The following is a 71,570-nucleotide window of genomic DNA, read 5'->3' on the forward strand; positions in this document are numbered from 1 at the left end:
CCAGAGCCATTGAGCTGTGCTCAAGTGACACAGTGGCCTTGTTATTGTTCATGTTTGCGGAATTTGCACAGCACACTTCTTTGTAGAGAGAGGAATAGTTGGGATCTGGCCCTTTTGAGTGGATCCCAATAAGCGTCCAGGCTGGTTTGAGAGAGGCATGTCGTTGAACATCTCTTTCAGGTTTGAGTTAAGCTGGGTCCAACTTCTCATTCTCCCTGAATCTCTAAAAAGCTTTCCTCCAAGAAGGTCTTTGCTAAACACCAGAAGCAGCATAGCCCGGGGCACCCCTCAAACCCACCCTTCACCCCAACCAGGAAGGTAAGGCCCTCAGGCAGGTCTGCTTTCTAAACCTCGACAGTAGAGATGGGAAGGAGGGAAAGGAAATTTCCAAGTGCCCATGATTTACGGTCTATGCCTTGTTCCCCTCATTTCTTGGAGAGTAGCATGTCTCAGAGGTGAAAGAAAATAAACCCTTCAGGTCTTTTAGTCCATCCCCCTGTCTCAGGCAAGTGAGTGCCTACATCCTTCCAGACCAGTGAGTTTGGATATTGTTCAATTAAGAAGATTCCTCGCCCCTTCCCATCACCTGTAGCCCCTCCAATAGTCTGGAAGCCATTCTCTGTGCCCAAGCAGATCCCTCCTGGTGAAACGGAAGTTTGTGCTCCTCTCTGGACCCGAGCCAGGAAGCACTCATGAACCTCGTCTGAGCACCAGGCCTTTGCCGCCACACCACTCCCAGCCAAAGGAGGGCCGCTCCTCTCTTTCTCCAGTCCTCTGCCCTCCATCCGCCACAGGCAGCAGTGGCCCAGGGCGCAAACAGCGGCCCTGCCACTGGCACCACTTGGCCCGCAGCGTCGCCTGCACCCACGTCAGCTCCCGCTCCCTCAGGCAGTGGCAACCCCTTCCCACCCAGGCCTGCGCTCTCCCAGCCCTCACGCCTGTCTCCTCTCCTCTGCAGGAGGCCCCTCTGAGGACAAGCTCCTGGCTGGTGACCAGATTGTGGCTATTAATGAGGAGGACATGAGCGAAGCCCCCAGGGAGAGGTTCATAGAGCTCATCAGGTAATAGGGCCTTGGCCGGAGCTGAGTACGGCCCTCCCCTCCCACCAGTGGCGTAGCTGTGGCTGCCACAGCTCTCCCTGGCCCTGAGAGAGGAACCCTCCCAGGGAGGGCAGCCCGAGCCAGGGTTCCTGGCTACCCAGGACATCCGGGGCCCAAGGGCCCTCACACACTCTGGCTTAGCCTCGTCCAGTGATGTGAGCAGGCACCCCCGCCCACATCACTGGACGGCCTCCTGCCATAGCTCACCTCACCTCCCTGCACCCAGCTGCTCCCCTTACCCACGCCCTTTGGTTTTCGACTTGCTGTGCAGTAAGCGACCAATGAGAACAAGTGAGTGACCAATGAGAACGAGTGACCAATGAGAACAATGAGTGACCAATGAGACAGACCAAGTGAGCAGTGAGAACCAAACAAGCCATTCAAAGGACATTCTGAGATAAGCACAATGTGAGCAAGTCACTGTTTCCCATCCCCCCCCCCCCAAAAAAAAACACACAAGAAGAAAATCCAAATCCCTGGCCAGGGGGTTGAAGGAGGGAACCTGCCATTGTGGATTTTGCTCACAGTGTGTGTGACCCCTTAGTGCCCTCCCCAGATGGGGGCAGGTGAGAGAGAGAAAGGGGTGTTAGCAGGACCACCACCCTCTGTCCGTGGAGTAATCACATTGACTTTTCCTCTCCTTTACCTCTATACACACCAAGCCACATAACACACACACACACACACACACACACACACACACACACACACACACACACAGACACACCATGCCACTACGTACCTCCCTACACACACCATGCCACTACATACACACCATGCATACCACATACCACACACACCCACATGCACACCATACACACCCAGACACAAAACATGGCACCACACACACACACACACACACACACACACCCCATGCCACTACATACCTCCCCACACACACCATGCCACCACATACCACATACATACACACCATGCATACCACATACTACACACACACCCACATGCACACCATACACACACACACAAACACACACACACACACACACACACACCATGCACTACAAACATGCCTGCTCACACACACACACGTACCATAGGCACTCCCACATGCCCACCACATGCACACCGCCGCCTTGCATAGACGTGTTGATAAGGAGTGAGATGGTAGAAGCGATGGCTCTAGATTCCACGGGCTGACCTCAGTTTGGAGGACCTGGGCTGTCTCCCCTCAAATGGAACCCTGTGCCCGCTCTCCCACTCTCCCTCTCTGCCTGGTGTAGTCTGTTCCACCTCTGCATCCATCTCCTCAACCCTTCTTGATCTGGAGTGTTTCCATCCCACTTGTCTTTCTTGTTCTCCCAAAGCCCACCTGCCTCCAGACCCCCTCCCTCCCCTTCAAAGGCAGAGGAGCGGTACCCCCTTGCTAGCTCTGGAGGGGTTTGCAGTGCTCCCTCCTGAAGTCCAGAGCAGGTCTTCCTTGACATGCTCCCCCTCCAGCTTAATATCTTGGAATGTGTCTGGTCCCTAATGACCCTTAGTTTGTCTCTTCTCCAAGTTCAGTTTGTCCATTGCATTCCCCCACTCTCCACCCTTCACCCTTCACACTCCACCACCACACCAATATGGGGTGAGTTCTTTCAATCCCATCAGGGTATGCTGGCGTTCTTTCAGGCTGACCCCTCGGACGTCTTTGCTTTGCTTCTAGTGGATATCTTTGCACCCCAGAACAAGGTAGCCTGATTTTGTGAGGGAGCCCAGAGCATTTTCTGGGTCAAGACAGAGCTCACTCATTTGATAACCTCAGGGGCTAGCAGATCATTCATTCAGTAAATATTTCTTATAATGAGTGTCTACTGTGCATCAGGCATTGTTCTAGGCACTGAATATACAGCAGTGAATAAGCTGGATGAAAATCCTTGCCCATTGGAATTTACATTCTAGTGGAAGGAGACACACCATAAGCAATAAACATGATAAATAAGTATTGTACAGTGTACTAGAAGTTGATGAATGTTATCGAAGACTAGAAAGGAGATCAGGATAAAGAAGATCGGGAATGCTGGGCACAGGGGTGCAGAGTGCAACTTTAAGTAGCACGGCCAGTGTCGGCCTCATTGAGGAGGTGACATTTAAAGAAAGACTTGGGGACTTCCCTGGTGGTCCAGCGGTTAGGACTCCACGCTTCCACTGCACAAGTTTGATCCTAAGATCCTGCATGCCGCGTAGCGTCGCCAAAAAAAAAAAAAAAAAAAGACTTGAAGGAAATGAGGATGTTAGAGAAGGCAAGAAGAACCCAGTGTAAAGGCCCTAAAGCAGGAGTGTGTCTGGTGTGTTTGGGGAACAGGGGAGAAGCCAGCATGTGGAGTTGGGTAAAGAAGGGGGAGAGTCGTAGCTACTGCAAGGACTTTGGCTTTGTTCTACATGAAATGGGGAGACGTGGCAGGGGCCGGAGCACAGGAGTCACATAATCCAATTTACACTAGGCACCTGCCCTGGTCAAGAGACAGGATTTTCCATGGTGTTTTCCCTGGAATACAACTCCTTCCTTCCCCTGGGAGCTTCCCAGACCCTGCAGATGATTCATCCCTGGACTCTGCCTCATTGAATATGGGAAATGGTCCAAGTCCTTGAGCAGGGAGCCTTGGCCTTCCTTGAATACCCAGAATCAAGGGCATCTTGACTCTGCTTCCTGAACACCTTTGTTCCCAGAAATATTTGAAAAAGGCCAACAAAGAGAGGGGAAGCTCCTTCAAGGCGAACTCTTTCCATTCCTTTAGTTCTTTTAAAGGATTATGTATTCCTGGAAGAGAATTTTCATACCTCACAGCTTGTTGGATCATTGGCATAATTCTTGTCTGAAGAGTTTCAAATTCTTCATCCTTTTGAATATTTGCTATCTGGAGAGTCTTGCCTTCCATCTGTTGCTTCCTGGCTCTCATTTTTTTGGTCCTTCAATTAAAACAAATCTGCTGAGTATGAGTCATGATGACCAAATGACCTCCTTTGGGTTTTTCCTTTCAGTTTCTCCTCTTGCTTAAATACCAGATTGCCAATAATCATGGTACACGTTTCCCAGGACTCTGACTGTGCTCCCTTTGAGTTCCATAATTCAGGTCTTTAGTTTTCCTTGAGAACTTTTTAGCCTATAGATAAAATTGCTCCTAGGGTTTAAGGATTTCTACAGAGAGAATGTGAGAAGGAATATTAAAAAAGACCTGAAAAATGACAACCCCAGAGATAATGGTAATACCATCTTCAGACGCCTGTGCGAACCTATATGTATGGTGTATGTCAGCCGCCACAAATGATGGCAGGCGAGGCAGCCATGCGCATATTTAGATTGCCCTCTGTCCTAATCCATATGCCTGAATGCAGCCCAGGGGAGAATTCTGGTGTTGCTTCTTGTGCTAGATGAGTACCCAGTGCATGATACACTACTCTCCTGTTCCCTCTTCTCTCTGTAGGAGCGCTAAGGAATTCATCGTTCTTACAGTTCTGCACACTCATCAGGTGAGTGAGCCTCTTTGCCATCCGCCCTTCCTCCTGACTGAGGCAAGAGTATCCCCATATTGGAAAGTTATAGCCATGGGAGAAGGGGAGGAGGGAGACGAAGACCAGCATTGTTGTGAGCCAAGGATTTAGGAGTGAACTTAAAAGCGTACTTTCTGAACATCTTGTCTACGCTCACGTCCCAGACTTGAGGATTTTGAAGGGCTACACAGTGCTTTGTTCTGCCTTGTGCTCTCTGCTTTGCCCCACTTAAGCTGCCCCACCCCTGCCCCAGTTCCAGACATATTTTCTACCTCCTTTTTGCTGTGCCCCATCAAAATTTCCCTGTCCAGTGTCCGATTCCCTTAATCCTTGCAGACGGTGGGTGCTAATCTTATTTATTCATTCACACAGGTGTGTACTAGATGGCCTACAATATGTGAGACACAGCACTGTTTTGGGGGATTTACTGTAAAGTTGCTGGGGAGGTACAGTTGGACAAACAGGTTCACCTTTGTCCAGGTTCAGTCACTAACTGGCTATGTGACCTTGCGTGAGTTAGTTCCCTTTTCTGAACCTGTTTCGTCATCTGTAAATTGAGGGATTTAGACTAGAACGGTGTTCCCTGAACTTGCCTGATCATAATAGTCACCAGGACTGTTTATTAAAAGTGAAAGTCCCCAGACCCTTCTTCTCAAAAGCTGAAATCAGAAGGCACAGTGTCCATTACTAGGTCACATCCTTATAGTCATCTTAACTCAAGTTCACAAACCCAGGTGCAAAACTTCTGCATGCAAAACTCAGAGCCCTCCTTCCACCTCCAGCCTAGTTGTCCCTTTCCATTGTCCCCAACTCTACCCTGCACCCCAGCACTTATGTCCCAACCCCATCCCATAGCCACAGGGGAGGTCACATCTGTTGGGGATGGGAGACATGAAATCAGGGGAGACTTCACAGAGGAGGCTGCACCTGAGCTCTACCTTGAGAGATGGGGCAGGATTTCCCAGGCACAGATGGAGGGAAAGCTTATCCAGAGAGAGATGACATTTCTGTGCAAAGCGAGGGGCAGTGCATAGATGCAAGGCATGGGCTCACGAGTCTGGAAGACGGGGTTCAAATCAAACTCTGGCATTGACTGCCTCTCCTCATGGCCCCCAGCCATCTTCTGTGTCAATGTGAACCACACACACAAACATACACACATGCGTGCGCGCGCACACACACACACACACACACACACACACGCTTCCTGGTATTTAGGCCTTTCTCAATTACAATTCTCCTGTCTCAGGGCTTGCAAGCTCCACCCCTCAGTGGGTGTTACCAATAGGCCCCTCCCTCCCCACCTTACTGCACATGATTAGTTGCCTAGTGGGCAGTGGGCAGTCAGCCCTTGCTCCCCAATCACCTGCCATGAAAATGGCTACCAGTTCCCCCCAGAAATGATCCTTGTGGCGTGGTTGGAATTTACCTCTCTGATCAGAGACCCATTGTGGGTTACTTTGTTAGTCAGGTCTCCTCAAATGTCACTTCCTTGTAGAAGCCTTCCTGGACTATCCTTTCTAAGATAGAATCTACCTGCCACTATCTCCTGATACTGCTTAATTTTCCCAGCAGAGCTGAAATATTATATTTTTTTAACTTTTTGTTTTGAAATCATTGTAGATTCACAGGAAGTTGCAAAGCTAGTACAGTGACATCCTTTACCATGTTTTTCCCAGTGGTTACGTGTTACATACCTACAGTACCATATCAGAACTGGGGCACTGATGTCAGTACAATGTGTGCGTAAGTTTCAGTGTCACTCTATCACATGTGTGGCTTCAGGTATCAACACAGTCAAGATACTGGACAGTTCTATCACTGAAAGGATCCCTCATGTTGCCCTTTTATGGTGCCCCTACTCACCACCCTCAATCCCTGTCAACCACTAGTCTGTTTTCCATTTCTGTAATTTCATCATTTCAAGAATATTATATAAATGGAATCATAGAGTATGTAACCTTTGGTGGTTGGCTTTTTTCACTCAGCACAATGCCCTTGAGATTCATCCAAGCCATTGCTTGTATTAATAGTTTGCTCCTTTTTATTGCTGAATAGTATTCCATGGTATGGATGTACCACTGTTTGGTCATCCACCCATTGAAGGACATTGAGGTTGCTTCCAGACTTCGGCTAGCCCAGTTAAAGCTGCTATAAACATTCATGTACAGGCTTTTTTGTGTGTGAGCATTAAGTTTTCATTTCTCTGGGACAAATGCCCAAAAGTGTGATTGTTCAGTCGTACATTAGATGTATGTTTCATTTATTAAGAAACTGCCAGGCTACTTTCCAGAGTGGCTGTATCATTTTACATTCCCATGAAATATTATACTTATAGGTATTTATTGTCTGTCTCCCTCAATAGAATGTCAGCTCCACGAGGGTAGAGGCTGTGGTTCACTGCTGTATCCCCAGCGCCTGGAACAGCACCTGGCATAGAATAGGCACTCAATAAGTATTTGTTGGAGGAACAAAGGAAATCCAACTTCCAGCCAGCACGGCAATCTAAACTAAAACTAAACTAAACTCAAGTGTCCAAACTTAGGTGCAGAATGAAGAGCCTAACACCCCTCTGTATCTCTGTCCCAACTCTCATCCCAGTGCCCCCAACACCCCTTTGTCCCCCAGTTCTTATGCCCCCACTGCCCATCCCATGGCCGCTTTGCCGTGGCCAGGCTGCTTTCCTTCTCTCCTTTGTACATTTCTTAGTTCTCACTGCCCTGCAGACTTCTGTCCTTGTCATGGTCCACATCTCTTCTAACACATGGCTGTTTCCTTGAAGACCTGGCTTGAGACTCATGTCTTCCAAACACCTTTGCCTGACTAACCTCAATGAGAGTTTCTAGTTCATTCATTTGTTCACCAAACATTTACTGAATGCTTACTATTCTAGGCGCTCTTCCAGGCTGGGAATATGGCAGTGCACAGGACAGACATGGTTCCTACTCTCAGAGAGCTTACATTCTACTTCTTGGCCTTGTGCTCTCTAAACCCTAGAAACATTGAAAAGTGGGTGAGCACATATACACAGGAGTGATAGGTAAAACATTAGCAACCTGTACAGGAGGGGCCTTCCAATCAAAATGTAAGCCAGCCACAGGCACTGGAGCATAGTCTTGCAGGCCGCCTAACTGTGCCAGGTGTTAACCCTCTAGTTGATCTTTAATAAAGAGGTCCCAGGGGAGAGGTCAGGTGGCACCCAGGAAGCTTAGGGCACTGACTACTTACCAATCGGTGGGAGAGAATCCCTCAGTATTTTACAACAGGTATGGATGGCCATACCAGTGCATCCCAACCAAATGTCAGCCTTGCATACACGTACAGTCGATCCTCCGTATTCACAGATTCCGTATTTGCAAATTCGTCCACTGCCTAAAATTTATTTGTGACTCCGAAATCCATACTCACGGCAGTTTCCTGGTCATTTGCTGACATGCGCACAGCGTGAAAATTTTGAGTCTCCCAATGCACATTCCCAGCTGAGGTCAAACAAGACGATGCTCTGTCTTCTTGTTTTAGCTGTCATGCAGAGCCTTCCAGAGGATGGAGATGGTAGGGGGCAGTGCAGTGTAGTGCAGGAAGCTCCAGCTCTGGGGACAGTTGGATGGGGTTTGAATGCCCACTCTGTTAATGGGGCAGCTTCAGGCAAGTCACAACACTTCAGAACCTCATTTTCTCCTGGTGAAATAAAGAAAATCGAATCTACCAGGGTGAGTTGTTTTTAGAATTTAAGATTATAATCTATGTGAGATACACACACACACACACACACACACACATTTCCCCAGGAACAACTGTTCAGTATTCATTAGTTCAGTGCTCACACAACTATGAACAGCAGAAATCAACCGAGAGAATCTTCTCTCGCGCTAAAGTGAAAGCTTCTTGAAGACCCCCAGCACATGTTCACTGTTACAGCTCCTACATCACAGAACATGGTAGCACTTGGTATCTCATGGGTGCCGCTTACCAGACTCTCATGTTCAAGTCTCCAGAAGAAAATCTCCTGATAGGTCCAGGTTGTGGCCCAAGAATCTGTACTTTTAATAAGAGCCACAAGTAATTCTGATGCTCAGTAGAATTTGGGAAACATTGAACCAGACAATCTTTAAGGCCCCTGCCACTCCTACATTCTGTGGCTGATAATGGTCTAATACAGTGGTCCTCTACTGGTTATACATTTGAACCTCCTGAGAAGCTCTTAAACATATTGATCCTTGGGCTCTAGCCTCGGACCAATTGAATTAGAAGCTCTGGGGATGGAGCCCAGGTACTGATCCTTTGAAAACTCTCCCCAAATGATTCTGATATGTAGCCAGGGTACACGGTCTAATGTGTAGTCTCTTTCTGATGGCATTTTCCTTTTAAAGGAGTGACTGTTACCATGGCAGATCATTGGGGAGTATTTTGGGCAGTCACAGGGATCCTTTCCCAGGGACCCTCAAACCATACTGCATAGATAGCCACTTATTAAGTCTATATGTATTTAAGAGTGTTCTTTAATCTTTGAGTGACCAACTATTCCCCGTGATTGACTGAATATGTATTCATTTTGGTACCCTTAGACCTTGTCACATCGTATGCCCTCAATAAATATTTTAAAATAAAGTACTGGCTTGTGACCTAGAATAGCCCTAGCAAAGCAAGCAGACAGTCCCTTCAAATGAAACCCTAGTTTTCTGGTTTTGAAAACTTAGCCTGTGCCCAAAGAGTCTCAGTCCCCTCTGCTTGGAACCACCTGTCCAGAAAAAAAGCCAAAATAATGGGAACCACCGCAGAAGAATTAGTTTCCACAGAGCTTCTTCAGTATACTGCTTGGCAGAGAGTAGGTGCTCAAACCCTATCTGCTGAATTGATGAAGTAATTTGATATTAACCCTAGCAATCAACTACTGCCTTCTATTCTGTGCCTACTCTGCGCTTGGTGCTAGGGGAAGACACAGCAATATAAAATGTCATCTCTTCTTTTACAGCCTGGTTGGGGAGATGAGCAGTGGTGGTGTGGATTCACAAGGAGTACTACAGGAAATCCAGGGAGAGGAATAGCGAGGTTGGGGAAGGGTTCAGGACCAAGGTAGAATTTGAGCTGGGTTTTAGAGGTGGCATTTAGCTGAGCAAAAGGGATGCTGGGGGCCCTGAAGGGTGGGGATGGTGAAGAGATAGCATGAGGTAGGCACAGAAGTGGGAAGAAGCCCCATGTGTCCAGGGAGCTGTGGGCAGAACACCCAACTAGGCGATAGATGGGGAGTGAGGGTTATTTGTGGTTTGTGGGGGACCTTGGAAGCCGGGGAGAGGACATGTTCCCCTCTAGGCAGTCCTGAATGCAGGAAGGAGAGACCCCTGGGTCCCTTATCAGTGGGCCCCTGACACCAGGATGGCCCTCCATTGTCTCCGGCTCCCACAGTGGTTGCTATGGGAATTGCTTATAAGTAGGCTCAGGTGTCAAAGAAAATGAGGCAGCAGAAAGGGAAATCGGGAGGCTGTCAAAGCTTCAAGAACCTGAGCTCCATGTTCTTAAAATCCTTTCACAATTATCGAAGTGCAGCCCTATCATACACTAAAACGTTTGGCCGTGTACCTGTCTTTGGCCAAGGTATAAGTGAACACAACCCTGAAATCTGTACTAATAGAGCCACCAAATTAAAAAATGGTCAAAGAATCACCAGCTGTTTAATTCAGTCCTGAGGGAAGAGGCAGCCTCTCCTGTTGCTTATTCCACGGAGCCGCTGGCTTCACATTTACTTCAAGGGGCTTGCAATGGCCCCGGAGGTACTTAGCAATTCTAGTCCCGTGTTTCAGGCCAAAATTCATTTCAGCCAGAAAGGGTGCCCATTGCAAAATGAGACTCCCAGCTGCTTGTAGGAAAAATGGGGTCAGTCAAGAGCTCAGATGTCCCAGCTTTAAGGTACTCAGTCTATGCTTAGTGCGTTAGGACATTTCCAACAATTCCTGGGCACTACCCTCTCAGAGATTCTGACTTTTGAAGTCTGGTGTAGGCCTAGAAATCTGTGTTCTAACGAGCATTTCCCAGTGATTCTTATCATCAGGTAAGTTTTAGACATAGTGGGTGAGTGCATGCTAATGAGTTAGTGCAGGACTCTGTGAATTTCTTCTGTAAAGGGCCATATAGTAAATACTTTAGGCTTTGCAGGCCATACGTGGTAGCACAAAAGCAGCCATAGGCAATGCATAAATGAAGAGAATGGCTGTGTTCCAGTAAAGCTTTATTTACTAAAATATGTGGTGGGCAGGAGCTGGCCCACACAGGCCCATAGTCTGCTGGCCCCTGAAATGGGTTCCTTACTCCTTCTAGGTACCACATTTGAATGTTGAGCAGGGCCTTCCCAATTCTCAATACTTTAATTCAAATGAGCGACTCTAGTATCAAGAACTTCAGGCCCCATATTTGCACTTAGAAGATGCTTTGGGACAGGGCGATCTTTGAGAGCCCCTCAAGTCACACTGCAAGGTAGGCGTCACCTGTGTCGAAGCATAAAGCTAGACGTGACTCTGTGACATGTAGCAGAGACCAGCTGGCAACGAGTGACTCACCATCAGTGATCGAGGCTGAAGACCGAGAATAGGATGGAGTCTTAGAAACCAACAGGACAAGGGTCAATGAGGAATGAGGCACACAAACAAGCTGAAAACAGCTGTACAACAGACACTGGAAATGACTATAATCCTTGAGGATAGCAAGGAGGCTGTGTCCCCTCTCCATACGTGACACATAAGAGGAGAGGGTACCAGTTAGGGGTCTTCATTTGTTCAAATCCATTCACTAGGACCAAGGTAGAACCAGACCAGTGAACGAAAGACCAGGAATGGACTTGCAGCTTCAGTCCGCTGTGGGGAATGATGGCTAATCCAAGACTCAGAAAATCTGGGTTCTGGTTTTTGCTCCACTACTCAGTTATTTGGATGCATTGAGTAAACCGTATCCTCTTCCCTGGCCTCCGTTTCTTATGTAAAAATGAAGGGTGGACTAAAATGGCCCATTCGGGTCTCTAGAGATGCCTCATTCCACACTGTGCATGAGGGCATTCGATGACAGATGATCACAGCGAAAAGAGAGGGTGGCCGTCAGGTAGAACAGAGTTCACCTACCTTGTGTCTGGCACCTCCGGTGGAAATGTGACTACTGTGGAGACGGAGTCAAGCAGAGCTGCCTGAACAGAAGTACAGATCCTTCTATCTTGCCCACTCCCTTTGCTCCTGCCTCAGCCCCCAGCCTCCACCCAAGATTTGAGCACCAAGCTGTGCAACACAAAGGCATTTCTCGACTTCCATGAACAATCAATACTGTAATCACTTTCTGCAACGATCTCCAGCCCTGGATTTCCTTGTGCTATATTGTCTGCTGCCAACAAATTGTCTCTGTGGCTCAGGATGAGAAGTCTAAGGTTCCTTTAGCTCAGTGGTTCCCAACCTTAGCTGCATTTTGAAATCATCAGAAGCTTAAAAAGATACCAATACCTGGGCCCCATCCCCAGGAATTAAAAAAATTTTTTTAAACCCCGGGTTTTTTTTTTAAAGCTCCTCCCTCCGGTGTTTCTGCCCTCTAGCCAGCACTGAGACCCACTGCCTGACGTTCTGCTGGACTCAGTGGCTTTCTGCAGTCTGCCCTCTGTGGGGAGTGAGCTTGTTGGCTCTGGAAGAGAACACAGCTGGGACCAGGGCCCAAGAGCTAACGAGGACGTTTGTTTCTGGTGTGTCTTTATCTTAGGGCCCTGCCCTCCTGTGGCTGATCTAGTAAATGAATTCCAACCGCAGCGTTAATGGCAGAAAATAGCTTAATGTATTGCCTTCCCAGCTGGTGGGGACCCTTCAGGGCCTTAACACAAAGGAATGCTTGATTGTAGGGCTCGCAGGCTCCATGGTAAGGCTGATAGGGGAGGCGGTTTGAAGGAGCCCCAAACCTGATTTCCCCCTTCCTCATCTCAGTAAATGGCATCTCCATTCTTCCAGTTGACTCCTCTTTCTCACCTCCCACAACCAATCCGTCAACATAGCATCTTGGTTCTATCTTCAGAATCTAGCCAGAATCCACTCACTTGGGATCATAGCGCCATTATTACCATCCTGGCCCAAGCCTCCATCATATTTTAAACTGTATTCCTGCAGTAGACTCCGAACGGGTCTCCCTCCTCTGGCTGCCACCCTCCTGTACTATTTTCCACACAGCAGACAGAGGCATCCGTTTTAAATGCAAGTCAGACCCTGTCTGCTCAAAACCCTCCGGTGGAGCAAAATCCAAAGTTCCTGACACGTGATCCAGCCCCCAGACTCCTCTCCGGCTCCCCGCTCAGTTGTTCCGTTCCGGCCACACTGGGCTTCCTGGCTGCTACCCCCACACCCCAGTCCTCCTCCCACCTCAGAGACTTTCTTGTTCTTTCTTCCTGGAAGGCTCTTGCTCCAGATATCCTCATGGCGGTCTCAAGCTCACTTCCTTCAGGCCTCTGCTTAAATGTCACTTCCTGGAAGAGGTCTTCCCTGACCGTCCCGTCTAAAATAACACCCCGGCCACTCCCCACCCTCACGGCCTCAGTCTCTGCTGTAGTCCCTCACTCTGCTCGATTTGTCCTCGTGTCCTTATTTGCTACCTAAGAGATATTTCTGTGTTTATTGTCTGTCTGTCTGTCCCTGCTAGGGTGGGCGCTCCTTGAGGCCAGGGAGTTTTACCCATCTTGTTCACTGCTGGATCCCTCATCACCTAGAACTGTGCCTGGCACAGAGTGGGCCCTCCCTAAATTTGTCACACGGATGAATAAATGCCCCCAAAGACATGAGGGTGCCCCTCACCAGGACTCCTGCATTTCCTCAAATCCACGGCCCACCCAGGAAAGACTTAGTTTCCAGCATTTGCTAACCATGCGTCCTGCTGAATTTGTGGGAGTTTTCGAAAACTGGAGGGCCTAGCTGATTGAGCATTTCTTACAGAATTGGATGAACAAAGTAGTGGAGAGCCCAGAACTAGGAAGCCAGGACACCTGGGTAAAATCCCTAATGTCTACTCCCAAATAGTGTAGAAATTGTGGAGAAATCCTTTTGGAGGGCTAGGCCTCCTTTCTTCCACATCTAAGATAATATTTTCTATGAGCCTCCATTCTAGGGGCAGGGCGTATCTTTGAAATGAATAAGATTATTTCTGTAAATCCTTTGCGATGTTCCTATTCAGATGTAATAAAAACCACCATTTAGGTATATCTCACATTAAGGAAATCAAATATATAAAACTTCAGAGCATGTTATTACAAAGAATTTTTGCAAACTCCCCTAGGCCTAGAGCATTAATAATGGGATTCAACTTACTCAAATTCGATTCATGCCCAGCTTACACAGAACATACCAATCACCTAAGGAAGCACTTAGCACATTGCCTTGCACCTACTAGGGAATCAATACTTATTTATTGGCTTATTGATCAGCAAGGCAAAGGGTACCCATACGGAGACATCTTAAGTCCCATGCAGCAAAGGTCAGGTTTTCCCCAGGGATGGAGAACTCACCAGCTCTCTCTGTTCTTTTTCCAGTCCCCCAAATCTGCCTTCATCAGTGCTGCGAAGAAGGCCAAGCTGAGATCCAATCCCGTGAAGGTCCGATTTTCTGAGCAGGTGGCAATTGGAGAAACAGATGCAGTAAGTGCAGCTTCAGCCTCCTCCCCTCGGCCCTTGGCCAGAGTCGGCCTGGCCATCGAGGTCTCGCTCTGGGCCAGTTGCTCATCTGCTGCTCCTCAGAATGGACAGCATTATGAAGGGGTTGGAGGGGGGGAACCTCGGGGCTCTGGGTGGGTATTGAGTGAAGGGTGTGTGGCATCCAGAGAAGCCCTGGGCATTGTGGGGAGAAGGAATATGTATCAGTACACTCAGAATCCTCACGGTGCTTCCAGAAATTTCCATCTCTAGCACAGTGCTCCATAAACATCGTTTGGCTACTTGAAGGAAGGAAATAGTGGTTTTCTGAAGATGCGGTGACACTGAGCTCTCTTCACGTTGAAGTGATCCCACAACTCCAGGTCTCAGTTGGAGAAGACTGTGCAGTGAAGGGTGAAGCAGCCTGGGGGAAATGATAGAGACTCATTAAGTCACAGGGCTTTTATTAGGCACCGGCTGCGTTCCCAGCGTTACAAGGGATGCAAAATAAATGCCTGTTCCCTGCCTCTGGATACCTCTCAGTGATGTTGGGAGTACAAGTGGCTCAGACTGAGACAGTATAGAATCCACCGCAGGGTGGTATGATTTCGAGGAGCAGGTGATGCTTGACGGCCCATGCCATGCAGCGGCCAATCTGGGGGGTCATGGCCAGCCCACTCTTTCTCACTGCTTTGTGGGGTTAACATGAACTGAGCCATCTGTTCCAGATAAGCAAATGAGAAGAGGTGGGTGGAGCGCAGAAAGATGTGTATTAGGCGGCCATGGTGATATCCCATGGGGGTGGGTGAGGGAAGGACAGCCGGAGCTAACGGGCACTGTGTGCTTTTACAGGCTGTCCTGGGCTGGGCTCTCGGGAGGCCCGTGGCACTTCTGTCGTGAGGAACAGCTGCAGCTGAGACAAGCTAGGAGGCCCAGCCTGAGTGGAGAAATCAGTGGGACGCCAGGCACCCCTATAGTTCTTTGAGGCAGAGCCACCCAGACGAAGGGATGGATAGAGGACAGAGGTGTCTTCCATCTCCATTTCCCTGACTCTCATACCCAAACTTCACCTAGGCCCTCCTCCATCCCTGTTCAAGGAAGGCTGTAAAGCCCAAGTGACAGCTGGGCCCCATTGGCTAAGCCGTCGGAATAATTGGTGGTTGGGCTCCCTGTCAGTCACAGAAGAAGAGGTTGAAGAGAAGCCGGGGCCAGTGAGCAGAGAGGAAAGGGAGCAGTGTGGAGTCCTTGTGGATCAGAGTAAATCAGATCCTGAGGTCCAAGTCACTAAGGGGACATTTGTGTCCTGAGCCCTTGAACACCCAGAGGAAGTGAGGCTTGAATTTGGAGAGTACAGATAGGTACAACCTATCCCGTCTCGGCATCACCGAGTAACCCACCAAGGCCAGGCCACCCAGTGAAGAATCCCTCCCCTCCTCCCCCTCCCCTTCTTTCCCTCCTTTTTCCTCCTCTCTCTTCCTCTCCCTTCCCCACTCCCCCTTCCTCCACCATGATTCCCCTCTCCACATGTCACATCTAGCCACAGGCAGAAGCCGGCCCCCACTGCAGACCAATCTGCACATAAATGCCCCAGAGTAGCTAGAAGCCCCCCAGGGTTACTCTGTCGCTCCCCGACAGGCCACCAAGCATGGTGGAGGCTCTTGTCTGGGAGAGACACAGGGATCAACCTTCTCACTCTCTCTGTGCTCAGGAAATGACTTGATGTCACAATACAGCCCCCCACCATCCCAGTGTGGACCGTAGCAGCTTCACCACTGGTCAGGTCCCGGGGGAGTCCAGGCCCAGGTGACTCCCAGCTACCCTATCATCCCTTCCTCTTGGTGTTCCAGGGCTTTATTAAGCAGCCAGAGCAAAAATAAATCCTGTGGGTGTTCCTTGCCAAGTCTATTTTTAAGCAAAATCAATTAAGTAATTATCTGAGTCCAACCCAGCGTGCTAAATAAAACCAGCCGCCGCTGAGCGTCATCAGCCTGGGAACCCGGGGCCTCTGGGCTGGGCGGGAGCGAGGCGTCTCGGGATCAGGGAGAGAACCGGGGAGTCGCTTTTCCAACTTTAGATCCCATCACTCCCCACTGTGGCTTGACTCCATCACAAAATGATCTGATGTCACAATAGCACCACCCCGCCTCCTCCTACCACACCCTGACCCAGGAGGACTTGCTTATGTTTTCATACTTTGTCCGTGACAGTCCCTAGATCTGGACTGTTCTTGTCTGGCCTCTCTAATAGTCCACACCTGCCACCTCCTTTAAAATCAAAATCCAGTTCACCTCATCTAGGAAACCTTAGCTATCTTATACCTGTTGGTTTGATTTGGTGTTATTGTTGTTCTCTAGTGGATTTGTGTATGTGTGCCAGGTCACTACTAGTGTAAGGCTAGACCCCGGTCCTCTGCGCTTGCTGTAGCCCCGGGTATTCAAAAATGGGCTTTGGGGGCTTGCCTGGTGGTCCGGTGGCTAAGACTCTGCACTCCCAATCCAGGGGGCCTGGTTTCGATCCCTGGTCAGGGAAGTAGATCCCGCATGCCGTAACTAAATGATCCCGCATGCCATAACTAAATGGTCCCGCATGCTGCAATGAAGATCCCACACGCGGCAATGAAGATCCTGTGTGCTGCAACTAAGACCCAGTGCAGCCAAATAAATAAATTAATTAAATATATATATTTTTTTAATGGGCTTTGCCAGTGGTTCTCAATCAGGGTCAGTACCGCCCACTCTCAGAAAGCTTTTCGGAACATCTGAGGGTGTTTGGGGTCATCCCAACGATTTGGAGTGTTGTTGACATTTATTGTCTCAGAGTCAGAGATGCTAAATGTCCTGCAGGGAGTGTGGCAGTCCCTGAATGATGAGTTGTTAGAGGTATGCAGGCATGAAAGATCACGTGGAAGTGATCTCGATGTGTGAAGGGCCGGGTGGAAAGGCAGGAGTCAGGAGATAGGAGCAGGTGAGTGAGGCAGGCTCCTAAGGCCTTCCATCAGCCCTTCAGAGTGTGGTGGTCTCTATGGGCCAAGCCCCCTCTGAGCTGTGGAGCTTTGAGCCACAGTAGACTGTGGATGTCCTGTGACATCGAATGAAGGGTGAGCTTTGGATATGGCCCAGTGTCTTCTTGGAGAATTCGGTTCTGGTCTCCATGTAACATTATCATTGATGGGTTCTTTCCTCTGTATCTCTGTCCTTCCATACCTTTGGCTCCCTGTCTCCTTCGCTCACTCCTTTCTCTTCCTTTCCACGCCCCTCCTCTGGCTTCCCTCCTCCTTCTAAATGAGTCCCCCTCCTTGTCCTTTCCCTGCCTGTTCACAGAAGATGATGAAGAAAGAAGCTCTTCTCCTCATCCCCAACGTCCTGAAGGTTTTCTTAGAAAATGGGCAGATCAAGTCGTTCACGTTTGATGGCCGGACCACTGTTAAGGTACCCACAGGGTCTCCTCTCCTGGATTGGTGTTGTCCTCTCTTAGGAGGTGCTCTCCTCTGGAGCACACACCGCTGCTGGTCCTTGGGTTCCTCTGAGTCTGCACCAAGCCGCTCGCTACCAGAGCAAGGTGGTCTTGATCTTTGAACTCCTGCTTCTGGGAGCATCCTGTGGCAAAAACATACAGTCCTCGGATGACTGTGGTGAGGGCAAGTTGAATGCCCAACTGTGTGCTAGCGACTGTCTGTGTGTGTGTGTGTGCGTGCACACATGTACATGTGCATGCGTGTACGCATGCGTGTGTGCACACATCTGCTAACAGACTGTTTCGTGTCCGTGTTACACTGCGTCCATCAAGACTCTTAGGAGCTAAGGAGTGTGAAGATTATTAAACCATTTATAAAGCAAAAGTGATTTAAATTGATACAATAACACCTACGCAAGTTTACACACAGAAATCAACAAACCATCTCTCAGGAGATTAGCTTAGCCATGGCTTGCTTTTTAAATACCAACCAGCTCTTAAGCACTGAACCAAGATTTGGAAAGTCCACCAACAGTCCCTTTGGCTGTTCCTTTCACAGGAAGAGCAGTTAATGAGCTCTGATTCTTAACGGCTCAGCCGGGCATCTAGAAGTTGTAGTTATTCCCTTAGTCCTGAGGAGGAGAGGCGATGTACCATTAACCCCCAGGTTCAGCTCTGCTCTGGGATAGAAATATCTGCTCCTGCTTCTTCTGGATTCTCTCCAGAAAGAGAATGCCATCCCCAGAACGAATGTTTCCATGCAATCAGTGCTGCCTGCCCAGAAAACCCACCTTGGCCCACGAATGTCCTGAGGTGCCCCTGCTGGGGCTAAGACAACCCTATAAATAAAGCAAGCCCTGGGCCAGGAAACTTTCCCTAAGAGGAGTTATCAGGTGTTCAGAATTGGCCTTGCCAGCGGTTCTCAGCCGGGGTTGGCACTGCCCCCTCCCAGGTAGTTTTTGGGAATGTCTGAGGGTATTTGGGGTCATCCCCATGGTTTGGCATGCTACTGGCATTTAGTGTCTCAGGGTCAGAGATGCTAAATGTCCTGCAAGGAATGGGACAGTCCCCGAATGATGAATTGTCCTGTCCAAAGTGCCAGTAGCGCCCGAGTTGCAAAAGCCTGGGCCTAACCCGTGTTGATTGAACTGAGACTTTCTTTGGAAGGCTTAGGCCTGGGTGGGTCCCCCAGGGGACTTAGGCCCAAAAAACACTCCTTAGGGTGCCCCAGGATGGTCTCTTGACTATTCAAGGTTTCCGTCTATGGGAGGGACGTTGAAACTAGGCCACCCAGGGGTGTCCAAGTGCCCCTCCTCCAGATGTGGGTATCTCTCTGTGTCAGAATCCTCCTTTGTGTTAAATCATGGACCGGTATGTCCGTTGTCGATCTGTCTCCACGCTGGAGCATTTACTCCTCTCTTTCCCCGTGGAGGCTCCTCTGAGTGTCGATCTGTCTCCACGCTGGAGCATTTACTCCTCTCTTTCCCCGTGGAGGCTCCTCTGAGTGTCCTCCCGCCTCACAAAGTCCCCTGGCTTGTGACCTTACCATGACTTCAGGGAGGGTGCACTGACTGTTCATTGGAACTTGGACAGGCTGCCAGGCCGCTTGTCCCAGAGAGGTACCTGGGTGAATTGACAGCCTGGCTTGGGAGCTGTTAGACTTGTAACACCGGTTGGCAATCACCAGCTTGGCCGTCCACAGTCCCAAAGCAGCCGAACTGCAGAGGAAATCTCATCTCTCCCTGCCAGCACTTCAGCAACACTGGCGCCTCTGTGACTACTTGGATAATACAAAGAGATATTCTCAAGTACCCACCAATTTCCAGCCTAACATTTGAATAGCTAAACGGCTGTCAATGTTCACTGAGGGGCTTGTTTGGCAACCCTGGCTGGAAGGGGAGCTTCGCATTCCCAAGCCTGCTTCTTTCCGGCCTTCGGGGGCTCAGCGATGCCGATTCTACGAACACACACGCTGGAGGCCGGTGTATGCTGAAGTCACAGCAAATAGATGGTAGAAGTCTCAGAACTGACATGTGGGCAGCCCCCACGGATCTGCTTCCAGACACCCTAGTATTAAAAGTAGGGCAGCAGAGCAGACAGAGTGCAGAAGTAGTCAAATTCATGACTGTACATAAAACACATGACATTGTTCCTCTGCGTGGATGCATTTTTCAAGTTGCTAAATTGATCGTCTCTAAAAGCCAGCTAAATCAAAGATGAACATTTTGGCAGTAACTCCCGTCATTCAATTTAGGTTATGAATCCAGAAATCGTCTACTTTTTAATCATGTAATTGTGGCTTTGGCTTTTGTTAATTCCTAAGTAAAGAGTTGCCGGACAAACCAGAGTGAACATTCTGACTTATGTGAGAAGCTGAGGGAAGAACCAACACAGTGCCTGGCACTTAGGACACACTCAGGAGACAATTTGTTGAATGAAAGGAGAGAGACGGGGAGGGAGGGCCATGACCTTCTTTTGCCATATGCCTGGCCCGGCCAAGTTCAGAAACACCTCCCTTCACCCCCTGCACCTGTGGTGTTCCCCAGGGCCCAGGCCTCTGAACAGCACTCCTGGGTCATTCTCCTCATCCTGGAGCACCGTGCCTGGGCTACCATAAAGGCCAGTGTCTCTGTCTGGCCCACTTTCCCAGCCTCAGCCTTCTCCCCAGGACTATCTTTCTTGATGTTCAGTCCCCTTCTCCCATTTTGGGTGCTTAGAGTATCTTAGAGCTGGAAGGGATCTCTCTCTCAAGGCTCTTTTGTCTTCCACAGGATGTCATGGTGACATTACAGGACCGGCTTTCCCTGAGGTACATTGAGCACTTTGCCCTTGTCCTTGAGTATGCCGGGCCAGAACAGAACCACAAGTTCCTGCTTCTCCAGGACAAGCAGCCCCTGGCTTATGTAAGTAACTCCTTTTTGTCCTGGTCTGATAGCTTTGCAGATGGCCTTTAGTAGAGAAGAGGCTACCAGATACTCTCTTTCTGGAAAATGCATCATGATATGCTCAGCCAGCTCCCAGAAGTCCCAGTTCTCAAATCAAGATCTTTATGACCCACCCACAGAGGCTTTTTAAAATGTCTCTTGGGAATTCCCTGGCGGTCCAGTGGTTAGGACTCTGTGCTTTCACTGCCAAGGGCCCGGGTTCAATCCCTGGTCGGGGAACTAAGATCCCACAAGCCACACAGCACAGCCAAAAAAAACTCTGTAAAATGTCTCTTGTGACCTAAGAAAGGCATGACAGTTGTTAGTCTTGGCGGTCACTCGTGGGGAAAGCATGGGGTGGTGATTTACTGCGTGCAAGACTGAATTGAGCAGTGTCAACTCCACTGTCTCCTGGAGGCCCTGCTAGACTTTTCCACCTGCGAGGGGAGACTTTACCTTCAGGTGAAGGCTGTAATATGGAAGGGTCAGCGAGTGGAGTCTAGTGAGACCCCTTAGGCTAGGACACATGTGGGCTGGGAACGGGCTGAGTGGGACCAAGCACGGACAGCATGTCACCCGTGTCAAGTTCCAAAGTAGAGTAGGAGAAAGTGTCTTATCTTCCCAGCCTCTGGAAAAAGGCCAAGGAAATCCAGGATTGCTGGATAGTATTTCACCAGTGGTGATGCACCATGAAGAGTAAGAGAGGCAACCAGGGCCAATCAATGTTCCCAGGGAGTGGGGACTTACTTCCCTGGTGGTCCAGTCGTTGAGACTCCGTGCTTCCAATACAGGGGACGGGGGTTCAATCCCCGGTCAGGGAACTAAGATCCCACATGCCGCATGGCGCGGCCAAATAAATAAATAATTTCTCAGTTGCTTTAAAAACAATATTCCCAGGGAGGGAGGGAAGGAGTTGGAGAGGGACGGCTGGGAAGAAATGTCTAAAGGAAGCGAAACAAAAGCTGAAATCAGACACACAAAAATGAAAGGATTTAGGAAAGAAGAATTCTTCAAGTTTGGCTCTCAGCCAGATGTGGTCCAGAGACTCACAGGTTCCCACCTGTGAAGGAAAGGTGGGTGTCCTGCCTGGAGGGAGGCCTAAGCGCCTCCCCGCCCCTCAAGGGGCCTTGTGGATCCAACTGGCCTCTTGTTCCAAATGGGATTTTTAAGCATTTTTATTACAAAAAAATCTCAAATATACACCAAAGTAGAAGGAATTGGATAATGAACCCTCATTACCCATCCCAGCTTCAGCAGTTACTGGTATATTGCCAGCTTGTTTCAGCTACACCTCCAAATGGGATTTTAAGTCTTTGATTTGGTTTCTCATAAGCAACTTCCTTTGCTTGAGGCTGAGCCCCTCTGCAAGGCAAAGGCATTAGCCCCACAGCAAGAAGAGTCAGAGAAGTTGCCAGGAGCCCTTGCTTCCTACCTCATGTCCTGGGCCTTAGGTTGTTGATAAAGGCCAAGTCGTGGATAAGTGGTTCGAAAATTCTAGTCACTTTGGGTCAGAAGGGCAGAAAAGACTTGTCTCCTCATCACTTTCCCCAATGGTAATTGGAATCAGCCAGGCGGAAGACAGAATAGGAAACAGCACCCTAGCTTTGCCTCAGGCCCTGCCTTGAAGAGCTGCCGAGCTGGCTCCTGGCACCCAGCCGTTGATCCCAGCTCTCTTTTCCTCCCACCTCTCACCCCTGGGATTCAGGTAGTGCAGCGGACACACTATCATGGAATGAAATGCCTCTTCCGGATAAGTTTCTTTCCCAAAGACCCGGTGGAGCTGCTGCGTCGGGATCCTGCTGCTTTCGAGTACCTGTACATCCAGGTAGAGTCTGGCTTGGGGATACACAGACAGACAGACCAATGGACAAACAAGCTGGCAGGCTGTTCTGCCATCACAATGAAGTCGCTATGTAAGTTTTTCCAACCTTCAGGTAGCTCTGAAGGCTCTCTCATCTTCTGCTACCACTGTAGGCCATGGTCAAGTTGGTTGGCCTGGCAACCTGAGCTGGCTCTGGCTCCAAGTCCCGTCTGTTTGTCTAGACAGATCTTATCAGTTTGCAGGAGGAAGCAACCCCAGTAACTCTGGCATCTTCACAGCATACCCTGGTTTAACAAGTGCATTTGAGTAACAGGAGGTCCCAATCCCCAATCCCGAGCTCCACTAAGGAGATGGTTCCCAATTCAGTTCATCCAGAAGCATTTGCTGAGCACTTACTCTGGGCCAGGCCCTGTGCTAGGTGCTGGCAATCAAGGTGGTCAAAGAACTATCCTAGATCGCTAGAGCTCATAGACAGATATGTGCACAAATAAAGACAGTGTGACAGGCACTATGAGGCTGGCAGGGTACAATGTCAGTAGGGGCACTCAGGAAGCAATTTGCCAATTTTCCCCGGGAGGGGCACAATGCAGGCTTCACAGAGGAAGTGATACATGCATGCTCTTAGCCTTGAAAGATGAGTGGATGTTTGCTGGGTGCAGAGATGGATGTTTAGTTCAGATAGTTTGGAATTTGGTGACAAGACCTTGTCCACCCTCTCTCTCCCCTTTGTGATGATGTGTTCAGCTGTATTCCTCTTTTATACTGAATAGCTTTAGTGAAGTCTAATTGACACACGGCAAACTGCACATATTTCAAATGGCAATTTGATAAGTTTTGACATATGTTTATATCCATGAAACCATCACCACACTCAAGATATTAAACACATCCAACACCCTCAAAAGCCTCCTCAGGCTCCTTTGTAATTCATACTCCCATCTCCAGGCAGCCACTGACCTGCTTTCTGTCACTGTAGATTAGTTTGCGTTTTCTAGAGTTTTATACAAATGAAATCATACGGTATGAACACTTATTTTGATCTCACTTCTTTCACTCAGCATAATGATTTTGAGGTCCACCCATGTTGTTGTGTGTATCAGCAGTTCATTCCTTTTAATTGTTGAGTAGTGTTCTATGGTATGGATGTATAAAAATTTACCAGTTCACCTGCTGATGGACATTTGGGTTGTCTCCCTGTCTCGGCTACTACAAATAAAACTTCTATGAACATTCACGTACAAGTCTTTGTATGACATAGGCTTTCTTTTCTCTTGGGTAAATACCTAAGAATGGAATGGCTTGATCATACGGTAGATCTATCTTTCTTTAATTTCTTGAAGAAACTCCAATACTGTTTTCCAAGGTGGCTGTACCATTTTATATAAGCATCAGCCGTGTGTTAGAGTCTCAGTTTCTCCACATCCTCATCAGCACTTGGTGTTAGCAGTATTTTTTAAATTTCCGTCATTCTGATAGCATGCAGGGGTATCTCATTCTGGTTTTCATTTGCATTTCCCTAATAACTGATGATGTTGAACACCTTTTCATGTGCCTCCTTGTCATCATGCAGCTTTTTTGGTGAAGTGTGTATTCAAATCTTTTGCCCACTTTTTAAATTGGGGTTGTTTGTTTACTTATTATGGAGTTTTGAGAGTTATTTGTGTATTCTGGATACAAGTCATTTGTATGTTATTTGCAATTATTTTCTCCCAGTCTCTAACTTGTCTTTTCAGTCTCCAAACAGTGTCTTTCACAGAGCAGAAGTTTGAATTCTGATGAAGTCCAATTTGTCAATTTGTTCTTTTATGGATTTTGCTTATGATGTCATATCTAAGAAGTCTTTGCCTAACCCAAGGTCACAAAGATTTTGCTCTTATTTTTTTCTAGAAGTGTTATCATTTTAGGTTCTACATTTAGGTCTGTGGTCCATTTTGAGTTAACTTTTATATGTGGTACAAGGTATTGACCAAAGTTCTTCTTTTTTCCATATGGATATCCAATTGTTCCAGCACCATTTATTGAAAAGACCATCCTTTCTGCATTTAGTTGCCTTTGCGCCTTTGTGAAAAATCAGTTGTCTGTATATGTGTGGGTCATTACTGAACTCTCCATTCTATTCCATTGATCTATTTGTCTGTCTTTATGCCAACATCACACTCTTTTGATTACTGTAGCTTTATAATAAGCCTTAACATCAGGTAGTGTTTGTTCTCCAACTTTGTTCTTTTTCAAAGTTGTTTTGGCCATTCTACGTCCTTTGCATTTCTATGTGAATTTTAGAATTAGTTTGTTAGTTTCTACCAAAAACCTGCCGTGATTCTGATTGGGATTGTGTTGAATCTATACATTGGTTTGAGTCTTCCAACCCATGAACACAATATATATCTATTTAGGTCTTCTCTAATTTTTCTCAGCAGTGTTTTCTACTTTTCAATGTACAGGTCTTTCACATGTTTTGACAGATTTATCCTTAATTATTTCATTTTTTTGATGCTATTGTAAATGGTTTTGATTTTAACTTTAATTTCTGATTGTTGCAAGCATGTAGAAATACAGTTGGTTTTGTATATTGATCTTATATCCTGCAACCTTGCTAACTCATTAGTTCTAGTAGTTTTTTTTTTGTAGATTCCATTGGATTTTCTGCGTAGATGATCACTGATGGAGCATTCCTTTTACGCTCTCTCCTATGCTGTAGTGATACCACTGTGGCTCTCTAGTCTCTTAGCTCATCCTGGTTTCACCTCAGCACAATGGGCAACTGGTCTAACCAAGGCTGAATCCTTGATAGCTGGGATTCTGACCTTCAGGGTTTGGGGGTTGTCATATCTCTGGCCAGTAGTTCCAGGAGACCCTTTTTAGGATAGCATAGGGAAGACTGACTTATCACTGCTTTGATCTTCAGACCCCAAGGAAAGAATATCTGCCCCATCCCTGCAATCCATCTCTCACTGTGGGCTTCTGGGCCAGAGCCCTCTAGAGAATCCCTCCCAGTGTCTCTCTTCCTTTGTTCCCATCTGAGCTGGTAGAGGAGCCTCCGATGGCTGGGGCTCGGGGACGGTGAGTATAGGCCCCAGAGAAAAGGCAGAAAGGTCTCTTGTAACAGGAGGAAAGAAAGGGAGTGGTGCCATGTCTCACTTTTGCAGCGCCCTAGATGTTCTGACCATTTGTGCCTTGCCATTGTGTGTACCTGTCACTGAGAAGGGGGCTGTCCAATGTCCGCTGAATGAAGCAAATAGTGTCTCTGAGACCTGAGGTTCCTCTGTTACCTCTTCCCCAAGGGCAGAATCTTCCTCTTCCGCTTGATCTAGGATGCTTACTTACACCACGAGTTTTTTCTAGGATATAAGGGAGTCCGTGGCGGGGTGGGAGGGTGGGGAGGGAACGTCTCCTTTAACTGACGGGTTTGGACTGCCCTCTCTCACAGAGTCGGAACGATGTCATCCGAGAACGCTTTGGAATGGACCCCAAGCCAGAGATGCTTTTGGGCCTTGCTGCCCTCCACATCTATATCACTGTCTCAGCTACTCGACCTAGTCAGAAGATCTCACTCAAGAATGTGGAGTGAGTTGCTCCAGGGCCCTTCAGGATGGGGGCAAATAGCTGTGTAGGGAGAAGGTGCAGTGGTTGAGCTGTGCTCTACTTTTTAGGAATGTGGGCCTGGGATGGGAGTGAGAATTGGAATTCCTCACACCTAGACCAGGATGCCCTTGAGCTACAACTTCTACTAGAGAACTGTGGCCAATGTTACTCGCCTGCCTCCAGCCCCTCTCTGTCTCTCTCTCCTAATCTCCATTCCTCCATCTCTGTCTCAGATTTCAGCTAGTTTCTGTCTTACCATTTTGCTTTCTCTGTCTCACCTTGTCTCTCTAATTTCTTACTTTTCTTCTGCTTTTAGGAAGGAGTGGGGCCTGGAACCCTTTCTTCCCCCCTCCCTCCTACAGGGCATCAAAGAGAAGAACCTCCGGAAATCTCTCTCTCAGCAGCTGAAGGCGCACCAAACACATCCTTCCAGCAGCACCAAGGTATCCAGAGTAGGCCACTGGGCACCCTGCTCGGGCACTAGTGGCCATGGGGGACTCCTGTGTGGTTTCCCAGCAGGTGTGGTCTTCTGGGGAACCCTCCCCACTGTTTTTGACTTGGATACACATCTAGCTTGGCCAGATATGGGGCATGATTGTGGAGAGGGGTTTTCCCCAAGCCTGAGCCACCCCCAGAGACTGCTCAGTGGCAAGTCACTGGGAGAGCCCAGGGTCCTCAAAGCAAAGGGACCAAGGTGCAGGAGGAGAATATTCTTGGGTCGTTCCACCCATTTAGTCAGTGCTGATGAAGCACCTGTCGTGTGGACAGCACTGGACCCTGGGGAGACATGTTTCCCATGGAAACGACTGCTCTGTCCCTCATCAGCTTTCTAATTCATCAGCCCTGGTACAGGGAATTCTGGGAGATAAAAGCCCAGCCCCATGGGACAAGACCTGACCTGGAGAATGGGTCGCCGGGTGGCAGGTGGAAGACTCAGGTCCCTGCTGTGCTCTCCTGCACTTTCCCACTCCCTGCCTTCCCAGCCCCGCAGGCCCTTCTCAGGCCTGCAAGGCTCAGTCTGCTTGCCTAGGAGGCAGGCGGGTGGTGAGGGGGCACCAGAATCCACATGCCGATGGAGACACTGGACACAGTTGCCCCCTTATATTCCACCCATTCCAGACTCCCTGCATTACCAACTAGCTTCTCTTTTAAGATGCAGATTTCCCCGGAGAGTTAAGCCATTCCTACCTTGCTGTGCGTATTTAATCAGATTGTTTTCTTCCCAGCTGAGAGCTTCAGGGCTCCCAACCATCTCCTCAGCAAACACTTTTTCTGAGCGCCCCCCACCCCCAGTGCTTGGGCTGGAGATACAAAGATGAAGAAGGCCCGGTCTCTGCCCTCAAGTCAGGCACAGGCTGGTGGGGAAACAAGAGGCAGTCACAGCGCAGTGCGACCAGTGCAGGTGCCCTGGAAGCGCGGAGGAGGAGCCAGCCCAGCCTGAAGGAGATGGAAAAGGCCAGGAATCGGTGCATTTGATGCCAGAGTTGGGTCTTAAAGGACAGATAGAAGCTTGTCTAGATGAGTTGCAGGGAGGAAGACTTTCCCAGGCAGGGAGATCCAAAGAGATCAGCATAAACCAGTGCGGAGGGTTCAGGGAATCTGCCTGAGTGGGGTGCGGGCAAAAGAGGAGGCCGAAGAGGTTGGCGGGAACCTGTTCACAGAGGGCCTCGTGTGCCGTGGAAAGGGGTTATCCTTCACCCTGTAGGCAGCATGGAGCCACTGAAGGGTTTAAGCGGCCAGTGGTGTGATTATGTTTTAGGCTGCTCCCTCTAACTGCAAATGCGGAGGGGTGGAGGGAAAGGAGTGTTAGTACTGAAGGTAACCTGGCTGCCACCGTGATGCAAGTGGGGGACATCCAGGCAATGACCGTGGGGCTAGAGAAGAGGGATGGGTAGGGTGGAGAGGGAGTTAGGAGGTAGGATCAAGATGATCTGGTGACTGGTGGCCCTCAGGTGAGAGGCTGAGGGAGGAGTCCAGTGTGACTCACAGGTTTCTGGCTCAAGTGCCCGGGGGATGCGGGTACCACTGATGGAGACTTTTCTGCCAGAGGAAGAGCAGGCTCGGGACTTAGAGGTGCTCAGGATAAAGGTATTGAGTGCGACCCCCAGTTGGGGGGGGCCACTACCTAGTGGCCATCAGGGATCTCAGGAGAGAGGTATAGATGTCGTGGGGTGTTGGAGTTGGGGAAAGGCGTTGAAATTAACCAAGGAACAAAATGAGTAAGCTGGATTCTTCAGGAATGAGGATCAGGGCATAGGAGGAGGGTTTAGGAAGGGAGATGGGCTGCTAGAGTCTGGCAAGAGCTGTCCAAACTGGAACCTTCCTGTGGTTCTCCCGAGCGTCCCACAGTGGGGCTTGCTGACTGGTCTCACTAGTGCCTGTCCTAAGCTGTTGACCCTCCTTCCTGCGAACATGGGTTTGCTTTTCCCGTGCACCTCAAGTTTCTTATATCTCTGAGTCGGTTGTTTCCACAGGGCTCTGCAATTCAGGCCAAACTCCAGTATCTTCGAATTCTGAATGAACTTCCGACGTTCACGGGCGTTTTGTTCAACACTGTGGGCCTGGTCAGTGAGGGCAGTGAGGGGGAGGGAACCCTTCGGGGGCGCTTGTCCTTGGCTGGGGGGACAGGAGGGGACTCCATTAGATCTTTCAGGTGGCATGCTCTGTCAGCAGATATTTCGAAAGGCCTCCCCTCCTCTTCCTCCTTCTCCCTCTTCCCTCCCGTGGTGCTCTGGTCCCGCCTCTGGTAAAATGGTTAAAGTAGGAGGCAAAAAAATAAAATAAAATAAAATAAAATGTAAAAAATTTCAGGAATTCCCCGGCGGTCCAGTGACTAGGACTCCGCACTGTTACTGCCCAGGGTCTGGGTTCGATCCCTGGTTGGGGAATTAAGATCCCGCAAGCCGTGCGATGCGGACAGAAAGAAAAGATAAAATGTAAAGTAGGAGGCTATATTTGTTTACAGTATCCCTCTAGGCTCTTCTGTGCCCCCTTTTCTCAAATTCAGAGGTCAGCAAACTTTTTTTATAAAGGGCCAGATAAGTGAATAGTTTAGGCTTGGCCGGCAGGCCATGAAGGTCCCTGTCGCAACTACTCAGCCCTGCCATTGCATCGTGAAAGCAGCCCTCGACAACGCATAGACAAATGGGCCTGGCTGTGTTCCAATATCTCTTTGTTTACGGACACTGAAATGTGAATTTCATGTGAGTTTCACATGTCACAAAATACGGTTCTTTTGAATTTTTTCCAAGCATTTAAAAATGTATAAAACCATTCTTAGTCCGTGAGCCGGACAAAAAGTGGCAGAGGGCTGGATTTGGCCTGTGGGCCAGAGTTTGCCAACCCCTGCCCTGTTGCATTGCTCTTATCCATATTCCCTCAATCCCCTAGCCCAGACGTCCCCCCTCCCTGCCAGGGCCTTCACTACAGCAACGCTCCTCTCCAGCGGGGCGCAAGTGGTCCCCCTAAGACTGTGTCCCAGGCTAGTTTACCCTAGTGAGCCTCGGTGAAAGGAAATTCAAATCATCTTGCTGACTGGATCCAGGTGCTTGTCATGCTCTGTGGAACGCGCTGTCATGCTCGAGGGGCAACTGATGGGAAGCCGCTTATCGAAGTGTCTAGAGCAGATGGAATAGGTTCCTCGGGATGATGCTAATGCCAGGGAATGGGCCGGCAGAGGGCTCAGGCTTGATGGCGCCAAGGAGCCTGTCAGGACCACTTAAGGGAATCCAGTCCATCAGGCGCAGAGGTGGCCATTTACTTACTGGGATTTGAGGATCACGGAAAGCCCACTGCTGAAATTCTTATAGGTCATTCCTCTGGGGTAAGACTGCTATAGTGCCTATTAAAGGGCAAATATCTTCTTAGGGAGGGAGGTCCCCCTCCACCCCTCCAGTCATTAAGCGCCCAGTCAACCTTTAACACCTTGGGCAGAGTTACTTTGTCACTTTAGCTTTTAGCACCAGGTGAGAAGTGCAAGTCCAAGTGGCTGTTGGTGAGGGAGGGTAAAGACCAAACACAGGGTGCCACCTGTTCAGACAGAGCACTGGGTGGGAGCCTTGAGTGGCCCGAGGCAACAAATGGAAAATCCCTGGGGCTTGGTAGGAAGAGGGTGCTTCAAAGGCGCCAAAATAAACCTCACCTATTTGACGATTTCGCTAGAACCAGCCCTGCTGCTGCCCTCTTCACTCTTCCTTCTGCTGAGGCTAATGTGTCCATTTGGACCGATGATCTGGGGCCCTGGCCTGAGAACAGGGGCGTCCCAGACCATTTTCCCCTCGAGGTTGTCCTGTGGCCCTGGCACTGAGCTCCAGATGTTTCCAGACCTTCCAGCAGAACCGGTCCAACGCCTGTTTTCTATTTCCTCCTGCCGCCTCCTCTCCTCACTTCCTCTGCCCTTCTTTCTTTGAATGCTGCCCGCCATGCTGGGGCACCAGGATGAGAAGCAGTCGGCCACCACCCTCCTAGTGGGACCCCGTCACGGCATCAGCCATGTTATTGACCTCAAAACCAACCTCACCACTGTGCTGTCCGAGTTCAGCAAGATCAGCAAGATCCAGCTGTTCCGGGAGAACCAGGGCGTGGCCCGGGTGGAGACCAGCATCATGGATGCCAAGGTAAGCGCGGCTTCGAGGGGCTACTTCTTCCCAGGAACAGGCCTTGGGAACAGAGGAAGAAGTAAACTTGAGAAACAGAGTGTCAACCCATTAGGTGAGGTTCAGTGATTCTGACGTGGTTCAGACCCTGGGCCTTTGGGGGCTCATCTTTCTTTCTGTTCTCAACCCTCTGGGACACTGTCTTGACCCCATATTAAGGTCAGGCGGTGCTAGGGAAGGCTAGAAAGTGTCTGATCAACCTGTGACAGGTTTTCAGCAATGGGCAGGGGGATTGGGGAACTTGGAGCTACCTCCCAGGCCATTGCTTCCCAATCTTTCTCGTGTCACAGCACACAGAGAAAATTATATTCATGCGGGACACTGGGTTAAATGGACCAGCCCCGGGGACTCTGGCTGCCCCCGAGGCTGAAGGGATATGTGCACGCCAGTTAGGGAGCCCTGCCGTAGGCGTGCACACTTGGATCCGTGGAGGAGAGGGTGTCTGAGTATGTGGACAGAACCAAGGGGGCCTGGGGAGACAGGGAGCAGGCAGAGCCTCGTCCCCATTTCACCTCCCAGAGTCCAGCTCTTCTCGAATCTTAGAACCTTTCCCATAGATCAGCTCGTTCAGACTGGCAAGCAGCTGTCGCCTGTGCAGAGTCTGACAGCCGTGGTCAGCCGCCTCCTCCATGGCTCTCCTGTTTGAACACCCAGTGACCAGTGTGGGCGGCGGAAGGTCTGCCTGCCAGCTGGCGGAAGCTGTTAGAGGAGGTGCAAGTTTCCTTTCTTAAAGGATTTCCCAGGGGGAGATATCGTTAGCAGATTAACAGGTGGAATGTTTGCTGTTTCTAAAAGAGCAAATTATTTATTTTTGTCTTTGTGAAACCCAGGAAGCTTTAATATGTTAATTTTTCCACCTGTGATTCACTGGCTTCCCATTGGTTTAGGAACCTGCCCAGAGCTGGTATTTAATTGGCTTGTGGCCACTTCCTCAACCAATGATTGCTGCCCTCCTCAGATGTTGCTGGGTGAAAAGCCAAACGGACAGGTAGGGAAGTGTGGGAGGAAAGACAAGACATGCAGGGGAGATATGGCTTCCTGAGAAATAAAAAGGGTTTAAAACTGAGAAACAGCTTTTCAACCAAGTCTCCTATGTTCTACGAGTGATTCTCAACGTTGGCTACACAATAGAATTTCCTTGAGAGCTTTTAAAAAATACAGATGGGGGGCTTCCCTGGTGGCGCAGTGGTTGAGAATCTGCCTGCCAATGCAGGGGACACGGGTTCGAGCCCTGGTCCGGGAAGATCCCACATGCCACGGAACAACTAAGCCCGTGCGCCACAACTACTGAGCCTGCGCTCTAGAGCCCGCGAGCCACAACTCCTGAGCCTGAGTGACACAACTACTGAAGCCGGTGCGCCTAGAGCCCGTGCTCCGCAACAAGAGAAGCCACTGCAATGAGAAGCCCACGCACCGCAACGAAGAGGGGCCCCCGCTCATCGCAACTAGAGAAAGCCTGTGCACAGCAACAAAGACCCTCCGTAGCCAAAAATAAATAATAAATAAATATATATAAAAAAAAATACAGATGACTGAACCTTACTCCCAGAGATTGTGATTTACTTGGTCAGGGTGCAGCCTGAGCATCAGGATTTATTTCTTTTTCAGTTCCCAGGTGATTCTGTAGTACAGCCAGGTTTGAGAACCACTGACCTCTGGGTCCAAAGCTCTGGGAGGAACCAGCCCCAGCAGGGTCAGTGGATGATGCCTGAGTGAGGAACACTATTCTCATTTCTAGGAGTGATCTGGCCACAGTTGTGGGCGTGAATGCTGCCCAGAAGGGGTCTCGCTCTTTTTGGGGAGACTCACAAAGGCACATGACCTGCCTTAATCACACCACATTGGAACATGTATGGAGTTGTGGAATCAGACCAGGTTCAAATCCCAGCTCTACCACTTCCTAGCTGTGTGACCTTGAAAAGGTGTCTTAACGTCTCTGAACCCTGATTTCCTCAACTGCAAAATGGAGTGTCTTTCTCCAAAGGTTGTCGTTCAGAATTAAATGAGAAAATGTAGGTAAAATGTCTTAAGACACTGCCTGACACAGAGTAAGTAGTCAACAAACGAGACCTGTTATTTTTGCCAAAGCAAAACAGCAATGAGGAGAAGTTCATATGAAGTAAAATTTTGTAGGTAAGTGTGGTGTGGAACATGGAACAAAAGAAGAGGAAGGGGTTAACCAGAACTGGCTTCCCACAAGAGGGTATTTGAAGCTGGATCTTGAAGTGATAGGCATGGATTAGCAGGGAGAAGTGGGATGTGTTCACAGGAAGAGAGTAAGCACAGAAATAAGTAAGCCATATGTGCAGGTCGATAAGCATAGTTGCTTGGCTGGAGAGGAGAATAATGAGAAAAGAGATTGGAGAGAGATTGGCAGTGGGCAGAACAAGCTGGTGAAAAGCTTCGAAGGCCAGTCCGAGGAACTGAGATTCAATGTGATAGAATAGTGGGAATCCACTGTAGGCCCTTGAAGAGAGGAGTGACAGGATGAAAGCTGACTGGGACCAGTGTACCAGATGGGTGTTTTCAAGGCTAGTGCCAAGCCAGGGAGGCGGGGAGGGGATCGTAGTGCTAGTGCAGGAGTGAAGTGACAAGGGCAGGGCCTGAGCTGGAGGAATAGCAGTGGTAATGGAAAAGAAAGAGTGAGGGTGAAACAGAGAATCACTAAGAGTGCATGCGTATCCCCTTACACATTCCTGTCTTGCACACACAAAACACAAGGCATACCTAACCCTTACTGCCTGCTGCCTATATCCTGAGTGCACTGAATAACAGTGAGAGCCTACATCGCAGGATAAACAGGACATCGTGTTGGTGCATGGAGGGGGCTATGAGAAGGTTGCACTTTACTGAGTGAGTGCTGTGGAGGCAAGAACTCAAAGGTACCGGTCCCCTGGGACTCAAGGACCATCATCTTGTACCCTTACTCCTCCAGGCCCCTGGATTCCGATTTTTTTTTCCTGTTTTCAGGGATGCTAGCATGAGGTAAGGCTACCGCAAAGCCAGTCCCCTCCCTAGCTGGCATCCCGAAGTGCTGGCTGCCTTTGAGCTCCCAGGGCACCCCAGGAAGGAGATGGGGCTAGAGCATGTCAAATTAATGCCTGCTGTACCTTCTCAGGGCTGGCCATGCCTCCAACTCCATTCTCCTTTTCTCCTTTTCCCCTTTTCCATTTGAAGATGGCCTGGGCGTATTTAGTTACAGTTTTCACTCAGCTTACTCGCTCTTAGTGGAGCAAACGTGAGGTAGTACGCAAATATCTTTCTTCAGGAGACAGCACAGTCTGAGACTGAGACAGTTCTGGGCCATTACCATACCCCATTACCACAGAAGCCCGTAAGGGGGGAAAAGAAACCATCAAAGGAAAGTCCCAAGGGATCTCTTGCGGTCCAGTGTGTCTCCTCTTCTCGTGTTTGAGCCTTATTGCTCTCGTGCTTTCTGTCGGGACAAGCATTACATTAGACGTCATGATCATTAAAATTCTATTTAAAATAAAATGTTGTTTTTGAAGGTTTCTAAGAAAACCTATCCGGTCTTTGCTTGCCTGCCTTTGATTTGATTTTCCCCGCTGCTGGCAAAAATTGCTTCTGTGTCCCTTTTGCCAGCTGCATTTGGCCGGTGCTGGGGCCCAGTGGGCTGTGGGTGGATGCAGACGAGAGGCTGCTGATGTGCCGTGCTGAACCAGTTCGGGCTGTGTTCGGCCCTCTCTGGGCGCAAGGTTTTGCCTTCGTGCTGTTTTATTACCGACATTGGGCTGTATTTGGGGTAAGAGAGAAGAGGGGAAATTGAAGGCAGACAGTTAAGTCAATCAGCCAGTTAGGCACTCAGCCTCTGATCTGTCCATCGGCCAGCAGACCAGCCAGCCAGGCAGCTAACGAGTCAGGATGTCAGCTAGTCTGTCAGTCTGTCCATCAGTCAGTCAGCCAGTCAGCCTGTGCTTTGGTCCAGTGGTCTCTCAGTCTGTTTGTCAGCCAATGCCATTTCCTCAAAGAAGCTCCCTCCAGCTTCTGAAACCAAAGTAGTCACACATGCACACATTCACACCCACCCATCCACCCATACCCCAGTCCAGGATATTCTGTGTTCTGGTAGGTCTCTCTACTTTTCCTTCATAGTGCTTATCATACCTTGCAATCATATTCCTCTGTGTGATTATTTCATTTATGTCTTTTTTTTTTTTTTTGGCCACACCACGAGGCTTGTGGGATCTTAGTTCCCCGACCAGGGATTGAACCCAGGCCACCACAGTGAAAGCGCTGAGTCCTAACCACTGGACCGCCAGGAAATTCCCTTCATTTATGTCTTATTTCCTGATGGTTTATAAACTCCACGAGGGCAGGACCTGCGTTGGCCCCGTTCTGGGATGCACAGCTGCATCTCTCAACGGGTCGCATGGTCCATGAGCCATCTAGCCAGTGCGTAGCAGCTTGCTGGGTGGACAGAGTGGGGCACGGGAGCATTTCAGTCAGAGGGAACAACATAGGTTAAGGTATGAATGGGTAAAACAACAAGGCCTCTCTAGCACCCTGTAAACGATGTGGTGTTGCTGGAGCATACGGTGAGGGACAGTGGCGGGAGGAGGCCAGAGTTAGTGGGAGATATGCTTGGAGCTATAGGTTGCGTCACAAGAGGCTTTGTGTGACGTTGGAAGGCAGTGGGTTTTAGGTGATGTGCTATTAAAGATTTTAAGTGAGAGTTGTGTTTTAGGAAGACACTCAGGCAGCAATATGGAGGTGAAGTGGGTAGAGCCTAGAAGCAGAGAGGCCGATCAGGAGGCTATTGAAGGTCTTGAGGTTAGTGTGTCCCCACCTTTTCCATATCATGAAAATACCACAATTTGTACGGCCACTGGAATAAACAGATGAGGCACCTTGTGGCCAGAGGCAACAGGACCCAGAGGCTGAGGGGCTCAGGATCTCAGCACACTTGTGACCCATTCACATACACCTTGAGAAGTTTTGGCCTTGGAGGAAGACGTTGAGGGTCCGAAATAAAGCAGTAGCAGCGGGGACGGGCATGATGCCTGTGAACGCTCTGGAGGCCAGCTTAGCAGGTCTTGGGACCTCATAGTAATGGTGGTAGCAGCTATCCACACCCAAACCTCTGTCACTGGTGGTAGGGGGTAAGGCGGAAAGGAATGGCATCTTATTCTCCCCCCCACCCCCATTCTATTCCCTTTCTGTCTCTACTTTGTTGTACCCAGAGTTGACCATTCTGTTGTGATTGAGAAGCATGCATTAACTGGAGGTACAAACATCCCCTCTGCCCCTTCCAAATAATGACCCAAAGGTTACATCTCAAATAATGACCCAAAGGTTACATCTCATCCCTGGTCCCTTTCTCACTGGAGAAAGGAGCCATTGCTCTTCCGAGTATGGATGGTTCCTTTTTTTTTCCTGATGGTATTGAATGAGTTCCATAGGAGAATCACTAACTCATTGCCTGTGGGGCAGAATCCGAATGCCTTACCGTGGCGTGCTGTATAATTGGATGAACAATAACTATTAAACAACTCAAGATAGGATTCGATCCAGCACAAGATTGTATGATACAGACCCAGCACTGTACGAGCGCTGAGATAGGAAGAGTTCAAGGGGGAAATAGACTAGAGATGGTGACGTTGGGATCCCCAGCTCAAAAGTGAAAGTTGATGCCCTCGTGTAGAACTGAGGGCTGAACACTGAGCCTGGGACATCGGGTGGGGAGGTTGCACAAGCAGAGAGAGACAGAGACGGAGGTGGTCAGAGATTATAGAACCAGAGCACAGTGTCACCTCACAGAAATAGAAGCCAAGAGAAGAATTTCCAGTGGACAAGGAGATCACTGTTGACAAATGAAACAAGCTGAGAGGTGTGCAAATGAATACAGACAATTGTATTTAACTGGAAAGAAGCTTTTCTTTTAGATCAGGTGGCAAACTATGGCCCATGAACCAAACCTGACCCGCCACCGCTTATTTCTGGAAACAGTTTTCTTAGAATACCGTCACATCCATTTGTTTAGCTTACAGATGATCTATGGCTTTTCTCACACTACAATAGCAGAGGTCTTGCAACACAGCCTGTGTGGCCCACAAGGCCTAAAATATTTACGATCTAGCCCTTTGCGGAAAAAGTTTGCCAACCCCTGGTCTATATGAACTGAGAATATTCAACTTAAGCTATGTGTCAGGATCCTGAGAGATAGCAAAGAAAACTGGTACAACTTCAGCGAAAAGCTGAGCTGGTTTGGATTCAGAATTGTTCCCAAGGTGATGATCCAGCCAAAGAAGGCTAGTCTAGTTGGTGATCAAGTTCCATCAAGTCTTCATTATGTCCCTTTTTACTGCCAGTACCCTAGTGGGGGCCCTAATCACCCCTCACCTCACTCCTCACCCCTCACTAGTCAGAGAAGAGACTCATTCCCTGTTCTTAATTCTTTTAGCTCTTAATGCCTGGTCCGGGAACCCTCAAAAGACGAGATGCCCCACGACCCTGTCGCTCCCTCTTCAGCCAGTCTTCAGTGGTCTTTATCTGGAGGCCACTGCCCTATGGCAGGGAGAATACTCTCATGGCTGACTTCAGTCTGACCCAGATTTATTTTCAAACCATAAAATTACAGTGCAGACATTGGGAAGGTTTCTTCAAAAGGTGCTGATTTTTTTGGTATATCATTGCCAGGTCTCTGAAGCAGTCAACTAGCTAACGCCAAGATTAATTTGACTGATTTAGGGTCAGGAACAGAAGTCAACAGGCTATGCTAGTATTTTCCAACGTGGGTTAAACAAAACAAAACAGAAAAAGCAAGCCTACTACCATGAGATGTTCTATGAAAATAGATTTTTCGATCAAATAATTGGAAAAAGTTGGAATACTAAAGCCCTCTTGAAGTTTCACAGTGCACGTTAATACATTAAAGGATCTGAGAATTCCCGTAAGTATAACTATCTGCATAGCTTTGGTTAACTCAGCGTTTCACACACATATTTGACCAAGGAACTCTTTTAAGGAGCACCAGTTAACATCGTGAAAGCACTTTGGGAAACAGAGGAAAACTGGGGGAGAGCATGAAGGTCTGAGCAGGACTGCAGACCGTAAAGACTCTGTGGCCCAGAAGACACAGTGAGAACCGGATTGCACAGTGTCCATGTCCGGGGAGCTGTTCTGGGTACCATAGCGGGTTATAGGAATGAGCAAGAGAGAGTTTGTGCACTTGAGGAACTTCCTGTCAAGGATGTTCCCCAACCTAGCCTAGACTCCCAGGTTCAGCCCTGCTCTCCCGGCAGGCCTGCACATCTGCTGAGCCCCCAAAAACCCACACAGCAGTCATGTGATGTTATATAATTTTAGTCTTTTTCAGTAAAAGTGGTTCATTAAATGTGTAATTAAAGGTTGATTTAGTTTTGATACCTGGGTAAGAGTTTACTATAAATAAATTCTCAAATCAGAAGAAATTATTTGTCAGGCTATGTGCCTTAATTTGGGGTTCAGAAAGTATGTTCTCATAACTATGCAAGTCATCTTGCCTTTGCTGTTGTTCTCCTGGACACGCACCTGCTCCGCTCCTTCCTGTGTCCTCACATTTCCTCCCATGTCTCCCCCAGCCTCTGGTGCTGTTGATGGAGTGGCCCGAAGCCACCAACTTTGCCTGCCTGATTGCAGGATACTGCCGCCTCCTGCTGGATTCCAGGAAGATGGTCTTCTCCAGGCCCGCTAGCCAGCCTCTTCCACCTCCAATGATCAAGGCAGGTAGGGCTCAGTCTCGGTTTTCAGTGTAACAGAGGCCCTTTGGACCCTGGAGACATGGAGGAATGCTCACCCCATTCTGCCAGCGCCTGGTTTACCAGGAGCCCGTGCTGTACCACTGCGTCCTACGTGGCACAAGCCAGTGGAAAAGACAGCTGGCCTTCAGATGGGCCTGTCCCACAAAGGATGCCTGTGACAATGCCTTGTGTCTGAGTTGATCAAGGAACATAAGATAAAAATAGCGAACGAGCAATACATGAGCCAATTCGAGAATTGCATTGGATCTAAGGCAAAGCTTTAGAGCTACAGTGAGCTAAGAGAGATGCACGGGTGTTCTGGCTTAGTTGAAAGTGGAGGTGGAAAATGAAGCTAAACCCTTTCTTTGTCCATCAGAGTCGGCATTGACAGAGCTGCCTGATGTAAGAGGCCATGGAAGGCTGGGGTAGGAAAGGCTGTGCAGGCCCAGAAGGCAGTCCAGCAGGAGGGGACGATCACTAAGAACAAACAGGGTCGAGTGCTGCCCCCAAACAGAAGGCTTCCCAGTTAGGCAACTCAGTACAGCCTCCCCTCGGGGCTGTCCTGGTGCCGACACAAACAGGGGCCTCAGGACAAATCGGCCCAGTCCACATGCTGCTGCCCCGAACCAGAGTAGGAGGAGAAGGGGGAGACCCAAAGAACAGGTACTCTACGTATTAGACCCGAGGCTTTCGCCATCCCAGCACCCAAACATCGTGGGCGGAAGCTGAGACTGACCACCCAGGAGTCACCCTCCTCACGTGCTGATGGCTCCATCCACTTGCCTTGCCACTTGACTCTCTCTTCTCTCTTCAAGGCTGTCTTGGTTTACGGTGTGGTCACATGTGATCTAGAGCGAGGAGTTTGAGAGTAGGAACACTCCTTTTTTTTTTTTGGTGGGGGGGCCACACTGCACAGCGTGCAAGATCTTAGTTCCCCGACCAGGGATCGAACCAGGGCCCCCTGCAGTGGAAGCGCAGAGTCCTAACCACTGGACCGCCGGGGAAGCCCCTAGAAACACACTCCTGATGGATGACCAGCACCCCGTGGGCTGTGTACCTACGCCCCCCTCTCACCTCATGATCTCTTCATCACGAACGTCGTGACAGGCCCACGTTTACATCTCATCACGTCCACAGGAATTAGAAGGCAATCCACCAAACCCAGATGTGGGAAAGGATAGGTGGCCTCAAAGCATATGAAGGAGGCTCCACATAGAGAAGCAAAGGAGCTGACTTAGAATAGAAGGAGCCCACGGGCTGAGCTGCCGCACGCCTCCAGGTGAATAGCTCTGAAGCGGGTGGCCATCTGTACTACCAAACCTCTGATGGCCAAAGGAAGGCGAGGCCAGCGTTAGCTTTGTCACTGTCGCCTGTGGTCTTCCTCTCTGTCATCACACCCAATGATGCCTCTTACTGAGCAGGATAGAGAGGGAGAAAGGGAAAAGGGAAGCTGTTCCAAAGGCAAATCGACTGCTCTTGGAGGTGTTGCAGACTGGAAAGGAGACTTCTAGAAACGCTGGGCATGGCTTTAGAGCCCCTCCCTGATTCCTGAGAGCCCCCTTGGGCCTGCAGAGTGACGGGGGCTCAGGCTGCCTCTAGCACAAGGCCTCTCTGTCCATACAGGAGCCACATGGACCACGGTGGTGTCCCTGCTGTTTGCAGTGCTTCACTTCCCCAAGGCCCTGAGTCCACGCTGGGGCCCAGATGAGTGGCATTTGGGGCTGTTAGATGCTGGGTTCAACAGCAGCCACTCAGTGCTCTTGGCCAGTGGGACAGCGTGAGCCTCACAGCGCCGCTTGTCGGGGGCTGGTATGCACATCTTATCCCATGGCCCCAAGGATGGGCAAGCGGGACAGCAAGCGGCACCACTGAGGAGACCTCTGCCCAGGTTACAGTGAGGGGCCATCAGTCCCTGGTACAAAGTTGAGATGGGTTTCCTCCATTGGCCCGCACTTTCATTTCAGAACAGAAGCCCCAGTGCTAACTGTTGTTTAGCAAAGGCCTATAGGGAACAGGAATCCTGCCAACCTCAGCTGGGCTTTTCCCTCGGGGGCCAAAACTCCAGCCTACTCAGGGCCTCGTCTCTCTGGCCGGCCCTCTATTCTCGTTGCTCTGCAGCTGCTGGCTGCCAGCTAGCCCGACTCAATGCTCAGCCGGCTGGGCCAAAAGGATGCTGTTAAACCACAACTGGAAAAGGGAAAGCATCACCTCTCCTTTGAGACCGAGAAAACAAAGGAAAATGCGGAAGTGGGAGGGGAGGGATTACCTCTTAGGCTTTATCAGTAGTTTACCCACAGTAGGTATTTCGTTTATTCACCCAACAACTATTTCTCGAGTATTCATTATGTGCCAGGCACTGCGGATAGAGCCATGAGTAACAGACGTGGTCCTTGCCCTCACTGAGCTTACAGTCTAGTGGGGGAATACGGACATGATTAAAGGGATAATGTCAATGCAGTAAGTACATTTGCGTTTATTTAGGGGAAATTCAGCTGACACAACAGAACAACACCTGGGCTTGAGAAAGGCTCAGACAAATACCAGTTCTCCAGCTGTACCACTGGTGGGAAATCCAGAGGCAGCTACCATCTCTCCAGCCTTGAATTCGCTTGTGTCCTGGGGAAATGCAGGAAAATAAGGCTTTGGGTGCCCCAACTGGGACCGCAGTTGGAGGAACTCACTCTACATTTTCTCCCATGGTTAGAAAACAGTTTGGTCTAGTGAATCAAATATTCTAGTTAAAGGCTACTACATAGCCCATGCATGCCTTACTGATTTTCATGAAGTTAAAACTCCACAACATGGAGAGTGCTAAAGCTAGACTGAACATAACAGATTCTTTTTTTTTTATGACGATTCACAAAGAACATGAACGTATTCCAAGTCTTCTAGGTCCTTATAACCAGTAATGATCATCGGACTATAGAATACAGCAAGGCCATGCAATAGAAAGCTGGTTGGGTCAACATCATGCTGTGTGTGTGTGGGGGGGGGGGGAGATATCTATTTGAGCATATATATATGCTGATCTACTTGGATCACCGTCCTGTTTCTTTGCAAGCGTTTCTTTTAAGTCAGCCTTCCGAGTGGCTGAGTACAGAGCGATAGACTAGGGCATCCCTCTTGGGGAAAGCTGATGAGCAATTTACAGCAGATTCACAATCTGAGAGGCACGCTGTCCCAGCCATCAGCCTACCGCACCTGGCTTTACTGGCATTTCTAACCCTCTGTCTGGAGGAGATTTGGGCTTTTCCAGGCACATTTTCTCCTCCACACAGCCTCATGCTGCTCCTTGGATCTGCAAATCACAGTACCGAGTGGCAGGCTCTGCATCACCTGGCCATGACAACCTGGTGTTGGGAGATGTTTCCATCTTGCAGGGAGGGAAGCCACCTTTGGACTTCCAGATCTTGTCTGAGAGAAGTCACCACCTGCTTATTGGACATGCCCCTGGGAGCCACCTCTGATGGCAGCTTATTGCCAGGCTGGCTATGCTGATTGTTCAGTTGTGTCACAGGGAGTTAGCACGGGTGCATGGCCAGGACCCGTGGACAGTGCCTGCGGGTAGAGACTTCCTGAACTGATAGTTTGTGCTCCTGGCTCAGTGCTCCCCTAGAGCACTTCTTACCTAAGGCACAGAGGTCATTACATACTACTCCCCCAGCTGACCCAGAGTTCCCTAGATACAGCCACTATGATCTAAATTGAACCCACTCAATGTGGTTACATTGACTGTATAGAGAGACAACATGGTTCATGGAAAACAGCAGGGGTCGGGATCTGAAGTCAGAAAGACTTGGGTTCCAGTGTCTGCTCTGCCATATCCCAGCTGTGTGATCATGAGGATAATAATAGTACCTACCTCATGAGGGATTGACAGGATCATGTGAGATAAACCCCATAAGGTCCTTTCAAGTACAGAGCACATTTTTGCTCTTTTTATAATGTTTGGGAGTTCATCATGTACCCAGGGCTGTGCTTTATTTTTTAAATAAACAACTTTATTTAGACATAATTTCTAAGCCATAAAATTCACCCATTTAAAGTTCACAACTCAGTGTTTTTGAGTATATTTAATATATTCACAGGGTTGTACAATCCTTGCCACAATTTTTTAAATTAATTAATTAATTTATTTATTTTTGGCTGCGTTGGGTCGCAGGCTTTCTCTAGTTGCGGCGAGCGGGGGCTACTCTTCGTTGCAGTGCGCAGGCTTCTCATTGCGGTGGCTTCTCTTTTTGCAGTGCACGGGCTCTAGGCGCGCGGGCTTCAGTAGTTGTGGCTCGCTGACTCCAGAGCGCAGGCTCAGTAGTTGTGTCGCACGGGCTTAGTTGCTCCGCGGCATGTGGGATCTTCCCGGACCAGGTCTCGAACCCATGTCCCCTGCATTGGCAGGCAGATTCTCAGCCGCTGCGCCACCAGGGAAGCCCCTTGCCACAATTTAGTTTTAGAATGTTTTCACCCCTTCTAAAACAAACTCTGTACCCATTAGCACTCATTCCCCATTCCTCCACCCCCAAATCACCACCCAGCCCTAAGCAACCACTAATTGACTTTTCTGTCTCTATAGCTTTGCCTATTCTGGACATTTTGTATAAATGGAATCATATAATATGTGGTCTTTTTGTAGCTTGGTTTTTTCACTTAGCATAATGTTTTCAAGGGTCATCCATGTTGTAGCATGTATCAGTACTTCATTTCTTTTTATTAACTAATAATATTCCTTTGTATGGATAGACCACATTTTGTTTATCCATTCATCAGCTGATGGACATTTGGGTTGTTTCCACCTTTTGGCTATTATGAATAATGATGTTATAAACATTGATGTACAAGTTTTTGTAGGGACACATTTTTTCGTTCCTATTGGGTATTTATATCTAGGGGTAAGATTGCTGTTCTATGTTTAATTTTGAGAAACTGCCAAACTGTTTTCCAAAGTGACTGCATCATTTTACATTCCCATCAGAAATGTTGGAGGGTTACAGTTTCAACATATCCTCGCCAACACTTGTATTGTTCATCTTTTTTATTATATCCATTGTAGCGGATGTGAAGTGGTATTTCACTGTAGTTTTGATTTGCATTTCCATAATAATTACTGATGTTGAGCATCTTTTCATGTGCTTATAGGCCATTTGCATATCTTTTTTGGTGAAATATCTATTCAAATCCTTTGCTCATTTTTAAATTGGGCTATTTGACCATAAAGGAGAGTTTATTTCTGGACTCTCAGTTCTATTCCATATAACCTGTAATGCCTTATGCCAGTACAACAGTTTTGATTACCATTGCTTCATAGTTAAGTTTTAAAATTGGGAAGTATGAGTCCTCCTACTTTGTTCCTCTTTTTAAGATTGTTTTGATTATTCTGGGTCTCTTGTGATTCCATGTGAATTTTTGAATTAGCTTATCAGTTTCTACAAAGTCAGCTGGGATTCTGATAGGGACAGTGTTGAATCTATAGATCAGTTTGGGAAGTATTGCCATCTTAGCCATATTAAGTCTTCCAGTCCCTGAACATAGAGTGTCTTTCCATTTATTTAAATCTTCTTCAAATTTCTTTCACAAATGTTTTGTAGTTTCCAGTATACAAGTCTTGTACTTCTTTTATTAAATTTATACCTAAGTATTTTATTCTTTTTGATGCTATTATAAATAGAATTGCTTCCTAATTTTGCTATTAGATTGTTTATTGCTAGTGCATAAAAATACAATTGACTTTTGCATACTAAGCTTTTATCCTGTAACCTTGCTGAGATTATTAGTTCTAATAGCTTATTAGTGGATTCCTTGGGGTTTTTCTTTATATAAGATCATGTCATCTACAAATAGAGATAGTTTTACTTCTTCCTTTCCAGTCTGGATGACTGTATTTCATTTTACTGTCTAATTGTCCTGGCTAGAAATCCAAGTATGGTGTTGAATAGAAGTGGTGAAAATGGAAATCCTGGACTTTTCCTTATTTTAGGGGGAAAGCTTTCAGTCTTTCACCATCAAGTATGATGTTAGCTTTGTTTTGTTTTGTTTTTTAAAATTTATTTATTTATTTATTTATGGCTATGTTGGGTCTTTGTTGCTGCACACGGGCTTTCTCTAGTTGCGGCGAGCGGGGGCTACTCTTCATTGTGGTGCGTGGGCTTCTCATTGCGGTGGCTTCTCTTGTTGCGGAGCACGGTCTCTAGGCGCATGGGCTTCAGTAGTTGTGGCACACGGGTTCAATAGTTGTGGCTTGCGGGCTCTAGAGCTCAGGCTCAGTAGTTGTGGCACACGGTCTTAGTTGCTCTGCGGCATGTGGAATCTTCCCGGACCAGGGCTCAAACCCATGTCCCCTGCATTGGCCGGCGGATTCTTAACCACCGTGCCACCAGGGAAGCCCAGCTTTGGTTTTTTATAGTTAACCTTTATCGTGTTGAAGAAGTTGCCTTTTATTTTGTCGAGTTTTATCATGAAAGGTGTTGGACTTTGTCAAGTGATTTTTCTGTGTCTATTGAGATGATCTTGTGGCTTTTGTCCTCTGTTCTATTAACATGGTGTATTATATTAATTGATTTTTGGACGTTAAATCAACCTTGCATTCCTGCAGTAAATCCCACTTGGTCATGGTGTATAATTCTTGGTATATGTTTCTGGATTCAGATTGCTAGTATTTTGTTGAGATATATTTTGTATCTAAATTCATAAGAAATATTGGTCTGTAGTTTTCTTGTGATGTCTTTGTCTGGTTATGGTAGCAAGGTAATATTGGCATCACAAAATGAGTTGAGAAGTATCCCTTCCTTTTCTATTTCTTGGAAGGGTTTTTGAAAAATTACTATAAATGCTTCTTTGAGCATTTGACAATATTCACCAGTGAAGCCATTTGGGCCTGGACTGACTGACTGACTGACTGAGTTGATTGATTTGGGGAGAGTTAATTACTAATTCAGTTTATCTTCCTGTTATTGGCCTATTCAGATTTTCTGTCTTCTTAAGTCAGTTTTGGTAATTTGTGTATTTCTAGGAATTTGTCCATTTTATCTCAGGTTATCTAATTTGTTGGCATAAGCTTATTCAAAATATTCACCTTATAAATGATTCCATACCTGTAGAGTCAGCAGTGATGTCCCTTCTTTCATTCCTGATTTTAGTAATTTGAATCTTCTCTCTTTTTTGCCTGGTCTGTACAGCTAAAGGTTTGTTATTATTATTGATCTTTCAAAGAACCAACTTTTAGTTTCATTGATTTTTCTCAATTTTTGTATCCTCTATACTTTATTATTTCTTTCCTTCTGCTTGTTTTGTTTTAGGTTTAGTTTGTTTTTTTGTTTGCTTCGTTTTGTTTTGTTTTGTTTTGTTTTTGGCTGCGCTGTGTGGCTTGCAGGATCTTAGTTCCCTGACCAGGGATTGCACCTGAGCCACGGCACTCAGAGCGTCGAGTCCTAAGCACTGGACCACCAGGGAATTCCCATAGTTCGCGCTTCTTTTTCAAGTTTTGTAAGGTGGAAGGTCAGGTAATTGATGTGAAATCCTTCTTTTTTAAATGTAGGTGTTTATAAATTTCCCTCTAAACCCTACATTAGTTAGATCTCATAAGTTTTCATATACTGTGTCTTCATTTTCATTCATGTCCAAGTATTTTCGAATTTCCTTTGACTCCTCTTTTGACCCATTGGTTATTTAGGAATGTTTTATTTAATTTCCATGCATATATGAATTTCCCAAATTTCCTTCTGTTATTAATTTCTAATTTAATTCTGTTGTGCTCAAAAAACAAACTTTATATGATTTCATTCCTTTTAAGTTCATTGAGGTCTATTTTATGACCTAACATATGGTCTGTCTTGGAGAATGTTCCAGGTGTACTTAAGCAGAATGTATATTCTGCTACTGTTAGGTGACATAGTCTATAGATTTCTATTAGGTCTAGTTGGTTTATAGTGCAGTTCAGGTCCTCTATTTCCTTGTTGATCTTGTGCCTAGTTGTTCTATCCATTATTGAAAGTAGGGTATTGAAGTCTCCAACTATTGCAGTTGACTTGTGTATTTCTCCTTTCAATTCAGTCAGGTTTTGCTTCATGTATTTCGGGGCTCCATTGTTAAGTGACAGCACCATGCTTTTGTGATGGCTGTAAGCACTAATAAAAAGCAACACTGACACGTTGACCCTGTCCAGCTGGAATTTGAAGGGCATTTGAGAGTTTTTTTTCCCAACATCTTGAGAACCATGATGAACTATAAGGTAATGGTTAAAAAACATGGGCTTTGCATAAAAAGAACAAAATTGAGTTATTTGTAGTGAGGTGGATGGACCTAGAGTCTGTCATACAGAGTGAAGTAAGTTAGAAAGAGAAAAACAAATACCTATGCTAACACATATATATGGAATCTAAAAAAAAAATGGTCATGAAGAACCTAGGAACAAGACAGGAATAAAGACACAGACCTACTAGAGAACGGACTTGAGGATATGGGGAGGGGGAAGGGTAAGCTGGGACAAACTGAGAGAGTGGCATGGACTTATATACACTACCAAATGTAAAATAGATAGCTAGTGGGAAGCGGCCACATAGCACAGGGAGATGAGCTTGGTGCTTTGTGACCACCTAGAGGGGTGGGATAGGGAGGGTGGGAGGGAGACGCAAGAGGGAAGAGATATGGGCACATATGTATATGTATAGCTGATTCACTTTGTTATGCAGCAGAAACTAACACACCATTGTAAAGCAATTATACTCCAATAAAGATGTTTTAAAAAAAAAAAAACATGGGCTTTGTAGACCCTCAAACCTGGGCTCAAATCCAGACTGCCAGGGCATTCCCTGGTGGTCCAGTGATTAAGACTCTGCTTTCACTGCCGAGGGCCCAGATTCAATCCCTGGTCGGGAAGCTAAGACCCCACAAGCCACGTGGCAAGGCCAAAAATAAAAATAAAAAAGAATCCACACTGCCATTTACAACTCATGTGACCTTGTGTAAGTCACAAAACGAATGGATCAGTTTCTTTGTCTGTAAAATGGGGATAATGATAGCACCTACCTCATTGGGTTGTTGTGAGGATTAAATAGGATCATGTGTATGACCTTAGCCTAAGTTAATGCCTGCCATCTGTCTGTCTGTCTGCTGATAACAAAGGGAATTGGCATTGTCTGAGTATATTCTCACAGATAACATGGGACGGGGTCCCCAGAACAGACGAAAAGAGAGAAACCAGAAAGAAAGCATTTGCTATGGATAATTCTCAGATGCACACACTTACCATCGTTAAAAACTGTTGACTAGAACATTTTACCACATGTATGTAGAGCAGGCAGGCTAGCCCTGTATGAATACAGAGAAGTGCTATGATTTGAGGAATTGACAAAAATGCTCTCCCCACCCTCCTCCCACATCCCAGCGTATCTCTCATATGCTTTACGCATTCAGATGCCCTGAATTTTACTAGTAGAGCTCTATTCTTTTAGGGTCCCTCCATCGAAAATGCTCTTTGAAATACACACTCTTGGGATTGTACTAGCCTGTTTTTACACTTGCCCACTGAACCACTACTAACCTGTCAGATTCATTTCCTTCTGCTACAAGAGCTCCAGCATAACACGAGTGTAACAGAGCACTGGGGGTGGGACAGACTCTGAATAGAGTGGGGTTTGAGACAGGGACAGTTCCAGGGGGGACATAGAACAAACCTCACCCTACAGCTGACTCTCAGACCAGACATACCCATGTAAGAGTCCAGCTGTGCCCAGATACCAAGGTGTTCACCCCCGCCCCAGCCCATGCCTTTTCCCATTTCAGAGGTGATGGGGCTATTAGCAGCCCAGGCCATTTGATTCGACTCACTCTACTTTCAGGGGCAGCAGCAGCCAGATAACACTCCCTCTCAGTCCCTACCACCCAACCGGGCACCAGAGACCCAGGCCCGAGACGCCAAGGAAACTCGGCCACAGTCCTCAGCACCAGGGCTCATGTGTTGATTCTCTTTCTGGGTTTAGATTACATGCACAGCGCCCACCGCCCTGTCACTGGGGGCCACCTGGGGAAAAAGGAGAGTAGTTATGTGGGCAGCATGGGCACCAGCCCCAGGAAGTCGAGCCGCTGCACGCCCCCGCCTGCCGACTCTGAGCTTGTCAGCTTTTGCTACCTCCACATGCGGGAACAAAGGAAGGATCAGGAAAGCCGGACAGATGTCAATGAGAACTTAATCTTCTTTGAGGAGACCAGGCCCCGGACCAAGTCTGACCCCACGTCTAAGAGTTCTGGCCAAGGTTATGATGTGATCCCTGATGACTTTGATGCAGCTAGCCTAGACCACGAGCCTTGTGCCAGCAGGGCCCGGTCCTACACTTTGGACAATTCCCTTGGGGCTGAAGCCCTGAATTTCTACTGTGACTCTTGCAAAGCCAAACTCCAGGAGCAGCTGGGCCCTCGCAAAGGTGGGAGGTCTGGCTCCTCTCGTGACAATGTGGTAGACCTGATGTCCCTCCCACCCCCCGGGAGTGAGGAGGAGGAAGAGGAGGAAGATGAGAGCACTTCGCTGTTGCCTGCCATTGCTGCCCCACCTCCTGGTTTCCGAGACAACAGTTCTGATGAAGATGACCCCAAGCGCCGGGCCGTCCAGAGCCAGGAGCAAGGACGCCACCTGCGTGGGCTCCTGTACGATGAGATTCCGGTGACACTGATTGACAGCGTGCAGACCCGGACAGTCCGAGATCATGCCCAGGAGCTAGATGATGCCCTGGTGTCCACTCTGCAGGCTCTGGAAGCCCTGGCAGCCTCAGAGGATGGACCACACCCCCCAGCCCCTCAGACTGCAGGTAACAGCGCGTTCCTCCTCCCTCTTGCCTCCCTTTCCTTCTCCTGGCCAGGCAGGCCCAGCAGGTGACATTTCTTCTTCCCAAGCAGAGGTCAAAGTCAGCGTGGTGTGTCAGGGCAGTGGATGGGCCAGAGGCAGTTCAGATAGGGTCGGGGGAGCGACGAAGCTGCGGCAGGGATCTGCTGCTCAGCCCCCGCTAGAGCTCTGGCTCTCACCATTCCATCGCTTTGGAAATGTCTTGCCGATGGACCCCAGGGATTGGGGCCGTGACAGCTACGGAGCCAGGCCAGGATGGAGGATCAGAGCAAGATTGTGAGAGATATAGAAGACAGGCAAAGAACAGCCAGCATGCATATGACTGGAAGAAAAACAAAATGACCAACTAACCACCTAGGGACCTGGGATCAGGGGAGCCAGGAGCCCTCACCGCTCAGGGCTGAGGCCTTTATCCGCCTAAGAGCTTTGGCTCTCAGTCAGACGCATCCAAGTCCTGGCTTCTTCACCACTTTCAGTGTCACCTTTGCTTTGGCAAGGCACTTAACCCTCTCTGAGCCTCACTTTTGTCATCTTAAATGGATTTGAGAACAATAGTCCTATCACGTAGGGTTGTTGTGAGGATTAAATGAGATCGTTCATGCGAAGTACATAAACACTTCCTAGCACATAGTAAGGACTCAGTAAGTGGTAGCCACTATTATTATTATTATTATTCGGTGGGCAAACTATACAACATGCATGCTATTCCCTGCTATAGACCCACATACATCCATCTTGTAGACAAACACGGATGTCAGACATGCACCCATAGTCACACATACATCCTTCCACACACATACGCCTTCAAACAAAGAGGTCAGTGATACAGTGACAGGAAGGAAATAGGGAGGAATAAGGCATATGAGAAAGCCTGTGAGGCGAGGGCAAGTGTGGACAGAGAGGGTGAAGCAATTGGGGTCAGAGGGAGCCTCGCTGACCAGGGCGAGTACCTGGCTTTTCTGTATGTGAGTGCATCCTTGGTGTCGGGCAGCCCCCATGTGTTCGCCCCCAGGCCTGGCATTTCTCTTTGCTCAGAGTCTGGATCTCCAAGCACTGGCTGCTCCCAGGCTAGAGGCCCATGTGATAGCCAGAGAGAGGCCAAGCTCAGCTAAATGGCCTCAGCTGCAGGGACTGTAGGCAGGCCTGGCCAGATGAGGAGGGCCGGAGAGAGAGGGAGCTCTCTTTGCTGGCTCTCTTCAGGACAATTAACAAAAATTTCCTAGCTGTTGAATCTAAAAATAGTGATGATTAGCATGTTGTTTTGCCTGTGATTTGCATGTTAATTTGCCATCAAACTGCCCAGATCTTCTCTAGGCCTCTTTTGTTTCTCTTTCGGATTCCAGCCCTTCATCACCCCTCTCCCAGCTTGCCTTTCTTTGTCCCCTCCCCTCCCCTCCTCCCACCCTCAGCCCTGCAGGCCCCCCAGGCCTGACTGGTTTTTTCCAGCTTGAAACCCTGCTGACTAACCTTGACCCTCATAGACTCTCTACATATGGTTGGAAAGGACTTGACGCGAGTAAATGCTGCAGACCCTGTCCCTGTCCCTCCAGGTCTGATTGTGCTGGCCACAATCACCCCTGAATCGTCGCTGGACTCGGGCCACGAAACCAACTCTTCGGAGCTCACGGACATGTCGGAGATGATGTCAGCCATGAAGCAACACCAGAATACCACCTACTTCCTGGCCCAGCATCTCAACAAGGACAGCCTCCTGGCCCGCAAGGACCTGCCCTTCCGGATCCAGAGCTGTGCAGCCCAGGCCGTTCTCACGGCCCCTTACTCTCTCGGGCGCCCGGATCCCAACCTGTCCCTCCAGCCAGCTGTCACAGGCCAGAGTCCTGGCGCCCCTGGTGCTCGGAGGAAGGTGCCCCCGTCAGAGGCCCAGCCACAGCGCGAGCGAACGTATGCCCTGGCTGTGCACCCAGCGCTGTCCCCTCAGCTGAGTGAGCAGAAGAATCTGAGCCTGCTATCCCCAGTTCCTGAGGACAAAGGGCCTGGCCACACTCGGGCGGGCCTAGAGATGTCACTGAGGGCGGCCACACCGTCCCTCAGTGAAGAGCAGGTCTCTGAGCTAAGGGAGAGCCTGCCCAAGGAGGTCAGGTTGAGCCCCAAGCTTATCCTGGACCCAAAGGGCAGTGTGACCCCAGCCATCATCTCGGCCGCCCTACAGCAGGTGGTTCATACTAAGAGTCTATCTGCCCCTGGCGGGGCCTTGGGGAACCCCCCCAACAGTGGGGAGAGGTTAGAGGCCAGCATGGGGAGGTCAGAGGTCAGCATGGGAAGGCCAGAAGTTAGCGTGATGAGCGGCAGTGCCAATAAGAATCTCAAGTTCAAAATGAGTCCCAGTGCTCCAGAGGCTTCACGGAATTCGCAGCCGCAGCTGAGCCCAGAGGTCTCTTCCGGGTCCCGAGCACCCGCAGGCAGCCGAGCTGATAGCCTGCACCTCTCCTCACAAGAGGACAGGCTGCCTATTCAAAGTTTCCCTCCCAAAAGCTATCTTTCTCGAGCGAGTCGAGAGTCGGTGGGCAAGCAAGGTAGCGGGGAGGTGGCGGGCAAGGGCGGGCCTGAGGGTGCTAAGCCTTCCCTGCACAAGCAGGGCACTGTCTCCGGCCAGGGGGAGAAGGGGCAGCTGGAGAGCACCCCCCAAAGCAGCAAGCTTGAAGACACCAGCCTGGTCCCCCGAGCCGGCTACCCCATGGTTCTGCAGAGCCCCAGCTGCCCGCCGCGAGGCCAGAGCCCGCTGAGGCCTCAGGCTGCCAGCCGGCAGGTGAGCACCATGCCCTCCAGAAAGATCGAAACGACCCTGGACGGAGCCCACTTGGCCTCCGAAGGCCCCACCAAGCCCAAATCGTCCCGGGGTCCTTTCCGGCTCCGCAACTTGTTCTCTGCCACCTTCCCAACCCGCCAGAAGAAGGAGACCGATGAGCGGCAGGCCCAGCTGCAGAAGGTAAAGCAGTATGAGCTGGAGTTCCTTGAGGAACTTCTCAAGCCACCAAGCCAGGGGGAGCTGTCGGGCACCGAGTACCTGCAACCCCCAGCTCCAGGCCGCTGCAGCTGCCAGCTCCGCAGCAGCCCCGTGCAGCAGGGGCCCGGCATGTCCCGAGAGCAGAGGCGCAGCTGTGATTGCAAGCGCATGTGCCGGGGGGCCCGGCCTCAGGCCCCCCAGACGCCGGTGCCCGGCCTCCGGGGCAGGGAGAGGGACAGGGTCCCCCCTACCCAGAGGCAGCCAGAGGCCGGCCCAGGCTTGAGCCTCGGCAGCCCCACCAGTGTCCGGCGCATCCGCTCCACCAGCCTGGAATCCCGAGAGTGCCGATCGGACCCTGAGAGCGGCGTTTCATGCCTGACCACATGTGCCTCGGGGGGCGAGTGTCTAGGAGCTCCCAACTACAGGAAACTGATGCGCCGCTACAGCATCAGTGAGCTGGACCAGGGCGACAGGGCCTCGCTGACCTCGGACGTCTACCCACACCCACCCCTGGGCATGCTGCCCAGGGAGGCCAAGGAGGTAGAGGCAGGCCTCCCTCTAGGCGTGGGTCCCAAAAGCAAGTCGCTGGAATCCCCAACCCTTGGAGACCCCTCCTACGTCCACGTTGCCCCTGAGACCAAAGGCCCCAGACAGATGGCCGTGTTCTCACTGCCGGAAGAGGTGTACCGGAAGCCCGCGGAGCTGGACGAGGACAGCGAGAGCGGCAAGTGCTGCTCCATTCGCTACTGCTTCTACTACCGCAAGTGCGACATGGCGGATGACACCAGCGACGGCAAGGACGAGCTCTCCTACTCCATCCCCATGAAGATCCTGCCCGGCATGAAGCTGGACGAGCAGGTGGTGCCCGTGGTGAGCAGGACCCTGCAGGTGCTGGATGCCGCCACCTGCAGCAGCCCGGAGGCCTCCCGCACCCAGGAGATCGACCTGCGGGTGTCCACCTTCGAGGGGAGCCTGGCCAAGATCAACGCCCTGCGGGCCCATGCCTACGGCCTGCCTGACGGCTTCCTGGCCGCCCGGCTGGACACCAACGAGCTGCTGACGGTCCTGCGGCAGTGCGTGGCCAGCCCCGAGGCCCGCGCCCCCAAGCCCTACGTCGCCCAGATCTCTGAATACAAGCTCGAGCTGGCTCTCAAGTTCAAGGAGCTCCGGGCCTCCTGCCGCCGCGTGGCCAACGTGGACAAGAGCCCCACTCACATGCTGGCAGCCATCACGGGCAGCTTCCAGGTGCTGAGCAGCCTCATTGAGACCTTCGTGCGGCTGGTGTTCATCGTGCGCTCCGAGGCCCAGCGCCAAGAGCTGCTGGCCAAGGTAGAAGAGGTGGTGAGGAACTACACCTTCCTGCTGCGTGCAGCCGAGGAGTCCACCGCCCGGAGCCTCAAGCAGCAGCAGCAGGCAGCGGCCGCAGGGCACACACCGGGCTCCCCTGCTTCAGCGACTGTTATGAGCACATTCACCCGCTCCTTAAAAACCCTTATTAAGTAGGCCATCTGCCCGGGCCTGCCCCCCTTCCCCAACCGTGGCCCCAGGTTTGAGCTTTGTGGTCTTTGCATCTTGTGGTGAGTATAGGTGTCTGCTGGGCCAGTCAGGGTCCCAGAGCCCTCAGTCTCCAGGGAGTGACAGCTCCCTGCGTTGAGGCTGTTCCTGAGGGCTCCCGGCAGCTGCCACCCTGGGTATCCTCACCCCTTCCCTGGCCTCTGGGCGTCACTGTGAGGGCCAAGCCCCCCCACCCCCGTCACTACGCCCGCCGCAGAGCTGTATTGCCTCTTTTCTCTAGGGCTGAGACGTGACGTCAGGCCCACTTCCTGCTCCATCGTGGGAGCCGGAGGGAGGCGGGCCTGAAGCAGGAGGCCGGTGGGCCTTGAGCTCCTCTTGACTCCTGTGCCCCTCTGGGGAGCAGTGGCAGTAGCAGCAGGCCACAGTGCCGAGCGAGCGGAGAGGCTCGGGCACCCAGTCCAGATGTGCCCGCCCACCCTGGGCTCACGCTCACTCGGCAGGAGCCACCCCGGAGGGCCTGTGCCCGGGTAGCGGGTCTGCAGAAAACAGCCGCACTCAGCTGTCTGTGGCCGGCCCAGCAGGCTGGCAGCCTCGGGGAGCGCTCGACCCCAGGCCCAGTAGCTCCACACCAGCCATCCCCAAAGTGCCCTGCCCCTCGCTGATGGGCAGGGCGGCTCAGTCCACTAGGGAGCAAGCATCTGGGATCACCCCGCTCGTTCTGGGTAAGGAGCCTGGTGAACACGTCTGCCCTGGGGAGACCCGGCGCAGGCCTCAGAGCCCGCCTGGCCTGGCCCAGCGCAGGGGCTGTCGCTGCCAGCGTGCGGCTCCTCTCAACATCTCTCTACCAGACAGACTGTCCTTAGGAGTCCGACTTAGCTACAGATGGGGGATGGGGGGTGGGGGGGTGGGGGGGAGGGGTCGGGGGGGTGTTGATGACTATATCTTAAACTTCTGGAAGCTAGCGTGATATGTTAATCCTGAGTATATGCTTTTGGCTGTGTATTGACCCTGTGGATTTGTCTCTAAGAAAAGAAGCTGAGCGCCTTACCCGGTGCAGTCCGGCACCTCTCTCTCTCTCTCTCTCTCTCTCTCTTTCTCTCTCCCTCTCTCTCCCTCTCTCTCTCTCTCTCATCTATCTCTATCTCTCTGTCTCTCTCTCTCTCTCTCTCCCCACTCCTCCGAGTCATCTGGAAGGGAATCCACACTGTTTAGCATCCTCCTTGACACACATCTGCTGCCGTCACCGCCCCCACTACAACGTTCCTGGGAGTGAAGACACGGAGTCCCTACTAATTGCCCATTGTAGGGAACAAAGAAAGCCAATGTTTCTTCTGTATAGATTGCTTCTCATCCACCTCTCCATACACCCCATTTCCCCCAAGTTCGTGCCCTGTGTCTGCCTCTCTTTCATCATTCCGTGAGAGGCTCACGTGAAACCTCCCATTCTTATGTGAGTTTTATAAAGATGTACACTGTGCTTAACCCCCGCCCATCCTTGGTATCCCCGAGTGCGATAAAGGACCCCCTGAGTGGCGATTCCTCCCGGCAAGAATTAGGGGAGCTCCTTCTGCAAAAGCCAGCCCCCCTCTTCCTTGCCTCTCCTCCCACAGGACCAAGTTGTTTAATGGGCCAGAGATGCAGCCAGTGGGGAACCGTTGCCCCCCGCGAGCACCGCAAGCCTGCATGCTGACGTGGTCTGCCTCTTCTCCCAACTTCTTGATCCTGCCCCTTCACCACTCAGGCCCCACCTGTGTCATTCATTCCACCGCCATCCTTCACCTCTCCCTCGGCCTCATGGAGAGAACACATTTTCTAATGTCTGTATATAGTATATATACTACATAAAATATATAAATTCTATATATATACTAATTTATGTCTTGTTTTTCAAACAAGAATGATTAAATCTATTCATCTTACTATCCCAATAAGTCTTTGCAGTGCCTCTGTGTGGGTGTCCTTGTGTCCTTGAATTGTTGGTTGCTGGGTGCTCCCCCGGGCCTCCGCGCCCATCTACCTGGGCCCTGGTTGTTGAGGAGAGATGAGGACCCTGCTCCTCCTGCCTCCCCTTTGCCCCTCTTAGAAGTCTGCTGTTGGTCACGGGAGTTGGATACTGTCTACTCCTTTCTCTTGACCTTGGGTCCTTTGGCTCACCTGGCCACCATGGCTGTGACCTCAGAGCTGATGGGGCGGGCTGGGCACATAAAAACAATGTGCTCCTCAGCACCGGACAGCCTGGGAATTGGGAGATAGGGATTCAGGTCAGCTCTCAAGTTGCTTTGGGAAATGAGGCCTCTCCCTCTGAAACGTGCCCAGTCACCTCAGAACGTAGCTTGACTGCCTTGTAGCTCAGGCTAGCCAATCCCTTGCAATGGCCTCTGGCGATTTCTTGGGAGAGGGGTATTTCCATACAATAGAAGCAGCAGGAACCTAAGCAGAGCTGACTTCTCTGGCTTTTCAGAGAGTTACCTAATGGTGGGTGATGATTCTGTTTCTCCTGTTCTAGGTCCTTCTGGTAATCACAGGTCCCCTGTAGCCTATGAGATGCCTTTGTGCCAACTAGAAAAAGATTCTCCCTGCTGCACCTACCCACCATGATGAATTAGAAAACAATAGCAACAAAAAAACCAGTCCTCTGGGTGATGCTAGACCTGTGGGCACACGTCTTGGTAATTTCAGCCCCACTTACTTTGATGGCCGGTTGTACAAACTATACAACCATTTGCAGTAGCCCTGATGAGTCACTTCCTTCCAAAGCTTGGGCACAGATGCTTTTTCTCATGTTTGCAAAAGTCGTGGCTAAAGTGGTTTGGGAGAGGGCAGACAGCAGAAGCAAGAAGAGATACAATTCTGCAGCCTGTGGAAGGAAAACCACATTCACAGAAAGATACACAAAATGAAAAGGCAGAGGACTTTGTACCAGATGAAGGAACAAGTAAAACCCCAGAAAAACAATTAAATGAGGCTTCCCTGGTGGCACAGTGGTTAAGAATCTGCCTGCCAGTGTAGGGGACACGGGTTTGATCCCTGGTCCGGGAAGATCCCACATGCCGCGGAGCAACTAAGACCATGTGCCACAACTACTGAGCCTGCGCTCTAGAGCCCGCAAGCCACAACTACTGAAGCCCACGTGCCTAAAACCTGTGCTCCGCAACAAGAGAAGCCACCTCAATGAGAAACCCACGCACCACAACGAAGAGTAGCTCCTGCTCACCACAGCTAGAGAAAGCCCGCACGCAGCAACGAAGACCCAATGCAGCCAAAAATAAACTAAAATACATAACATTTATTAAAAAAAATTTTTCTAAACAACTAAATGGAGATTGGCAACCTTCCAGAAAAAGAATTCAGAATAATGATAGTGAAGATGATCCAGGACCTCAGAAAAAGAATGGAGGCAAAGATCGAGAAGATGAAAGAAATGTTTAACAAAGACCTAGAATAATTAAAGATCAAACACCTAGAAGAATTAAAGAACAAACAAACAGAGAGGAACAATACAATAACTGAAATGAAAAATACACTTAGAAGGAATCAATAGCAGAATAACTGAGGCAGAAGAACGGATAAGTGACCTGGAAGACACAATGGTGGAATTCACTGCCGCAGAACTGAATAAAGAAAAAAGAATGAAAAGAAATGAAGACAGCCTAAGAGACCTCTGGGGCAACATTAAGCACACCAACATTCGCATTATAGGGGTCCCAGAAGGAGAAGAGAGAGAGAAAGGACCCGAGAAAATATTTGAAGAGATTATAGTTGAAAACTTCCCTAACATGGGAAAGGAAATAGGCACCCAAGTCCAGGAAGCGCAGAGAGTCCCAGGCAGGATAAACCCAAGGAGAAACACGCCGAGACACATAGTAATCAAAGTGGCAAAAATTAACGACAAAGACAAATTGTTGAAAGCAACAAGGGAAAAATGACAACATACAAGGGAACTCCCATAAGGTTAACAGCTGATTTCTCAGAAGAAACTCTCCAAGACAGAAAGGAGTGGCATGATATACTTAAAGTGATGAAAGGGAAGGACCTACAACCAAGATTACTCTACCCGGCAAGGATCTCATTCAGATTCGACAGAGAAATCAAAAGCTTTACAGACAAGCAAAAGCTAGGAGAATTCAGCACCACCCAACCAGCTCTACAACAAATGCTAAAGGAACTTCTCTAAGTAGGAAACACAAGAGAAGAAAAGGACCTACAAAAACAAACCCATAACAATTAAGAAAATGGTAATAGGAACGTACATATCGATAATTACCTTAAACGTGAATGGATTAAATGCTCCAACCAAAAGGCACAGGCTTGCTGAATGGATACAAAAACAAGACCCATCTATATGTTGTCTACAAGAGACCCACTTCAGACCTAGGGACACATACAGACTGAAAGTGAGGGGATGGAAAAAGATATTCCATGCAAATGGAAATCAAAAGAAAGCTGGAGTAGCTATACTCATATCAGATAAAATAGACTTTAAAATAAAGAATGTTACAAGAGACAAGGAAGGACACTACATAATGATCAAGGGATCAATCCAAGAAGAAGACATAACAATTATATATGCACCCAACATAGGAGCACCTCAATACATAAGGCAACAGCTAACAGCTATAAAAGAGGAAATCGACAGTAAAACAGTAATAGTGGGGGACTTTAACACCTCACTTACACCAATGGACAGATCATCCAGGAAGAAAATTAATAAGGAAACACAAGCTTTAAATGACACAATAGACCAGAGAGATTTAATTGATATTTATAGGACGTGCCATCTAAAAACAGCAGATTACACTTTCTTCTCAAGTGCACGTGGAACATTCTGCAGGATAGATCACATCTTGGGTCACAAATCAAGCCTCAGGAAATTTAAGAAAATTGAAATCATATCGAGCATCTTTTCCAACCACAACGCTATGAGACTAGAAATCAATTACAGGAGAAAAAAATGTAAAAAACAAAAACATATGGAGGCTAAAAAATACGTTACTAAATAACCAAGAGATCACTGAAGAAGTCAAACAGGAAATCAAAAATACCTAGAGACAAAGGACAGTGAAAACATGAAGATCCAAAACCTATGGGATGCAGCAAAAGCAGTTCTAAGAGGGAAGTTTATAGCAATAAAAGCCTAACTCAAGAAACAAGGAATATCTCAAATAAACAATCTAACCTTACACCTAAAGGAACTAGAGAACAAAGAACAAGCAAAACCCAAAGTTAGTAGAAGGAAAGAAATCATAAAGATCAGAGCAAAAATAAATGAAATAGGAACAAAGAAAACAATAGCAAAGATCAATAAAACTAAAAGATGGTTATTTGAGAAGATAAACAAAATTGATAAAACTTTAGCCAGACTCATCAAGAAAGAGGGAGAGGACTCAAATCAATAAAATTAGAAATGAAAAGGAAGTTACAACGGACACCACAGAAATAAAAAACATCCTAAGAGACTACTACAAGCAACTCTATGCCAATAAAACGGACAACCTGGAAGATACAGACAAATTCTTAGAAAGGTATAAGCTTCCAAGACTGAACCAGGAAGAAATTGAAAATATGAACAGACCAATCACAAGTAATGAAATTGAAACTGTGATTAAAAATCTTCCAACAAACAAAAGTCCAGGACCAGATGGCTTCACAGGTGAATTCTATCAAACATTTGGAGAAGAGCTAACACCCATCCTTCTCAAACTCTTCCAAAAAATTGCAGAGGAAGGAACACCCCCAAACTCACTCTATGAGGCCACCATCACCCTGATACCAAAACCAGATGAAGATACTACAAAAAAAGAAAATTACAGACCAATATCACTGATGAATATAGATGCAAAAATCTTCAACAAAATGCTAGCAAACAGAGTCCAACAACATATTAAAAGGCTCATACACCATGATCAAGTGGGATTGATCCCAGGGATGCAAGGATTCTTCAATATACTCAAATCAATCAATGTGATGCACTATATTAAACTGAAGAATAAAAACCATATGATCATCTCAATAGATGCAGAAAAAGCTTTTGACAAAATTCAACACCCACTTATGATAAAAACTCTCCAGAAAGTGGGCATAGAGGGAACCTACCTCAACATAATAAAGCCCATATATGACAAACCCACAGCAAACATCATTCTCAATGGTGAAAAACTGTAAGCATTTCCTCTAAGATCAGGAGCAAGACAAGGATGTCCACTCTCACCACTATTATTCAACATAGTTTTGGAAGTCCTAGCCACGGCAACCAGAGAAGAAAAAGAAATAAAAGGAATACAAATTGGAAAAGAAGAAGTAAAACTGTCACTGTTTTCAGATGACATGATACTATACATAGAGAATCCTAAAGATGCCACCAGAAAACTATTAGAGCTAATCAATGAATTTGGTAAAGTTGCGGGATACAAAATTAATGCACAGAAATCTCTTGCATTCCTATACACTAACAATGAAAGATCAGAAAGAGAAATTAAGGAAACAATCCCATTCACCACGGCAACAAAAAGTATAAAATACCTAGGAATAAACCTATAAGGACTTAAAAGACCTGTACTCAGAAAACTATGACACTGATGAAAGAAATCAAAGATGACACAAGCAGATGGAGAGATATACCATGTTCTTGGATTGGAAGAATCAATATTGTGAAAATGAATATAAAACCCAAAGCAATCTACAGATTCAATGTAATCCCTATCAAATTACCAGTGACATTTTTTACAGAACTAGAACAAAAAATCTTAAAATCTGTATGGAGACGCAAAAGACCCAAATAGCCAAAGCAATCTTGAGGGGAAAAACACGGAGCTGGAGGAATCAGACTCCCTGACTTCAGACTATACTATAAAGCTACAGTAATCAAGACACTATGGTACTGGCACAGAAACAGAAATATAGATCAATGGAACAGGATAGAAAGCCCAGAGATAAACCCATGCACCTATAGTCAACTAATCTATGACAAAGGAGGCAAGGATATACAATGGCGAAAAGGCAGTCTCTTCAATAAGTGGTGCTGGGGAAACTGGACAGCTACATGTAAAAGAATGAAATTAGAACACTCCCTAACACCATACACAAGAATAGACTCAAAATGGATTAGAGACCTAAATGTAAGACTGGACACTATAAAACTCTTAGAGGAAAACATAGGAAGAGCACACTTTGACATAAATCACAGCAAGATCTTTTTTGATCCACTTCCTAGAGTAATGGAAATAAAAACAAAAATAAACAAATGGGACCTAATGAAACTTAAAACTTTTGCAAAGCAAAGGAAACTACAAACAAGATGAAAAGACAACCCTCAGAATGGGAGAAAATATTTGCAAAAGAATCAATGGACAAAGGATTAATCTCCAAAATATATAAATAGCGCATGCAGCTCAATATTAAAGAAACAAACAACCCAATCAAAAAATGGGCAGAAGACCGAAATAGACATTTCTCCAAAGAAGACATACAGATGACTAACAAACACATGAAAAGATGCTCAACATCACTATTATTAGAGAAATGCAAATCAAAACTACAATGAGGTATCACCTCACACCAGTTAGAATGGGCATCATCAGAAAATCTGCAAACAACTAGTGCTGGAGAGGGTGTGGAGAAAAGGGAACCCTCTTGCACTGTTGGTGGGAATGTAAATTGATACAGCAACTATGGAGAACAGTATGAAGTTTCCTTAAAAAACTGAAAATTGGGCTTTCCTGGTGGCGCAGTGGTTGAGAATCTGCCTGCCAATGCAGGGGATGCGAGTTCGAGCCCTGGTCTGGGAAGATCCCACATGCTGCGGAGCAACTAGGCCCGTGAGCCACAACTACTGAGCCTGCGCGTCTGGAGCCTGTGCTCCGCAACAAGAGAGGCCGCGATAGTGAGAGGCCCACGCACCGTGATGAAGAGTGGCCCCCACTTGCTGCAACTAGAGAAAGCCCTCGCACAGCAACGAAGACCCAACACAGCCAAAAATAAATAAATAAATTAATTAATTAATTAAAACAGAAAAAAAACTGAAAATAGAATTACCATATGACCCAGCAATCCCACTACTGGGCATATACCCTGAGAAAACCATAATTCAAAAAGAGACATGTACCACAATGTTCATTGCAGCTCTATTTACAATAGCCAGGACATGGAAGCAACCTAAGTGTCCGTCGACAGACAAATGGGTAAAGAAGATGTGGTACATATATACAATGGAATATTACTCAACCATAAAAAGGAACGAAATTGGGTCATTTGTAGAGACGTGGATGGATCTAGAGACTGTCATACAGAGTGAAGTAAGTCAGAATGAGAGGAAAAAAATATCGTATATTAATGCATATATGTGGAATCTCTAAAAATGGTACAGATGAACTGGTTTGTAGGGCAGAAATAGAGACACAGATGTAGAGAACAAACGTATGGACACCAAGGGGGGAAGGGGGGTGGTGGTGGTGGGATGAATTGGGAGATTGGGATTGACATATATATACTAATATGTATAAAATAGATAACTAATAAGAACCTGCTATATAAAAAAATGAATAAAATTCAAAAATTCAAAAAATAAAAAAATTAAAAATTAATGAATGAATAAATAAATAAATTTAAAAATAAAAAATTAAATATAGTGGTTTGGAAGTCAAGCATGGAGGAGGAGCCGGAGACAACACAGTCAGACTGGGAGCTGCCCATCAGGGATGCTGCCTGCCAGGGATACTGTCCCACAACATCACGTTGGGACTCAGGAAGTTGGTGCCAGTGTAAAGTGAGGCCTGCCACCACTCAAAACGACCTGACTGGACAGTCCAGAATCTTGGGCTCCTGAACTACACTGGTAACTCCTTATAGTCAGAAAGCATTCTTATTCGGTTCTATACTCTGGGTACCCACCCACCCGGCACATAGTAGTTCTTCAATAAGTATTTGTTGAATGCATGAGTGCTGAATGAGATGACTGCTGTGAGTGAGTCCTCCCAGACCTCTGTACCTCGTGAAAAGGGTCCTCTCTCCTCTGGGAATGACTAATCCAGGTCAGTGCAGTTGGACGAGGCCAGGCAGCCTGGCATCCTCCTATCAAAGATGAGGCGTCAGGTCCATCACCCAGCGTCCCACGGACTCAGCTGTGTTTCACCAACTACTTTCCAAAAGCTTCGCCAGCTCCCCTGAGGTGATCGATGGGCTCCTTTCCTGTGGTCCCAGGGCCTTTCTCTGCAGAGCTGGGAGCCCTGAGTGGGGGCTGGCAGGGACATCTTCCCACCAGCATCTTGCTCACCAGCTTTGGCCTGAGCCGGAGCCTGAAGCTGATGCTCTCCAGCCATCCCGTACCTGACACAAGTCCCCAGAGCCTGACTCCTGCCTTTCCAACTTCAGTCCATTCAAGGAAAATGGGTTCATGCTATTGGTGTGGGCCCAGGATGCCTGTGGTGCTGGAACAGTCACATTTTTTCCAAGCTGTTGTTAAGGCACTGCGGATAATAGGCAATTTCATCAGCAATGATTTGAAAGGACCTGCCTCAGCCAGAGCTTTACTGCCAAAGGGGCGGGGAAGGATCAGCTGCCAGCACTGGGAAGAAGCATGAATTTAGCATAATGTCTTAGGATCAAATTCCTCCAAACAGCCACTAGGATGGCAGTTAATAGCTCCACCCCATGCCCCATCCTGTAGGCTGGAAGCCAGAGTGTGGGTGTGTGTCTGGAGCAAGGAGGAGGTCCTCCATGGAGTGGGAGGAAATGGCCTCTGAGGGTTCAGTCTCGGGCCCGGGCAAAATGTCCTGGATTCCAGATTCCAGGCGAGTCTCTTGGTTTCAATGCCCTGACCTGCTGGAGGCCACCGTTAGGTGGAAATTATGGAGGCCTGCCTTCTCACAAGTACAGAACTGCTTGTTTCACTTTGGGTTTCTAGCAACTGCTTCCCACTCATGACCACGCGCCCACACATCAAGTGCTGCCCACGCTCCCAGCATCACAGGGACATCCTCTGGCACCCTCGCTGACGTTTCCAGCTGCAGGTTCTGGACCTACCACTTAGCAATGCGCTCAGCTTGAGCTTCCCTGCCCTCCTGTCTGTGATGTCTGTCCTTCTGCATGTTGACTCCTCATTCCTATGTTCACTGCTTTGGCTGAAAGGAATATGCAGCTGTAGTAGGTTGGGAACCTTCCACAACACAGAAAACTTGACTGCTGCCCTTAAATGTGCACAAACAACTGTGCACGAGCGCTTACCCTATGCCAGGCACTGTGTTAAGTACTTTACATGCACAATCTCATTTTTTAAAATTTATTTTATTTATTTTTATTTTTGGCTGAGTTGCGTCTTTGTTGCTGCGTGTGGGTTTTCTTTAGTTGCAGTGAGCAGGGGCTACTCTTTGTTGCAGAGCGCGGGCTTTTCACTGCAGTGGCTTCTCGTTGCAGAGCATGGGCTCTAGGCACGCGGGCTTCAGTAGTTGTGGCATGCGGGCTCAGTAGTTGTGGCTTGCGGACTCTAGAGTGCAGGCTCAGTAGTTGTGGTGCACGGGCTTAGTTGCTCCGCAGCATGTGGGATCTTCCCGGACCAGGGCTCAAACCCGTGTCCCCTGCGTTGGCAGGTGGATTCTTAACCATTGCGCCACCAGGGAAGCCCCTCAATCTCATTTTTTAAAAACTTTTATTTCTTCTTTCTTTTTGGCCGAGCCGAGAGGCTTGCAGGATCTTAGTTCCCCGACCAGGGATTTAACCTGTGCCCTCGGCAATAAAAACAGAGTCCTAACCACTGGATCGCCAGGGAATTCCCCACGATCTCATTTAATCTCCTTAACAATCCTTTGAGAGAGATACTATGAGCATATCCACATTTCTTAGGAGAAAGCTGAAGCCTAGAGAGGTTAAATCGCTATCCTGAGGTCACACAGCGGGTAAGCGGTAAGCCAGTTGGTTTTCAAGCCCAGCCCAAGCTTTCACCTGCTACCCTGCAGTACTCAGCCCAGCGCCACCTCTGAAGCCCTTCCCCTGAAGACAGGCATGGATGCAGCCACACTCATCAGAGGATAACCTGTAACAGTTGCTCAGGGTACAGGCAGCGTGTGGGTAACCAGACATTGGTAACGTTGGGGTGTGAGGTGCGGGATACTGCAAGCCCACCTGACCCTCTTCGCCAGGCGGCCCTAGTGCCACATGCCTCTCGGAACCAGGGGGTGGAGTGGTATCTGTGCATGAAAATTTGTGGGTAGAGCAGCTGTGTCCAAAAAGGGCACCATCAAAATGAGGGGACCCCCCCCCACTGTGTTCCTCAAATTGGGGTCTGAGCTCCCAAGGCTGTGACCCATACTCCTTATGCATTTGCATTTTTCTCAAAGATTTTGGAGGCAAATATCACACAAATGATATCTTCAATGTTTTTATGTAAAAATATGGAGAGGAGTGCAGAAGTTGCACACCCTGTAAAGAAAACATATCATTTCAAAGACACTTGAGACTTGTGCCTGATACTTCTGGCTTCATTCCCATGTCCACCTTCCCAGCGTCCAGATTCACTCTCCTCTACCCCAGAGAGGCTTTGGTGGAAACGCTGGGCACACTCAGGGTCCATCAGATGAACTAACTAGTGGTGTGGGCCCCGAGGGGAGGACATCTAGGACTGGCCTATTTCCACGGATCTGGGCACAGGTGGGGGTCAGGCACTTCTTTGGGGATGAGAGACCTGGCATGACAGGGTGCCAGGAAGGAGATGGGGCAGCGTTATCAAAGCCTCCTTCTCAGTCGCAGTGTTACCTCTTATACACTTTAGCACAGGGTCAGCTCCAGGCACAGACTGAGGGGAGCCAGATTCTGCGCCAGCCGAGATTTCCGCATCTGTAACGAGCAGGCAAAGCAGGGAGGCCATGTGGGCTAAGGTGAGCGGTTCCCCCTAGAGTCAGGGCTTGGTTCTATCTTCAGCCCAGCCGCTGACTTGCCATATGATGGGATACAAGTCATTTCGCCTGTTTGGGTCTCTTCTCTAAAATGAAGATGACTGAGTCTTCAGCCTCCCTCTGGGGCTCGGAGGATTAATGAGGTGGTGCTGAATAAAATATCTATAAAAATCCCAAATCTTAGCCGTATGAGCTTAACAAGTACAAATCGAACTGCCCCGTTTGTATCTGGTCCACAGAAACTAATTAAGCTTGCACCAAGAGCCTAGCACTAGAAAACTGGGTGTCTGTTTCCTTCAAATATCCATTATTTTCCGTCAAAACCACCTTCCCCTAAAAAAGGCATATATGAGGCCTCCTCCCTCTTGGGCCTTTCTTTTGAAATTGGGAAGCCCACCTGCTACCTCAGTAGAGACCCATGTCCTGGGGTGGACACAGTCAGGCAGACCCAAGGCTCTTCTTGGTCTTTGGCCAATATCCGAGCTTGTTTTCTCTGACACCCTCCTCTCCTCTCTTCATTCTCATCCTCTTCGCTAGAAGCAGCTATAAATCAAGGAGGCTTGAACTTCTCGTTTTTTTCCATCATTTAGGCTTAGCTCACAGGAAACGGCTTTCAACTCCAAACTCTTAGCCAGCTTCCCGGTGACAGCTTCGAGTTCTAGCTACCGTGCCCAGTGTTTAGTTCCCGTACATCCCACTCCCACCCTAGCAGTTTGCCAACTTATGGCAGCATGCCAAGGGCAGCAGGAGAAACGATTTTTGAAGACCCATGGTGGGGGGCAGGGGTAGTTTAGTTCTCAGATCATGGCAAGATGGCTTAGAAGGCAAAGCTGGCTTCGATTCCCACCTCCTGGTTCCTTCCCTACCCCCTGTTCTCGCCAGGATGTCCTGGGCCCTCAAGCATTCTTCTGGCTTCTCAATGCCCTACATGGTAATAACCCTCTAGGCCTGCTCTCCCTTCAAAATGACCTCTTCTTCCTCTTCCTCTCCCCAAATAAAAACTGGTATTATGGGCATATGTTTGGTTTTGAGCCATCTGATTAACAAACACACAGAGCAATTTATGCTGTGCCTCAGGGCTTCCTACAAAGTTAGATTTAGTCATATCCAATGCAGGACGCAACGAATCTGATATTTTAATTGGTATGCATGCCTGTGACCTTGGTAACGTGGCTGCTGGAAATCCCTTCTCTCAGTTATGGGATTATGCCAGTGGGGAGGGTCTAAGCCATCAAGGTAAACAGTGTTCTCTTTGCCTCCTCTAGAACCCTAATCACTCAGTCCCTCAGCCTGCCCACTTGTAAACTCAGAAGCCCACCTGTCTCTCCCTATCTCATATAAAAAATAATTTTTTTTTGGCCAAGCCACAAAGCATACGGGATCTCAGTTCCCCAACCAGGGATCGAACCCGTGCCCCCTGCTGTGGAAGTGCAGAGTCCTAATCACTGGACCGCCAGGGAAGTCCCCTCATTTAAATTTGAAGATAAATCTGCAGTATGGGCAAGCTGTTTGCAGTTTCTTGGAGGTAACTACAATTCCTGCTTCCTAGTACAGTTTACAGGAAAAAAGGGGAAAAAATGGTATATGGCAATGGCATGACTCTTGGCCCCCAAGGACAGGGGAATTGCTAGGAAAGCGAGGCAAAGACAAGCATTCCTGCCCCTTTTCTAACCTGGTACAGCAGGCATGTATGCCTCCAGGGACCTGGAAAAATTCAAAGAGCCAAGTCGAAAACGGACAGATGTTCTCCCTGCTGAACAATGGAAGAGGCTTTGATCTGACTTGCAGTTTCTGCAGCCCTGAGCCCACGCTAGCTTGGCTCTGTTAACAGAGCTGCATTAGGTGCCAGGAGATTTTGGTTCTACTTGCAGCTCTTCCAAGAACTAGCTGTGTGACCTTGGGCATTCACTTCCCTTCTCTGAGTATCAGTGTCTTGCCATATAAAAGGAGTGGGTTGAGCTAGAGGGCCTTTTAGCTTTGAAAAAGCACATTTTCTCTACATTAAACATTTTTTAGACAAAGGCAAGTACTTCTAGCGTCACCCAAACACTCCTCAGATCAGTAATTAAACTGGGAGAACTCCCCAACTCATAAAAGTTAAGCACCAGAACAGACCACAGAGCCTGCTTGGCTCTGCTGCTTTCATCTAATTCCCTTCTGTCAAGGGGCGCTGAAATCTCCCATCTCTTTTAAATCCACAGGTGATTCTAACTCACTGGGATACTGAACTTGCACAATAAAGCCTATATTCACAGGAAACCAACTCACAGGAACCCTAGGAGAGTGCAATGCATCTAAAGGGTCCAGGCAAATCCTAAGGTAAAACAGCAAATTTTGTTTTACGAGATAAATCTTCTGGAACAGGGCTGCTTTCAAGATAGACTTTTGTTGGGAATTCCCTGGTGATCCAGTGGTTAGGACTCTGCATTCTCACTACCAAGGGCCTTGGTCAGGGAACTAAAAATCCCACAAGCCACGCCACGCAGCACACACACAAAAAAGATACACGTTTGTTAATAAAACCATGATTTACACGCATGCTCTTTGCTCTTTCAAAGGACTCCTAAAGTGAATCCTTTTGAAAAGCCATTAATACCTCCTAATATATCTTCAGTGTCAATCCAGTTTTTCAGTTCAAATCCTTAAGCGTTTAAAATACATCCAAGAGGACTTCCCTGGTGGCACAGCGATTAAGACTCCGAGCTCCCAATTCAGGGGGCCAGGGTTCGATCCCTGGTCAGGGAACTAGATCGCACATGCATGCCGCAACTAAGAGTTTGCATGCCACAACTAAGGAGCCCACATGCCGCAACTAAGACCCAGCACAACCAAAAATAAATAAATAAATATTTTTAAAAAATAAAATAAAATAAATAAAATAAAAAGTATCCAGGGACTTCCCTGGCAGTCCAGTGGTTAAGACTTCACCTTCCAATGCAAGGGGTGTGGGTTCGATACCTGGTCAGGGAGCTAAGATCCCACATGCCTTGTGGCCAAAAAAACAAAACATAAAACAGAAGCAATATTGTAATGAATTCAATAAAGACTTTAAAAATGGTCCACATCAAAAAAAACCTTTAAAAAAACTCCCACAAGTTAAAAAAATTATAATAAAATGCATCTACTCTGAGGGTCTGTGCTAGAGGCTGTGGGAAATGCAGGGTCTCTGGCCTCAAAGAGCTTGCATGCTTGCTGAAGACACAGAGAACATAAGTTTGGGAGTTCAGGGCCTAATGGAAGGGCTGGCTCCTGAGGGCTGGTGCGCTCAGCGTGGGCTGCAGCACACTGGGCTGTCTCTACAGATGTGATGTGCTTTCTGGTGGCCTGAAAGCCCTCTGATGTGCTTACAAAAGAGAGACGCCCACCTGCCATCAATTTGGCATTGAATTAGGAGTTGGCTGAAAATTCGAAGGTGAGGATATGAGCAATGACAGGCCACACTGGCCTCGAGAGGGAAAAATCTGAACATAGGCAGTAGACAGAAAGGAGAAAATGTCTTGAAAGAAATGCTAATACCCAGAAGGAGCAGGAAAGGTTGCTTGAAGATGACAAGGAGGTCCAGCTAGTCAAAGGTGACGCTAGAAGGAGCCTTGCGTGAACTTCGGTCCGGTGGTTAAGACTCTCCGCTTCCACTGCAGGGGGCGAGGGTTCGGTCCCTGGTGGGGGAAGATCCCACAAGCCCGCGCGGTGCAGCCAAAAAAAAAAAGGCCTGTGCGCTGGGATTGAAGTGACAGGCCCAGGAAAGAGAGATTCTGCTGCAACTCCTTCGTTCTAGTCCTACAAGGGGACTTCTTTCTCTCTGCCTGCTGTTAGTCATTTATGAGTCTGTAAAGCTTCTCAAGGAAAAGGTCGTGTTTTATTCATTCCTGTAATCCAAAGGCTGAGCACTGTTATTTTGTCCATAGTTGCTGCCGAAGAAGTGACTGATTGAATAAATGGATGAATTTAGACCCTCCTATAATGCCTAGAATCTCAGAAGGAAGCAAAGCCATACCTGCCCTATGTGGGGAGGGGAAGGGAGGGGGCCCTTCCAAGGAGGTGGGTGTTTACAAAATTCTCCCAGTGGTCTGAGCTTTGGAGTTAGTTGGAAATGTGAAATATGGACAAGAGGTTATTCCTCAGCCTTTTCTAGAACAAAATAGTCTGTGCTCCTCCTCCTCCCTTCCTCTCCAATTTGGGGATCAGGATTCCAGCCCTTTACCTTCAGCACCCCGAAACTGGTATTCAAAACTCTCCACAATCTGGTTTTGTATAGGTCAGGGTCAACCAGAGAAAAAGACCCAGGAAGAAGTGTATATTAAGGGATTTCTTGTAAGCAATTGGCTTATACCTTTGTGGGGCTGGCTCAGCAGGTCTGAAATCTGTGGGCAGGCCATCAGGAAGGGCAGGCTGCAATTCCTTTTTCCTCAGAAAAACTGCAGTTCTGCTCTTAAGACCTTTCAACTGATTGAATCAGACCCACCCAAATTGTCTAGGAAAATCTCCTCTACTTAAAGACAACCATTAGGAATATTAATCACAGCTACAAAATACCGGGACTTTCCCGGTGGTCCAGTGGTTAGAAATCCACCTTCCAACGCAGGTTCGATCCCTGGTCGGGGAACTAAGATCCCACATGCCTCGGGGCAAATATAAGTCCACGCACCGCAACTACTGAGTGTGCTGTAGAGCCCATGTGCCTCAACTAGAGAAGCCACAATGAAGACCCAGCGCAGACAAAACTTTTAAAAAAGTACCTTCACAGCAACCCCCAGATTAGTGTTTGATTCAGGAACTGGGACCACAGCCTAGACAAGTTGATACATAAAACTGACCATCATAGGCTTCTAGTTGCCTTTCTTGCCTCAGCTCCCAACCTTCCCTCACCTCACCTCACCTCACCTCACCTCACCCCACTTGTGCATTTGCTTGCCCCAGGGCCTTTGATAAACCTGAGTCAGGAAGGGGGCAGGGCACAACCTTTAAAAGAACGACATAGCCATTGAGGACACAACATAAACTGGTTAGAACCAACTAGGCCCAAGATGGTGGAAGGTTTGACTTCCACTAGAAGTTGAGCCTCATTATATGCTCATTGTAATACGTCAGCATGCTAAATGACACACCCAGGAATTCCCTGGCGGTCCAGTGTTTAGGACTCCACGTATCCATTGCAGGGGGCACGGTTCAATCCCTGGTTGGGGACGTAAGATCCTGCGTGATCCCTCATGCTATGCAACGCGGCCAAAAAAAAAAAAAAGACACACCCACCAGCGCCATGACAGTTCCGGGGCTAACCATAAAAGACCAAAAAGTGGGCGGTGACCCAATTCCTGGAAATCTCCACCCCTTCCCCAAAATAGTTGGAATAATCCTCCCACTCATTAGCCTAGAAATTACCCAGCCCATAAAACTAACCACCCCATATTTCAGGGTCCACACTCTGTCTGTCAAGTATGTTTCTTCCAAGGCCGCTGTCACTTTCTGAGACGGGCTGCATTCTGTCAGTGCAATGTGTATCTCTCTAAATAAACCTGCTTTCACTTTACTATGGCTTGAATTCTTTCCTGCGCAAAGCCAAGAACCCACACTTGGCAGCTCGTCCCAGGGATTCACCTGAGACCTGGGACATGACCATCCTTTTGCGCCCCTTCTTTCTCTGCAACAACCCTCTTCTCCAGGTTGCAATCCTTGGTCTTAGGAGGCCCATTTCCTGCAAGACCCTTCGCACATCCTCTCAATTTGATTGCATTTCTCACGCCCCGCCCCCCATACTTAACCTTATTTCTGTAACTATCTGTCTTGCCTACTAGGGGGAAAGATTGTGTACTGTTCATTCTCTGTATACCCATCCTCCAGAGGCCCTGGCATATAGAAGGATCTCAGCACATTTCTTTTTTTTAATAAATTTATTTATTTAATTTATTTATTTTTGGCTGTGTTGGGTCTTTGTTGCTGCACGCAGGCTTTGTCTAGTTGCGGCGAGCAGGGGCTACTCTTCCT

General features: G+C 48.4%; 1 protein-coding gene across 1 annotated transcript; it reads left to right on the forward strand.

Moving 5' to 3' along the window:
* Nucleotides 1–977: 977 nt before the first annotated feature.
* FRMPD3 (FERM and PDZ domain containing 3) lies at nucleotides 978–53,694 on the forward strand. The gene is made up of 12 exons (XM_059911167.1): nucleotides 978–1,061; nucleotides 14,125–14,229; nucleotides 17,544–17,651; nucleotides 20,448–20,579; nucleotides 22,306–22,425; nucleotides 25,850–25,986; nucleotides 26,321–26,447; nucleotides 28,479–28,568; nucleotides 30,441–30,620; nucleotides 38,240–38,384; nucleotides 48,370–49,191; nucleotides 50,777–53,694. Exons 3-12 carry the CDS (start codon nucleotides 17,547–17,549, stop codon nucleotides 53,692–53,694), a joined length of 4,776 nt encoding a protein of 1,591 aa, XP_059767150.1. The 5' UTR covers nucleotides 978–1,061; nucleotides 14,125–14,229; nucleotides 17,544–17,546.
* The last annotated feature ends 17,876 nt before the right edge of the window (nucleotides 53,695–71,570 follow it).

This window comes from Balaenoptera ricei, chromosome X (assembly GCF_028023285.1).
Source record: "Balaenoptera ricei isolate mBalRic1 chromosome X, mBalRic1.hap2, whole genome shotgun sequence".
Lineage (NCBI taxonomy): Eukaryota > Metazoa > Chordata > Mammalia > Artiodactyla > Balaenopteridae > Balaenoptera > Balaenoptera ricei.

Excerpts from the sequence above, each read along its gene's own strand:
- FRMPD3 (XM_059911167.1), top strand. The coding sequence starts at position 17,547 with ATGATGAAGAAAGAAGCTCTTCTCCTCATCCCCAACGTCCTGAAGGTT. Across the intron at positions 20,580-22,305 it reads ACAAGCAGCCCCTGGCTTAT|GTAGTGCAGCGGACACACTA; the intron begins GTAAGTAACTCC and ends CCTGGGATTCAG. Across the intron at positions 26,448-28,478 it reads ATCCTTCCAGCAGCACCAAG|GGCTCTGCAATTCAGGCCAA; the intron begins GTATCCAGAGTA and ends TTGTTTCCACAG.